The sequence below is a fragment of the Panicum virgatum genome, chromosome 8N, assembly GCF_016808335.1.
Source record: "Panicum virgatum strain AP13 chromosome 8N, P.virgatum_v5, whole genome shotgun sequence".
Classification (NCBI taxonomy): Eukaryota; Viridiplantae; Streptophyta; class Magnoliopsida; order Poales; family Poaceae; genus Panicum; species Panicum virgatum.
The window spans coordinates 17494589-17566677 of record NC_053152.1 but is presented as its reverse complement, the minus strand read 5'-3'; the positions used below and the strand labels follow the sequence as shown (position 1 = coordinate 17566677).

General features: G+C 44.1%; 2 protein-coding genes and 1 long non-coding RNA gene across 4 annotated transcripts; 2 read left to right on the top strand and 1 right to left on the bottom strand.

The window, feature by feature from the left end:
* The first annotated feature begins 20813 nt into the window (after positions 1 to 20813).
* LOC120685828 lies at positions 20814 to 22312 on the top strand. The gene is made up of 2 exons (XR_005679787.1): positions 20814 to 21030; positions 22141 to 22312. It is a non-coding gene; the product is annotated as an uncharacterized LOC120685828 (long non-coding RNA).
* Positions 22313 to 26604: 4292 nt separating this feature from the next.
* LOC120685826 (zinc finger protein 1-like) lies at positions 26605 to 27449 on the bottom strand. The gene has a single exon (XM_039967933.1). It carries the CDS (start codon positions 27375 to 27377, stop codon positions 26931 to 26933), a length of 447 nt encoding a protein of 148 aa, XP_039823867.1. The 5' UTR covers positions 27378 to 27449; the 3' UTR covers positions 26605 to 26930.
* Positions 27450 to 36398: 8949 nt separating this feature from the next.
* On the top strand, positions 36399 to 48623 carry LOC120685825 (light-inducible protein CPRF2-like). 2 transcript variants are annotated; one of them, XM_039967931.1, is made up of 8 exons: positions 36399 to 36570; positions 37851 to 38058; positions 40013 to 40100; positions 40920 to 41094; positions 41524 to 41599; positions 41684 to 41809; positions 43076 to 43161; positions 48435 to 48623. In XM_039967931.1, the coding sequence occupies exons 2-8, from the start codon at positions 37927 to 37929 to the stop codon at positions 48562 to 48564; spliced, it is 813 nt and encodes a 270-aa protein (XP_039823865.1). In that variant the 5' UTR covers positions 36399 to 36570; positions 37851 to 37926; the 3' UTR covers positions 48565 to 48623. The 2 variants fall into 2 exon arrangements, with proteins under 2 accessions (XP_039823865.1, XP_039823866.1); XM_039967932.1 differs by lacking the exon at positions 48435 to 48623 and having other exon boundaries at positions 36402 to 36570; positions 43076 to 43438.
* Positions 48624 to 72089: the final 23466 nt, after the last annotated feature.

Here is a 72089-nt window from a genome sequence, read left to right as displayed (position 1 = left end):
TAAAATAATTGTTTTACATGAAGTTAGATAACATAAATTTGATATGAAAGTTATAGAGCTCGACAAACTCTAAAATTTTATAGTTGACAACAGTAGGGGTCAAATACAACGGGTACCAAGGAAAGGCCCCCACGGGCCCTCACTGCTGGAAAACTCTACATTTGTCCGTGGCATTTAGTACCGGACTCAGTTTTGGCCGGTACTAACGTACCCATTTAGTACCGGGCGTAACCCACAGTGTCCCTGGGAGTCATTTAGTACAGGCTGGAGGCACTATATCCAGTACCAAATGTCCCCCAGGACATTTAGTATCGACCGGTGGCTCCAGTCGGTACTAAATGGGGAGTTTTTGTACTGGTTGGAGCCACTAGCCGGTACTAATGCGCCCACTATATATCGGGGGCCTTCTTCCTCCCCGAGCTGAGCCAGCCATTTCACCAGAGAGCTAGCTCGAGCTCGGTTCTTCTTTCATATTAGAGTGGTGCCGCCATTTTTTTCAAATTTTTGTGTGATTTGCACTCTTCCAAATGCGCCAAAGGTTTGCAACTTCATCCTCTCTTCATTGATTGTATTCATGCTTCATTTTATGCTCCATAGTTAGAGAAATTTGTGATTTTTAGAAATAGTGAGAATAAGCATGATTTCTTTAATTTATACAATGATTTGAGATATATAGAACCGATGACTTGAGTTTGGGAGAAGGTTTATTAGCTAGGTTGAATGTGGATAATTTATAGAGATATTTTTCTATCATTTCCAAGTGACATAGCTATATAAATGAGTGTAGTATATTTTTTATTTTTTGAATGAGATGAGTATGGGACAGTAGAAATTTTTAGAATGAGTCTAGATAGTTCATGTGATTTACTTGTATATATGACCAGACGTTGATAGTAGAAATTTTTAAAATGAATTATTGAAATGAGTACATTAGAAATATTTTGTATTATGAATAGATTATTTTGACACTCTAGTGATGTATTTATTCATGCTCACATTGAAACCATCTAGAAGCTAAAAAAATCTTTATTTCGGAACAAGTACATGTCTTTAGCCTCGACCCAGCGGTGATGGCACTACCTTTCGGGGCCTACATCATATATGCGACACGATGTGCTATAAGGACGTCGCCAATCGGCTGGTCATAGCACCAACACTTACGGTTAATACGAACGCAGCATTTGGCGCAGGCAGCATTGCTGTTGTTGCACTGAAAGCATATCAACGACCACGCTGCCTGTGCTAAGTGTTGTGTTCGTATCAACCGTAAATATTGGTGCTGCGACTAGCCAATTGGTGACGTCCTTGTACCACATTGTGTCCCCCCAAAAGGCAGTGTCATCACCATAGGGTCGAGGTTAACTACTATACCTTTTTTGAAATAAAGTTTTTCCCTTCTAGATGGTTTTTGGATATTGAGCCTGAAACAATGTATGTGAACCATGATTGCATTCCATCTCGAGGCATCGTCCTGGGACGAAGAGTATTCATCTCGAACTGAAGAGTTTCAAAATAATTAGGAGATATAAAGATTTATTTTAATTATTTTGAAGTGACATGGTTAGTTTGGTAGTTATGCAATGCTTTTCTATACATGTATACTTGTTACCAGCAAGTCAGAAATGTAAATGAATTTGTGTTGCTATAGGGGCATTGATCACATCGTGCCTGCTATGTCACAACTTTTTCTAAACCCTTCATTATGGCGATAGGGACAGGCCAGAAGCACGGGGCAGTTGGCGATGAAGAATAAGGGTTTAGTAAAAGTTGTGACATAGCACGGCACACGGTGATGATCAATGCCTCTATAGCAACTCTAATTTGTTTACATTTTCAGACTTACCAGTAAGTGCCTGTTAAACTTGTTTTAATTGAGTAAAATTAGTCACGAGAGTTGTTGTGATTTACTTGTATGTATGGCTATATATTATAAATGAGTGTAGTAGATCTATGAATTTATTCATGTTTTTTTCTGAATGAGAGTTAATGTGATTTTGCATTGTAGATCATAGACACTTACCAGCAAGTGTGAACTATAAACGAATTAGTGTTGCTATTGGGGCATTAGTCACATCGTGCCTGCAATGTCACAACTCTTTCTAGACCCTTCACTATGAAGATAGGGCGAGGCCAGGAGCGATGAAGAATAAGGGTTTAGGCAAAGTTGTAACATTGCACGGCACACAATGATGACTAATGCCTAAATAGCAACTCTAATTTGTTTAGATTTCAGACTTGATGGTAAGTGCCTGTGAAACTCCAATATGATAATATAATAATGTATATATTTTAATTGTAATTGTGAGAGAAATTATTTTTTTGTATAAGTTTTCATTGTTATATGTAAGAGTAACTAATATTTTCAATGTAATTGTAAGAATAATTAATATTTGCGTTGTAATTGTAAGAGTACGCAATCAATTGAAGTGCACCGGACATTTGCTTGAGTTCCGTCCTGAAGAGCGAGTTGGTCTTCGTATTTGTCGTTTGACAATGTTCTATGATAGATGTATAATTACATTGTGTAATGAACAATGTATAATAATCATGTTTTGTGATGGATATTCGAACTTTTGGTATTTCAATATTTAGTTCGTATAAATGGCTTTGCAGCATGATTGTTGGTATCTCGTCACGTCTACTTTAGAAACAGGGTCATTCAGCCTAGTTTCGGTAAAGGCTTCAGAAATGCCCACCATCGGCGCCCTCTGGCCAGAGAAGGATGCGGCGGCGCCGCCACCGGCCCTCCCGCCGGCGCGCATGCTTACCTGTGCGGGAGCGCGCCGCCGTCGAGTAGCCCATGGCGGTGCCATTTTGCTCATCCGCGCGCGGCGCTGCAGTGGCCTCTCGAGCATGGGGCTCGGGTCTGTTTCCCGCCCAGTGGCGGTGGCGCGGCGGTGAGGCAACACCTCATAGCAGCTTTGCGCGCGGCCACGGCCGGCGTTGTGGAAGCAACAGGTACGTCCCCTTTGCTCTATTGATTTAGGGTTAGGGTTTGCTTTTTCGATCTGTGATCGAAATCCCTTCTATTCTTTTTCGATTCGGGGTCGAATCCACTTTTCCCATCTCGATCTACTCACTTGAGTAGGCTCTTGATACCATTGTTATGCTTTTAGGATCACACAGTGCACAAATCGAGAGGGATTTCATTGCTCTTCTTTTTACATGGTACAAGGGGTCCTAGATCTAGGAAAGGAATAGAGACAGACATATGAATGAGGACCTTCGACGCCAGAGGGGTCGACGAGATGGCGCCATTGTTGGAGAAGAGGTCGCGGACGGGGCGTCGCTGTGTAGGGGCGCCGACGTCATGGTGCAGTGGGTTCTCGTCGCTGACAGCCTCCCTCTGGCGGCCTACTTTCCCAAGGTCACCGGTGCGAGGTGCGTGTCGACGTCTAAGGTTTCCCAAAGCTTTACCCCAAATGCCCACCAAGTGCTCTTACTCGAAGCTCCTCCTCTTGGTGGCCGCGCAATGACTCCCATGATACTCGCCATGGATCCTAATCCACATCATGTCGTCGCTAGGGCTTTTCCATCCGCCATGCTGTCCCCACACCGGGGTAATCAACCAACTAGCTAAAACACGCTACCTCAACGTATCTGCAAGATATAGACTAATCACCATGAATAGATCTAATCTTACTATGAACATATGGATGCATCACATATGAGAAAGAAAGCATGCATTGAAGTAGACCAAAGTCGAGACAACTAGAATAAAGAGTAGATTGATATCACATCGTGTGTGTACATACCCTGACGAATGTTGGGGGTGACTCCCGAACTCCACCATGGCACAACCTCGCAGGGAGGCCATGGTGGCTAGGGGTGGCCTAAGCCATCTCCTAGGTACCTTCGAAGACTTGCGGCGGCTGTCGTCTCACTCCGGCCTTGGCCCTAGGTTTTCGTCGAGTTCTGGGTGGATTGATTCCCCGAGTTGAATAAGGTGCGAGCTATTTATAAGCCGAGGAAGCCACCGGTCGAAGGGGAGGCCGAACCGCCTCGGAAATGTGCTAGGCCGGCCGGCCTAACGGGCCTAGGCCGGCCGGCCTACCCTCTTTCGGGACCGCCTCGGTCTCCTCTTTCGCATGTAGACTCCTCGCATCTTCTAGAGTTTATGTCCTTCACGATTGCATCCCTTTGGACGTCGTTATCTTGGAGATATCCTCGAGGAAAGGATAGGATAGGGAATACTAACTTAAATCTTCATTTGCTTTGCTTAATCCCGAAGTATCTTGATCTCATCTTTATGGGCTTGGTCCTTTGGGCTCTCTTGGAGGATGGATGTGCACGAATGGGCTTTGAATCAACATGGGCTTTGGTCCTTCCTTTGGGCTTTGGCCTTCATCTTTCTCTGTGTTAGCGCTCGATCACGGGCCTCGTCATTTCATGCTCCAAAATAGTTCAAAAACCTGCAAAAACGAAGTTCCTCCAAAATATATGTGCAAATGTGAAAATGACAAATAATTAGGCCAGGGTTAGGATGGTTAGTGATTTTGATATTAAATTCATGCTATTATCAAGGATAAACAAGGGATAAAATGGGTACTTAAGGAGTGCCAACATTCCTAGAAAAGCTTGTTGACGCTCCTTAGAGCCCCAATTTACGTACCGCAAGCGCACAGATCGTGGTAGCTTTTCCCTTAGAGTAATCCTCCAAGGTTTATCAATCCATGGATCGGAAGCGAACCGACTAGAGTTTACCATCTAATCTATTGAACCTATCCTAAACATGAAGCGAAGATTGCATATAAACTCAACACTTGATAGATATGAATGAAGCATAAGTGTTCATCGCACCCACAACCGTAGATGAGATAACACAACCAAGGAGCTAGGGCCTATCGTCTCTAGGTACAGTTCTAGTCAAAAAGGTGATCAAAACATAGATTGCATCTCAACTAAAGGTACACGAAATCATCTCTCAGAAAGGCGGCTCGCAAGCGGCCTACTTTCCCAAGGTCGCCGGTGCGAGGTGCGTGTTGACGCCTAAGGTTTCCCAAAGCTTTACCCCAAATGCCCACCAAGTGCTCTTACTCGAAGCTCCTCCTCTTGGTGGCCGCGCCACGACTCCCATGATACTCGCCATTGATCCTATTCCACATCATGTCGTCGCTAGGGCTTTTCCATCCGCCATGCTGTCACCACACCGGGGTAATCAACCAACTAGCTAAAACACGCTACCTCAACATATCTGCAAGATATAGACTAATCACCACGAATAGATCTAATCTTACTATGAATATATGGATGCATCACATATGAGAAAGAAAGTATGCATTGAAGTAGACCAAAGTCGAGACAACTAGAATAAAGAGTAGATTGATATCACCATCGTGTGTGTACATACCCTGACGAATGTTGGGGGTGACTCCCGAACTCCACCATGGCACAACCTCGCAGGGAGGCCATGGTGGCTAGGGGTGGCCTAAGCCATCTCCTAGGTACATTCGAAGACTTGCGGCGGCTGTCGTCTCACTCCGGCCTTGGCCCTAGGTTTTCGTCGAGTTCTGGGTGGATTGATTTCCTGAGTTGAATAAGGTGCGAGCTATTTATAAGCTGAGGAAGCCACCGGTCGAAGGGGAGGCCGAACCGCCTCGGAAATGTGCTAGGCCGGCCGGCCTAATGGGCCTAGGCCGGCCGGCCTACCCTCTTTCGGTACCGCCTCGGTCTCCTCTTTCGCATGTAGACTCCTCGCATCTTCTAGAGTTTATATCCTTCACGATTGCACCCCTTTGGACGTCGTTATCTTCGAGATATCCTCGAGGAAAGGATAGGATAGGGAATACTTCCTTAAATCTTCATTTGCTTTGCTTAATCCCGAAGTATCTTGATCTCATCTTTATGGGCTTGGTCCTTTGGGCTCTCTTGGAGGATGGATGTGCACGAATGGGCTTCGAATCAACATGGGCTTTGGTTCTTCCTTTGGGCTTTGGCCTTCGTCTTTCTCCATGTTAGCGCTCGATCACGGGCCTCGTCGTTTCATGCTCCAAAATAGTCCAAAAACCTGCAAAAACGAAGTTTCTCCAAAATATATGTGCAAATGTGAAAATGACCAATAATTAGGCCAGGGTTAGGACGGTTAGTGATTTTGATATTAAATTCATGCTATTATCAAGGATAAACAAGGGATAAAATGGGTACTTAAGGAGTGCCAACATTCCTAGAAAAGCTTGTTGACGCTCCTTAGAGCCCCAATTTACGTACCGCAAGCGCACAGATCGTGGTAGCTTTTCCTTTAGAGTAATCCCCCAAGGTTTATCAATCCATGGATCGGAAGCGAACCGACTAGAGTTTACCATCTAATCTATTGAACCTATCCTACACATGAAGCAAAGATTGCATATAAACTCAACACTTGATAGATATGAATGAAGCATAAGTGTTCATCGCACCCACAACCGTAGATGAGATAACACAACCAAGGAGCTAGGGCCTATCGTCTCTAGGTACAGTTCTAGTCAAAAAGGTGATCAAAACATAGATTGCATCTCAACTAAAGGTACACGAAATCATCTCTTAGAAAGGCGGGGATTAGAGAGTACCATTTTATCCCGGTGAAGATCTCCAACCGGGACAAATTGCATCCACCGCGCACGAGTTCACATCCATCTATTTTATTTAACTCGCATCCCCCTCTCTCCTACCTTATCTCTTCATCTCCCTCGCCTCGAGGCTTCCCGTCCCTCTCCATCCTCAAGCTTCCTGCCTCCCATCCCTCCCCTCCAAGCCCAGGGCGGGTACGCCCGGGGGAGGCCCGGTGAGCCGCCCGGCGCGCAAGCCGCCGTGGCTGGCCAGGCGCCACCGCCCTCCGCCTGGGCACGCAGGTCGCCGTGGCCTGGGGAGGCGCCGCCGCCCTCCGCCCAGCGCGCAGGCCGCCGTGGTTGGCCAGGCGCCGCCGCCCTCCACCCGGGCACGCAGGCCGCTGTGGCCTGGCCAGGCGCCACCACCCTCCGTTCGGCGCGCAGGCCGGCATGGCCTGGCCAGGCGCCGCTGCCCTCAGCCGGGCGCGTAGCCAAGTGGAGCCCGCCGTGGCCCGGCCAGCCGCCGCCGCCGCCATGAGCCCGGCGCGTGGACGGTCGTGGGCGAGGGCGGCGTGTCTTGGCCGGCCGGCAGCAGCAGCTCGGCTCGGCCTTGGTGGACGTGAGGACAGGCCCGGCCACAGCGGATCCAGGCGGTGAGAAGCTACAGATTAGATGAGTTCGTGTTCGTGAATGATTTGTGTTTGTGAATGATTCGTTTGAGTGTGTTGTGAATTAGATGTTGTACTGTGAATCAAATCGAATTCATGTGTTGTGAATCAATTGTTGTATAATGAATCAAATTGAACTCATGTTTGCGATGTTAATTCTTTGGTTGTATATTGCTCATGTTTATATTGCGATGTTGTGAATCCTGTGGAGTTGAAGCCTCAAGAACTACTCTGACAGAAATCTGCAGGTATCAGCGGGAGGGGGAGGGGGGTGTGGGCGGAAGCTGAGATTTTTTTATTCTAAAAATTACATTTATCCCGGTTCCATACTCATCGGGACAAAAGGGTTGGCACATTTGTCCCGGCCAGACAGTCCCGGTTGAAAAACCGGGACTAAAGGCTGTTAGGAACCAGGATAAATAAAGGATTGTGTAGTAGTGTTCCCAGCACTAGACAATAACTTGCCTTTCCTCCCAGCCACTCTTTTAATGAGTTTATCAACCACAGGTTGGATATCCTCTCTTCTGAGCTTAGCAAAGTGGGGTGGGGCTCCTAGATATTTAATAGGGAAGGAGCCAATATTACAATCACGTAAGTGTTGTTTGCTTATTCTTTGAGCTTTATCCATTGTTCTTTGTTTCAAGTTGTTGTGCTACGCCTAGGGACATATCTTAGCTAGCAACTGTGATGTGTACTTTGGATACTTGTTGAACGTTGCTAATCTGTTGTGTTTATTGCTAATCCTAGGACGTCCCTTTTCTGGTATAGACTCAGTAGTCGTCACCACTTACGGTTTGGGTTTTGTTTAGATCAAGTTTTCCATCGAGAATTTGTATTCTTCACTGTAACTGTGACGTCGAGTCCTTTTGCTCCCCCATTCTTGTTCTTCACCACTGTGGCGATTAGCCCTTTTGTGATCAGAGCTTGAACCCTATCTTGGTTTTTCGCTTTATACAAATATGCAATTTCAGATTGCGTGTTTACCTTTCTTGCTTGTGTTCTTCGATTCACTTGCAGGAAAAGCCTTCTCGGCGAGGTCAGTCAAGTTGTGCTTAGTTGATAACCAACAGGGCAACAATGTAACGGTTATAGGACTTCGAATCATGTCCGATTAGAAGCCGGATCGCCAACGTCGAGACTCCACAATTCGAATTTACCCTTACCTCTCGGATGATCGGGCTAGTCCTACATCAGATATTTATACAAGTAATAAGTCTCTAAGATGAGTATGAACTGAACTTTCCACATTGAGAAGGTGGAAGGCCAACAGGTTGAAGCAATCACGAAGTGGTCTTCAGTTCCCGCGCATCTCCTAGCCTTCCGCTAAGTATTCAGTAAAATGACCATTACTCCATGCTCGGAAGTCAAAATGACAAGCCATTTATTGGGTGCGAATCTAGACCTGACAAGCTTTGCAGGCATGTGCAACATGCACCAGGAAACTCTATAGAATGGTACAGTGTTGCACGGGAAATTGGACTCAGATAAATTCTCGAGAAGCCTCTTGACATTCTAACCAGCCTTACAGTTTTGTACATAACTCCTTATTGGAAAGTCTAAATGTTGTGAGGTTTGCTGGGTTGGAAAGTAGGCTTCATATTCTTTCCAATGAGTACTCATGGGTCCTCATATCTTTCGGGAATCAAGAGTTATGGCTGTTTCTTTTGATGGCCCGATCTGGTGGTCCGATCATGCTCCTTTTCTGCATGTGTACACCTAACTACAACCAATGTAGAACATTTAGGCAGTATAACATCCTTAGAAGTCATGAAAGCAAAATTGGTAAGAAACGAATTCACCTTCTCTTGTAGTTTCTTGGCACGACTTCTTGTATGTGGCCCTTGATATGTATATTTGATGTTGGATGGTGAATGTTTGATACTTGAAGTAGTATGCACGGTTAGGATGTCCTCATCAAGATTCTGCCGTGCAACTTGACCTCACTGTGGGAGGATCTTTTACACACAAAACCACAGTTGAAGGAGAAGACCTCTTAGATCGCATCTTAGAGAATTCCTTCATTGAGCCCCTACCATTGGATGAGTCATTGTTGATGTTTTAGGGCGTCAAGAATGGAATCCGCAAGCGCATAGATATCATCGCAGATTCACCCAGGAGTATTTCAGGGTATCGTATCCACTGAGGAATGTGAGTATATTATCTAAGGCTTGAATTCATCCAAGAACACCACACTACCAAAGAGGTAAGGGACAGAGAGGATTTCTATGGCTCAGAGTCAAAGATAAGGTAGAGCTAACTAGTTGTTTACTTCGGGCTATCAGGTCTGCCTGGATAAAACTAGAATTTTTTATGATAAGGCTGCTGTCGTATACCTAAACATGGAGGATTACAATGGCACTAAATAGGGTTGTCACCACCTGTAGTCTACCCTTACAAACCGTGGGGCTATACCACAACCAAAGGTAGAGTCTAGTCTAGACACCATGTCTACACTGCCTTCTACTAACTCTAGAGTTGATCAGAGCATCCCTCTCAATCAGGAGTCCTACTCTAGAGGTATCCACTAAACTAGTGAACAATGGTCCCGTAAACAACTAGGGAGCTAGCACTAAATTAACTAAGAAACTTAAGCACAAAGAAAATCACGAACACTAAGCATCCATCAAGGTATTGCTAGGGAGGTGAATCCGCCAAGCAGTAGAGAGAGGGAGAAGGCACCGAAGGCACCCAAAATCAGAATATGTGAGCACAACCCAAGAGAGAGAAAATGCTCATGAGGGAGGAGAGAGCCCCACTTTGACCCCTTGGGCCAACTATATGTAGGAGGGGAGGGAGACAGCAATTTACACCCGACCCTCTGGTGGGTACAAGATTTACAATAGGTCCTCGGGCTGCCAAATGAGGCCATATAAAACATGGGCTGGGCCATTCCCCCAACAGTAGCCCCTCAGCTACTTTGGTTTGGACAGTACGACAAAGTATAGTAGCTGAATACATAGAAAGTGGCCTTGCTCTATCTATGACCTTGGACACGAGGACTGTCTTCACGACCGCCCGCTCGTACGCCTCGCAAAAAACTCCATCCAAAAACCCAGTGGGACAAAACAGATGGAGAAAAGAGCACGCACGCCTAGCAGGCCCACACATATATATACATGACGATAAAACTCCTGTTAGTGATTGACTTCAGTCCTAATGATGATGAGGGTCTTCGGTGGTGATGAAGGTCTATGGCGATGATGAAGGCAGAATCTTCTTCGCTTGACTTCATCGTGTAGGCCTCGGATCCTTGGTTCTTGGGCGCTCGTGCTCTTGGCACTGGTTGAACCTCGTCGTCTCCTCGGATCACTCTTCATCGAGATACTATTTTGAAGCAGAGGAAGCAGTGCAGTCGATGTAGTCGAAGTAGAGGAAGCATAAAATGATGCTGCCTTCACCCTAACGAGGCCGATGACACCTATGGGCTTCCGCTTACGAGCGCCGGTCAAGAATTGTCCACCGGGAGGTGTTAATCCACCACGGCCCCATCATAGCCCCTCTTGGCCGGCGTTCATAGCGGAGGCATCAAAGATTCTTCTGGGGGCATAGTCGATGAAGCTGACGTCGTGGGTAAGCTGGAGTAGCCATCGCCAAAGTAGAAGGCGAGCCCCTCGAGTCGAGCTATGTCGATGAGGGCGAAGTCCGAAGCTGTCGCCGAAGTAGAAGGCGAGCCCCTCGAGTCGAACTGTGTCAACGAGGGCGAAGGCCGAAGTCATCGTCGCCGAAGTAGAAGGCAAGCCCCTCGAGACGAACAATATCGACAAGGGCGAAGGCTGAAGTCAAAGGCGATCCCCTCGAGTCGAACTGTATCGATGAGGGTGAAGGCTGAAGTCAAAAGTGAGCCCCTCGAGTCGAACTGTGTCAATACGAGTGAAGGCCGAAGCCGTCGTCGCCGAAGTAGAAGGCGAGCGCCTCGAGTCGAACTGTGTCGACGAGAGCGAAGGCTGAAGTCGAAGACGAAGTGGAGGATGAGGCCCTCGAGGTGAACTGTGTTGACAAAGGTGAAGGCCGAAGAAATCATCGCCAAAGTAGAAGGTGAGCCCCTCAAGCCGAACTGTGTCGGCGAGGGCCAAGGCCGAAGCTAGAGGGCAGGCTAATGCATGCCGAAGGCCCCTCCAAAGTCAATTTGCGGCGAAGATTGTTGATGCTGATGACTTGTTTTTTGAACAATAATGTGAAAACCAAAGATAGAATTTCACCATTCCGAAGATCACAATTTGTACACCTGTAAGGCCTGAATCATTTTACTTGAGAGAAAATTATTTTTCAAACTTATTAGGATGCCTCCGGCTCTTTAGCTCGAAGAGGTCTCATCCTAGCCTTCGGCATTGTGCGCGACAGGGCTTTCTTTGCCTTCGGCATTTCGCACGGAAGGACTTTTCTTAGGGGATCTTCGGCTCTTTAGCTCGCATAGGTTAAGCTCTAGCCTTCGGCTTTCGCACAATATGACTTTCCATGCTTTCGACAATTCGCACGATTGGACTTTCCGTATCAGTGTGAGCATCTTTGGCTCCCCGCTGCAATGCAATGCAATGCAACGCAATGCAACATGATGTAAAGATTGCAGTATGAGATGAATGAATGAGTGAAATGCTATTGCAAAGAGTAAAAAATGAAGACTTTAATGTCTGTGAAGTGAAGCTAAGGGGTGCAGGGCCATTCCGCTTCTGCGGCCCGTAATTACTTCTTTCAAGTATTCTTACTTGCTACGCACCGATGACTCCCCTCTTCGCCAAGACGAAGAGGGATAGACGCTTCGGTGCGCACTTGTCCATTTGGACGCTCCTTCTTTCTCCGGGGGCCAATCAGTACCGAAGGCCAAATATATTTCAATAAGATCAAGGTATAATCATTTCCATATACAACCGAGGTTGCTTTGGGGTGAAAACCGATAGCCTGAAGGATTGTGTAAACCTCGGATAACCGAAGCCCCATATAGAATTTGCTTCGGGGTGGAAACCAATGGCCCCGAAGCGGGATCTTTCATAACGCTTAGATGACCAAAGCTCCATATAAGACTGTTTTTTTGCTCCGGGGTGAAAATCCATACCCCGAAGGTAGTATTCTTGGCAGAAATCCTACGTGCAGAAAGCTATTTCTTTGGCTCTCCTCATATGTACGCATGTACGGAAGGGGTATGATTTACAATCCAATGCCGTGTCCAAAGAACTATATATAGTATGACCGAAGCCTCATTATAAATATGACCGAAGCCTGGTCCTGGTTCAATTATAAGAATGCTTCAGAGCCTGACGTCGAAGCCTCATTTTGAGAATTCCAAAGCTCAATAAATGCGGAGATGGTGATATCGTGGGCTTGAGGCACACAGTTGCCGAAGCCTGCATAACTAAAAACGAAGCCCACCTGCCGAAGCTCAATTATCTTTTCATGCTCAATAAATATATGGGAAACGGAGACTAATTGACAGAATGTGCTGTCCAAGCCCCATAGAGATAGACCGGAGGCATCTAGCCTGTTGCATTTAAAATGAAACTGAGGGCCGAAGTCAACTACAATTTATGTAGACCGGAGACAACTAATAGTCTAATTGTAACCGAAGCTAGAAGTTTTTGTATCTCTGCATGGTTAGTCATGGTAATTATATAATAATAAAGATGCTTATATATACTGAAGAATGGCAAAATACAAGACGCTTCGGTTGGTTAGCTCCGATGGCCGGGACCGAAGCTAATCGAAGGTATAAATTTTGTTTGTTAATGAACTTTGGTTCACGAGCTGAAGCCCACTAAAAATATAATGGCACACTCCAACGGCTTGAAACTTCCTTTTGTAGTCATCCACGCAGCTAAACCGAAGACCCTAAAAGGTCGCACAGGCCGAAGGTGGTCTTCGGGTGCCACTTTGGTGATGACCAGGGTTTACTTTTTCGTTTTTTTTCCGAATCCCGCCGTTTGCCGGAAACGAAATTTCGGCCGAAATTTCGCCGAAATTCGCTAATTTCGAACGGAAAGGGACCTCAAATTCAAAAAACGAAATTCCGATGAATTCCGACCGAAATTTCGGTGATTTCGACCGAAATTTCGGTGATTTTCGATCGGAAAATTATGTAATTTGTGTTTTTCCTACTGTTCCCGAGGTCAAATGAAAAACTTTTGAATACCAACTTTGTTCAGTTTTTCGAGATCTACAACTTTTGTTTTACGAACTTTTTCATTTGAGCAATGGTTTGAAAGTTATTTAATTATTTCAAAAACTACCAATTAAAAGTCTTGTCATTTCATGTGACAACTTCCATTTTCTCTCTTAGGCCTCAACTGGACTTTTATTATTCTTGTTATTGCGGATATGCCTATAAATTATTACAACACAATACATCCAAAGTCTATTAGAATTATTACAATCCAAAGATACAACAGAGGCAAAGACATAGTTCATACTAAGTCCATGTAGCATATTCTCTACATTTAAATACAACAGAGTACACCAATTGTTATATATATTCATCATCTGACAAGGAAGCTTAATTTGTGTAACAATGTTAGAAATTATTCTGTTGACTGCGCATACATTGTAAAATAAGAAAACGAATCTAATCTGTCTCGGTAGTTTACCATCCTTGATAGGACAAAGATACTTTATTCGTGCGTACAAGACAAGCAACCTATATAGTACAAGCCTAGCAGTCAAATCTCCAAACAAACTTTTATTTTAAAGTGTGAGTTCGGTCATGAAAAACATATTAATAGCTGGTTAAAATTTTCAAGTTCTCAAATACTCCAATCTGTTTTACTCCTACTACTTGCCATCCTAAAATAATTACGGTCTCTTACAAATTTTGTCGCTAACTTTAAGGAAAAGCATGCATATAGATATTATTACAGGAAAAAAAAACAATTCACATGCATGATACGAACGGATTCATCGTCAGAGTTAATTCTACATTACTATAACTTCTCATGGTTTCTGCGTATAGCTAGCAGAAGCGACAAAATTAAAGAGTAAACGTGCGTGTGTATTGCACACCTGCCCATGTCATGTCCAAACCACAAGCAAATTCCTGACAAATAAAGAAGAAGCGTTTATGTGCGTATGAAATTGAATAGGTACCTCACCAACATCATGATAAACCAAAGTCTAGTTGAAGTCGAGGGGAGAAAACAAATTTTTGCACATAAAATGACGAGTCATTCAAATTACGGTTTCAAATGTTAATTTTAGCCTAGCAAATGATCTTAGATTTGAGTGTGTTCTAGTCCTATTTGCTTAGAAAAACACCTAGTTTTTTATCATATTTTTTTCCAATTTTTTATAAATTTTTTTGAATTTTTGAATTTTGAAACGAAATTTACCGAAATTTACCGAAATTCCGGTTCCCGGTAACTAGCGAAAATGAAAAAAATACCGAAATTTCGGCGAAATTTCGCCGAAATTGTAAACCTTGGTGATGACACGAAGACCATGAACAGATTAAAGTTGGTGACGTTCTTGCCATGCAAACGGAAGTCTCCATGCAAGGCTGGTGTCGTGTCGCGCACGCTGAGGGTGGGCTTCGGGTGATACTTCGATAATGATACGATGACCATGAACCTCCCAATTTGTTTAGTAACTAGATATTTTTTTGATGAAATAGGAGGGGCGCTGTCGTTGTAAACCACATGGGGGTTAGGATTAACTGCCCTTTTGAGATTTGGCCAGGGGATGAATATGGTGTAAACTCCTGCAATAGCTTGTGAGAGAATAAAGAGCACACGGGGCCTTTTACCCAGGTTCAGGCCTCCTGGAAGATAATAGCCCTACATCCTGCTTGTCTGTATAATTCTTACTGGAGAATCAATCAGAGAGTATAAGGGCAGAGCTCGTGCACCAGCTCTGCCGTCTCTTTTTGGGGGGAGAAGAAGCCGTCCCCTCCCTTTTTCTGGGTCTCTCCTCGAGCCCCTCCTCGCGCCACGTGACCTAGTGCGTTCGTGTGTTGATCCGTATAAAACGTCAACTCTTTCATCCTTATTTAGCGTGCCATGATGTATCGCCTGGGACTGCTGTGCACCGTTTGGAGCATGGTAGCCTTCGGCTCCTGTCTCCTGTCTGGTGCGTGCGCGGGCTTTGCATCCTCACTACTACAGATTCAGCCTTTTGTCCCGGTTCCAAATTGGCTTTTGTCCCAGTTTTGGAATCGGGACAAGGCTTCCGGGAGGCTTTTGTCTCGGGTGGCAGAACCGGGACAAAAGGTGCCTGACGTTAAAAATTTTTTTGCACACCACGGGATTCGATCCCAAGACCTCATGCCTAGCGCATGGTTTCCTTGCCTACTCACCTAAGTAGTACACGTGACTCAATATAGAATAACTTCCTTTTGAACTATCACGTGGAGGTGCCTTTTGTCCGGGTTGGTAACACCAACCGGGACAAAAGAGTCAACCTTTAGTCCGGGTTGGTGTTACCACCCGGGATAAAAGGGTTGGGCCTTTTTGTCCCGGGTGGAGCCACCAACCGGGACAAAAGGGGGGGCCTTTTGTCTGGGTTGGTGGCTCCACCCGGGACAAAAAGCCCCTGTCCCCCACGTTGGCCTGGCTAGCCGTTGGACCCGAGACGAAGGCACCTTTTATCCCGGGCAGAAAAATAATCGGGATAAATGGACTGGAACAAAGGCCTATTCTGTAGTAGTGCCTGTTGCCGTCACGCACGCATCATGTTCTTCACATGCATGTATCTCCTCTTGATATCTGTTTCCACCAAATCAATGGGGTCAGTTAGGACAGTTTGGCCTACATACTTGCAATGCTTCTCGCCTACACATCCCTCTCTATCACTCCGTACCTCTTGCGTGAGAAGCATCCTAGCAGGGCCTGAAGGTTGAACAAGATGGGATCTGGGAGATGCTTCCCAATGCTGTGGAAGATTCAATAGGTATAAATTTGTAACTCTTTTTCTATGTAGGCCATTTTTAAAAGGGGTTTGATTCTTATAAAATAATTAAATAGAGCCGCGACAGAAGCAAAATTCCGTGTCCATAATAAATAAGAGAGAAAGACTAGAAAGGGAGGAAGAAACTGGGTCTCATACAAGACTCAGTGTCAACATGTAAACCAATACGTTAGAAAATACTCAGAAATTGTAGAAAATGCTATAAAAGTATATAAAAAATTCAGATAAATTGTAGAAAATGCAGAAAAATTGTAGAAAATGTTAGAAAATTTTATTTATAAAAATTTATTGTACAAAAATTGTAGGAAATGCTAGAAAATGCTAGAAAAGTTTATGAAAATTTCAGATAAATTGTAGAAAATGCAGAAAACTTATATTTTTTGTGTTAAGTATGGCCTGTTAGGTATGGCCGAAGATAAGCCAGCTCTACTTGACCGAGTCATAGACTCGTCGCACCGGTCCTTCCTTGTAGTGGTTCAGCGCGTGAAACTTAACGTGATGCGTCCATGTCCACCAGCGGAGTTGATTCCTGTTGACTCACGATGGGTGCCCAGGTGATATGTCGTCGGATTATGTTTCTGAGAAAACGTTTGTTTCGTATACATTTCCCACATAATGTACTTACCTTTGATCATTCTACTTTTCAGGTTGAGTGAGGCTGGTCTTCTTACTATAGGCTGTCTTGCTGAGAGTGGTTTGGCAAAGCTGGACAGATCCCTACTGATGGCTCTGGTTGATAGATGGAGGCCTGAGACACACACCTTCCACCTCCCTTGTGGGGAGATGTCACCGACCCTACAGGACGTTGCGATGCTGCTGGGTCTTCCTATCAGTGGGGATGCCGTAAGGCCTCGCGTTGTCCCGTCTACGTGGTTGGACGATTTAGATGAGCGTTTTGCAAATATTGACATCGCGATTGATATAGAGGAGCACCCAAAAGCAACAGGGCCTGCCAAGTCATGGATTCTACAGTTCCAGGTACATACCTCGTTTTGTTATGAGTAATGTTAGAGTTATGCTTTTGACTAGTGCAGTTATGATTTTATTTTATAATTGATCTTATACTCCTAAATGTTCATCTTTTCTATGCAGTCCGACAATTTGGCACATGATGCTGATGAGGATAGCGTCACTCGATTCCTTGAGGCATACCTGTTGTGGTTGTTTGGATACATAATGTTCAACAACTCACACGGGGCCTATGTGGATAGGGTGCTTGTGCCTTACGCATAGGAGATCGCAGAGGCAGCTGTGGAGGAAATGCCTCAATACAGTTGGGGTTCAGCGGTACTTGCAGCCATGTACCGTGGCCTCTGCAAGGCATCGGTGCAAAATAAGCACAATGTAATTCTTACAGGATGTCCGATTCTGCTACAGCTTTGGTCGTACGAGAGGATAATAATTGGTCGTCCGATTATCGACCACTCACAGTATGAGCTGGATATGTACGGTGACACTGAGGATGATAGGCCCACCATGGGGACTCTCTGGTACGCTCGTCAGGTACGGAAATGACTGCTACTCGTACTATTCTGTTGGCAATTATGTTGCTTTGTTTGACCCTCTTTGTATTTCTTATTGATATATATTATTAATTTCGTGTAGAAGAGTTGGGCCCACGTACAGTCGCGGCGGTCCTATCCTGAGTTTGTAGCTGAGTTTGATCGGTTGACACCTGAAGACGTTGTGTGGGAGCCCTACTCCCAGTTGGCTATAAACACTCGTGCACCGTTCGGGATATCTTCGGTTTGCTCTCAGGACCAGGGCCTTTGGATGACAACTACAGCGTTGGTGTATGACGTTTACATTGAGGCCCACTGCCCGGACAGAGTCAGGAGGCAGTTCGGTCAAAGGTAGTTGTATCCTGTGCTGTCAGCATTGGATCGGGTCCAACGTCATGACCACAGGTAACGATTCATATGTCATTTCAGTGATAATGCACTACAAGAAATCTATTGATCTATGACGAATTTTTTGTGACATTTTAAAAAAGCGTCACAATGTTGCACCATCTATGACGATTCTCCAGTTTTCGTCATGGATCTAGAGTTGTGGGTTCTGGGCCCAAAACTCAGTGACGTTCTAGCGTTTTCGTCACGATTCGGCCCATAAGCAATGACGTTTTAGTAAATTTGTCACGGTCAATATATTAAAAATTGTCATAGTTCTTTTGGCCTATCTATCAAGTATATGGCACAAAATTTTATATACACAAGATATTAACAAAAGAAATGGAGATGGAAAATGCTACACTTATATATATTGTCATAGTCCTTTTGGCCTTTCTATCAAATATATGACGTTTCAACAAATTCTTCATCATGATTAAAGATTGTTATTGCGTAGAAAAAACTCCACCTATATATATTCTCACAAAAAAATTATTGTTGATCCGCTTCAACATTCTCCTGGGCTTAGCCCACTTTCCTGCCGCATGTGCTAGCGATTAAAAGAAAAAATGGCCACAAACTCCCGCCGTACATGCGCTTGTGGTAAAAGGGGGGAAAGCAGTCCAGGAAATAATAAAAAAATAGAATTGCAGCCTCCCACCTGTGCGCTTGTGGTAAAAGAAAAAAAACAATCCAAAAAAGAAAACCAAAATGGTATGGGTGGCATAGGCATCGAACGTAACACCACCTTGTATATTGAAGAGATAGGAGCCTAACCAGCTCCACCAGACAAATTCATCTATGTTGTGTCATAGTATTAAATTTTTTATAGACAAAAACACATGCCGCAAAAAAGCTACAATAAAGAATGCAAATTATTTCTATTGGCATTTGGAAAAAAAAAAAAACTTAACCGTGACGCTCAAAAAGGGGAGGAAAAAAAGCTACAATAAAGAAAGCAAATTATTTCTATTTGTATTTGGAAAAAAAACTTAACCGTGATGCTAAAAAGGGGGGGAACAAAAAGGAAAACACGTACCAAGCTGGAGGAGCAAAGGATTAACCATTGAGCTACTCCTTCGTTTGGTTGAAGACGGAGCGTTAAAATATTTTTTATACACGGTGAAGCTAAATTTGGAAAAAAAAGAGAGGTGTTTTGAATGGCGGAGATTCGAGCCCGGGTCACCGGTACAAGAGATTACCACCCTACCAAAGCGCCAATTACCAACTTGTGTTTATGGAGGATAATAAAATATTTATATATTATTATTTACACGTGGCCCTGCAATCAAGAACACATGTGCGATTCATCTTTTTCTTTTTAATCCAGAATTAAATTTTGTTGTTGGTATTTCTCCCTCATAATAACTCCAAATTTGATGATTCTTGTTTCTGAATTTTTCTAAAATCAAGAACTTTCATCTATGCCATATTTTTGTATGTAAATTATTATTTATCATAACTTTTCTATATAGCAAATTTTCTTCTAACCAAGTACAAAATAGAAAATAACTTTTTGGCATAGCAATGACCAATGTAACTTCATATTTTCTAACAATATGGGGAAAATGAGGTTGTGTCCGGGTTCAAGGTGCATATGAGTTCAAAAATGTTATGAGGTATTCAAAACTCAAAGTTTAGCTTGAGTTATAAGAAACTAGATGAGACATGTATCATTTTGTGAACAATATATGGTCTCACTTTACTAATACTATACAAGTTTTTTATGGTGAGCTTATGGACCAAAAACATGTTACTGTGTTAATTTGTAGATTTTTTTTATACCAAATTTAGATATTATTGTAATTATTATGCGGTAATTTGGAGAAAGAAGTTTGAATTGTCCATAGAATACAATTGAATTTTTCATATATCTCGAGGAAATTGACTAAACTGTAACATATGAGACTAAATATAGTTTTTGTAGGTTTTTTTTAATCCTATTAGATGCACATGTAATTCAATTTGGAATTAATTTCGATAACCATGTAGAAATTCATTTAACTTATAGAAAATAGTAAATAAGTTCTAACAAATTTGAAACTTCTACACCACAATTTATCTCTAGGCTGTTACACATTAAAAATAAATTTGTATATATAACATAATTATTTTTATAGTTTACTTCATAGTGGTCCATAAAAAAAAAATTAGAACATTAAACGGGCCAAGAAACACAGACAAACCTATTTTTCACTAAGGCCCAACTTCTCTTAGCCATCCATCTTCGATCCAACGCCTGAGCTGCATCAATCATCCAATAAATATCCACTGCTCCACCTCCAAACCCTACTCGCTTCTCCTCCCCCTCCCACATCTCACCTCAGACGCGCCGCCGCTCTTCTCGCCTCAGATGCGCCGCCGCCCTCCTCGCCTCTCCCTGTCCCGTCCCCAACTGGCACTTCTCGTCTGTGCCCACCGCGACCGAGCTTGGCGGCCGCCGGAGTTGTGCACGTGCACGCCTTGCCTGCTAGCGGGCGGCACATGAACCACCAGATTTGGTGCGGGCGGCTCCTCCATCTCCCAGCTGCCGCATTCGGAGGGAAGGGAGACGAGATGCCGAGCGCCGTGCAGCCACCCTACTCTGCTCTCGCGTCCTCGTCACTGCGCAACTAATGCTCCGGCCTCCACACCTCTCCCTCTCTTTCTCCTCAGATCTGCGCGCTGCTCCCTCTCGCTCGTCAAGGGCCACCGTCTCGCTCGACCTCGCCGCCGCCGTGACGGCCCTCGCGTGGCAGTCATCTGGGCTCGGCGCGGCCATCCACGCGCCCTGCAGCCACTGGCGGGCTCCGGGCGCAGAGGCACGCTGTGGTCGTGGCTGCCTCCTGCTAAGGCGGGCGCGGAGGAGGTTGTGCTGGAGCCCATCACGGAGATCTCTAGTGCTGTCAAGCTGCTGAGCTCCAAGTCGATCTCCTACCGAGGTGAGGAAACTCTTCCTCTCTCTATTTGTCTGCAGGTTGAATGTGTGGGAGATGATGGGGAGGAGCAGGATGGCTTGCAGATGATGAAGGACCTGAATCTAGTCTTCCATGATGCTAGCAACCTATTCGATCTAATGCTGGAATGGTAAGATGCGTAGCTTATTTTGTGTTGTGTCTACTTGTTCCAGTTGTCAGTGCATCTCTGGTGCACAGACTGGATGATATATACGTTGCTATCTTGTGTTGTGATTTGCTTTTCTTCCTTGTAATGGCTCTGAACTTTTGATACATACTCTGAACCATAATGATGACTGAACTTTACAAATTGCAGATTCACATATGAACCTGTAATGCTCATGCTCTGAAAGATGAAAAATGAAAATTGCTCCATAATGTAGATATGATCATTTGAATTTTTTATGCAAATCCACCCAAAGCTAGCCAAACATATCCTAGTACTTGTGATGAATTTCCTTGAAATGGTGCTCCAAAGTCTGAACCTATAATGCTCTGAAGTCTGAACTTGTGTTATTTTTTTTGTGTGGTACATTGCATGGTCATGGAAGCACCGGGTCAATCCCTATGAGATAAGTTTATACTCTTTTCCATTTTTAACTTCTCCTGATATCAATGCAATGTAAGAAAAATAAGAATGGTTCCTGATGGCAATATTAGTTTTTTTACTTCTCCTGTTGGCTACTGACAAAACTAGCTTTTGTCAGTTCTGTAACACAATGTCCAGTTAGAAATTACTGTACTTTTATGCTACTTGTCTTTTAGTGTATGTACTCAAATATACATGGTACATGTACCGTTAATTGGTGCTAGAAATTCAAAGGACATCAATACACCTTTTTTAGTGTATGCTAGTAACTATTTGTGTGCACCTATACTCCTTGAACAAACTAAAGTTTCGCAGCACTAGAGTAACAGGTTGGTCCATTTTATTTGGAGTCATGGGACATATTTTTAATGCTTGTCTGTGAATCATGATGTCCTGTTAGCAAGTGGCAATAGCTTAGCAGCTCTCAATGGCTCTTTGTTTTTATTAAGTTGTAGCTCTTTTTATTCACATATTAATTCTTGGTGGTCAGTAACAACATTTGATATATAGTTCTGTCATGCTCTTATTTTCGTTAAAGACAACTGCCTAGAGTACAACATATATTTGTGCTGATGCATTTTTTTTAATTTTGTTTGCATACTATGGACGAGAATATATTTGTGTTAATGCATATTTTTATTTTGGTTGCAGATTATGGACGAGAAGGTCCAATGGATGCAAAGATGAAAACACGAGTGTAATAACTAGCTATTCAATGTGCTTCTCAATTTTAAACCTGAGATGTAATTTTTTGACATGATGTAACTTGAGATACTTGCTCTAAATATATACTATAATTTCTGGGTTGGAACTATTGTTTTCATTTATGGGTCAATTGTTGGGCTTATATTTTATGTGGACTGATTTTTATATGGGCCGTGCATTGCTGGTAATAAATGGCACTACTAGAAAACACGCCAAAGGTCCACCCAAAAATACCGGTATGTAGATAAACCGGTACCTATACTAGATGGAACCTATGGACGAGCCTTAGGTACCGGTTGATAACACCAACCGGTACCTAAGGCTCTCCAGAGGCACCGGGTGGTAATTTTTACATTAGTACCGGGTGGTACCACCAACCGGTGCCTATGGATGAGCCTTAGGTACCGGTTGGTGTTACCAACCGGTACCTTAGGAGCCTTAGGTATCGGTTGGTGTTACCAACCGGTACCTTAGGCTCATTCAAGAATTACTTTAAAAGGAAAATATCTCTCTTCCCATCAGAAGTGATGTGTAGGTGAGATGGTAAGAAAGGTGACTCTGAAGTCAGAGATCCTGAGTTCGAATCCCGACCAGACCTTTTTAACAAAAAATATTCTGGTAAGAGAGCCTTAGGCACCGGTTCTTTTACCCGGTGCTGATGGCCCTAGCCATTGGTACCACTTTCCGGGTACCGGTTGGAAAAACCGGTACCAAAGGCCCTCTTCAACCGGTGCCAAAGGCCTCTTTTCTAGTAGTGTGGTGAGCTGAAAAATATTTGGCCCATCATAGTAGTCTACTTTGAATTGGGCCCATCCACAACTGGGCTACGCTGACGTCATCGACCATATCAGCAGCTTCGTGTCTGCATCACATGATTGCCATGTCAGTGCCACCAAGGAGATTTGTCATTGCCCATGTGGATATTGTGTGATGTGGCAATTAAATTTGTGATGAAAATTATAATGTTTGTGATGTTTATTTTTGTCATAGAAAATGGGTTTGGGCTGGGCTTTGGGGGCCCGGGTACATTTTATGACGATTTCAAAATGTCATGGATCAAACAATCTGTGACGGAATTTTAAGGAACGTCACGAGGTGTGATCTATGACGCTCAATACATGATGTAATTTGAGATCGTCATAGATACTGTTTTATGACGGTTTTTTAGTGATTTGTGACGAAAATTAGTCATCATGAATCACCAAATTTTTTGTAGTGATGCATTGCTGCTTTAACTAATCAATATTTAGTTTGTCGAGGGCTAGTCAACCCTTCTCGAATATGTGGATGACAAGGGTGCAGCCTTGGGTCGATGGCTGGGACCAGGCAGAGGAGAACGTGGCGCTTCCGACTCCTGCACACACGGAGGCTTCGTACAGGGCGTACCTAAACTGGTACCAGCCTAAGACTCGTTGCCGCTTGCTATATGCTGACATGCATCCACAGCCGCATGTTGCGACCCCACAGAATGGCTATGCACGACATAGAGATGAGGCATTAGCTGGGGGCGGTGAGTCAAAGTTATCATCGCTTTTCAAATACTTTGGATTATAGTGGTAATATCTTTCTTTTTCTTGCATGCAGTTTGAAATGTGCAGGTTGATGGACGTAGATGCCAAGGCGAATTTGATGAGGATTCAAGCGGGATCTATGATGGATAGGAATTAGCAAGAGTCGGCCTGGACCCGAGTTTCACAAAGAGCCCATTTCATGCTTGAAGCCTTTGGTAGCCGGACATCGTACGAGGACTCCTACGGTTCATCTGAAGCCTCGATCTCGTTTCCTTGTGGTCCCACACATCAGCAGCCTTCCCCAGCACCTTATTGGTCTCAGCAGCATTATCCAGGTACGTGAGGATACTTACTGACTTCCTTCTTTGATAACAACAATTAATTCTCAGTCCATACAGGTGATGGACACCCACCTTATCAACCTCACGGAGGGACCCAGTTTAGTACCATGGCACCAGCTGCAGGGATGTCCACACACAGCATAAAAGAGGTCGACATAGCCAGGGTGGTTAGGAGGTGGTTCTAGTTGTTTCTGTATTTTTGTTATGAACATGTCGTCATGTTATACTTATTTCGTTCTTATGCATCACCTATTTTGTTCTCAGTTACGTATGTATATGAATTGCTAAGTTATACTTTTCATATTCATCTACTTTACTAACGGTTTTTATTTCTATCCAAAATATATAAAACCACATCTAATGCCGCACTGCCGCACTGACGTTCAAGGTTTAACTTGGGAGGAGGGGCCTGCCGCCCCCCTGCCGACCGGCTGCCTGGCCTACCGCCCCGCGACCGGGCGGTGGGTACCTGCCGCCCGGCGGCCTCCCCCCAGTGGCCAAAATGCAATTAAAACAAATTTTATTTATATTCAGGTCTCTACCGCCCGGCAGGAGGGCGGTAGGGGGCCGGCCGCCCCGCAGCCGGGCGGTAGGGGTACAAAACTGTAAATTATGAAACCAAAAATATATTTATGTAAAAAACGATTTTGAAAAATATAAAAATAAAAAAAAACGCGATCAGGAGGCCCAGCTCAATTCAGCCTGCTTGGTCGGTTCGGCCTGCTGGCGAGGCTCGTTTGCGGCCTGCTGGCGGCCTGGCGGGCGGGCAAAGCCTGCTAGCGGCTTGCTGGGCGGGTGAGGCCCATTAGCCGGTTCAGCCGGCCTGTGGCGGCTCATGCAGGTCCAAGAAGGCCCGCATAAAGGTGTAGGGGCGGTTTGGCAGTGGCCCAAGCCGCCACCTCCCCTTGAAGCACCGTCATGGCCCCTTGGGGGCAAAGGGCGCCGCCGCCGCCGCTTTGCGGGTGTGCCGCCGGTTCCCATGTGCTCCGCCGCCGTTGCCCCTGCGCCCCTCCGTCGTTGTTCGTGCGCCCCTCCGCGAAGCGCCGCCCCTGCGCCGCACGCGGTGCTGCAGCACCGCCGCCTCTCCAGTGCCCCGCCGCGCGGTTGCCTACACCGAGCGCCGCAGTCGCCGGTCGCGTGTGCCGCTGTTGCCGTTCACACCCCCGTCCGCACCTCCTTTTCTTCCCCTCTTACTTTGGTCCGCCAACACCCCATGCGCCGGCCATGGCTGGCCCACGGCCACCGCCGGCCATGGATGCCGGAGGAGAGCCCTAGGGCGGCGGGGCTCCATGTGCCGCGCCAAATCCCCGGCCGTTCTGTGATGGAGGACTCGGTGGTGTCCTTGCTCCACAACGCTCTGCCACCATGAAATCGAAGGTCTGAATTCCTGTTTCCGAGGCTTCTTGTATCCTTACCTTTGAGGAATCCTCGAATGGATATGGTGAATCCGTCATGGTGGTGCAGAGGCCATCGTGCCCGGTGCTTCATCTCGCAAGTTTTCTTGGGGTGGGCCTCGGCGAGATGTTTCTGTTCTCGCATGAACTCGGCGAGTTCTCCGGCAAGACTCTCTGGCCTCTCCGCCTTCTTAGTCTCAATAGAGAGTATGCGTGCGTGATAACGTGTTAACATTGAGAGTAGAATGGAATGATCGATTCTCATTGATGGGATTGATTACATATATATACTAGGTGATACCCCGCGCGTTTTTGCGGGATTTCTTAAATAAAATTTTGATGTGAAATTTGAAAGTAGAAAAATTAAGATGATTGCATGGCATCATTCACAAAAAAATCGATGGAAAACATAAATAGATGGCCCTAGTGGACATTGATGTTACATTTGATATAATGGGTTTCTATATGATCCGGATAACTTGCATGTTAAGAGAAATAGAGTTAATGACTTTAGTGGGTGCCATCTATATAGGCTATATAGGTGATATGAATTTTACTTGCATGTTATTTTTTATCAGGATCTGGTAGAAATCGATAAACTAACAGAAGTAACATCAATAGAATATTTGATCACATTATAAAAGAATAGGTGCTCAAAGAAATAGAGTATGTATATAAGTCTTTACGTTAATAGATTAAACATTAAAAGTATTGTAAAAATAGAGTATGTATATGACTTTACGTTAATAGATTAAAGATTAAAAGTATTGCACATAATAGAGGTCATATGGACATTTTCTTGTTTATTGAATCTCATAAAAATCGATGAGCTAAAAGAAGAAACACCAATAGAATATTTGATCACATTATAGAAGAATAGGTGATGAAAAAATAGAGTATGCATATGATTTTACTTTACTTAATTAAATATTAAAAGTATTGCATATTGTAGAGATGACATGAATATTTTTTGTAATTAATAAGGTAGTTGAAAATTAGTGGGACACTTAGTGGAGAATGATGTGAACACCTTGCTGTATATGATCACATTATTGAATATTCTACATAATTAGTGGAGCGAATCACAATGCAACAATCTCTCGAGGAGAACAACTAAGAGCCAAATTGCCAAAAGAATGCAATAAGCACCAAGCACACATCAAATCTCCTCAAGTACTCTCTGGGTAAGCTTGAGGAACTGGCCTCAATTCTTTCTTGACATGAAATTATTCCAGGAGACAAAAACCAAACTTACATGAGAAAGGGGCACTGCCGAATTGAAATTTATGGGCTCAGAATTATCCAAACCTTTTAGAGAGCATGCAAAGCCGCCCGAGTTTGTATTGCCACACATGCAAGATGAGGAGGGGTGCAGGAGAATAGAAACCAGGCAATCTTCTCAAGAAATCAAACACAAAGAATAATTGGTACAAAGGTTAAGGGGAAACTTAGAGCCAGACAGCCAGTCATGGGCTCAATCGCCTTTCGCCTCATAACCTGAGGGACAAGTCCAGCTCGTCGGCGCGCCCGACGCCGCGCTCCGGCGAGCTGCTGCTTATGCTGTGCTGCAGGCTGCTGGACTGCCCGGCCAACGACGGATCCGGAGCAGCTTTTTGAGTGTTCAACTTGATCCTCGCCCTCCCGGCAGGCTCCGCTCCTGCAGGCAGGTTGATTGCTGCTCCAGCGCTCCCGGGGGGGTCGACCAGGGCACCCGACCGCCCATGCAAGCGCATGGCGGCGATCTCCCGGCGGCGCTTGGCGAGGGTGCGCTCGTACTTGTGCGCGTTCTGGTGGCCGCCGAGCGCCTGCGAGGTGTAGAACTTGCGGTCGCAGTACGTGCAGAGGAAGAAGCCGGGCGGCTCCTCCGGCGCGGCCGAGGCGCCGGGGTGGAGGAGGGTGAGCTCAAGGTCGAGGTCCTGCTCCGGCCGCCTCTCCATTATAGGTGTAGGTGTCGAGCTTGCTGGTAGTGATGGTAGATGTCTCTTTGTGGCGCCTGTGGAACCTCAATTTGGTACAGAAATTGTAGTGCAGGTCATTAAGCGAGGGTTTAATAATACAGCTACCGGAACGAAACTGGTGTGGCTGCTTGCGTGTTCTCGCGCGCACGTGCTTTTGGGGATTTGTGGCAACTTAACCGAAGAAGGAAAGAACTCGTATCAAGCCAAGTTCTTTTTTTTCCGGGCATATCAAGCCAAGTTGTATGACCGGAGTGCGCTGATTTCATTAATTATCGATTATGTCAGGAAAAGGAAGAGTGTTGGTTGATTCTTCGGAATAATGACATGCCGGCTGGGGCATGTTTTCGTACCAAATTAGGAGAGAAAAGGTCAGGCGATAGATTGTCTCACAAAATATGAGGGAAACCACAATGATTTGTAGATTCTCCGATGGCGCTTGCTACGGTGGTCCATCTAATTGTCATTGTTAGATCGATCCAAGCTTCATGAAAGATAGTTGTTAGATACTTAGATCCAATGAGAAGATATATATTTTATTTATTTATCAATCATCAAAATAAAAAATTATATAAAGTTATGTCTCCTGTTACCTCCTATTGTAATATGGCATACTCCCTCCGTTCCAAATTATAATTCGTTTGACTTTTTAACCTTAAATTTGACCACTCATCTTATTCAAAATATTTGTGCAAATGTAGTCAAATTTAAGTCATTCTTAAAGAATTTTTATTAATAAAGCAAGCTATAATAAAAGAAGTGATATTTTGCACAAATTTTTGACTAAGATAATAAGTGGTCAAAGTTAGGATAAAAAATCAAATAAATTATAATTTGGAACGGTTGGATAATAGCTATCTAGATCTACAAATATAAAGGGATAGGTCGAAGTCACTTCGGAGTACCATATCAGAGATCACAATTTGAAGCTTCTTCACAGCTGCCTCTCCAGTTGTTTAGTTTTTATTTGTCATGTAGGAGTATGAATAAGGTGAATGCTAATGAACTATCAATGATGGCTAGACACACACACACACACACACACACACACACACACACACACACACACACACACACACACATACTAGGTGATACCCCGCGCGTTGCTGCGAGATTTCTTAAATAAAATTTTAACGTGAAATTTGAAAGTAGAAAAATTAAGATGATTGCATGGCAACATTCACAAAAAAATCGATGGAAAACATAAATAGATTGCCCTAGTGGACGTTGATGTGACATTTGATATAATGGGTTCCTATATGATCCGGATAACTTGCATGTTAAGAGAAATAGAGTTAATGACTTTAGTAGGTACCATCTATATAGGTTATATAGGTGATATGAATTTTACTTACATGTTATTTTTTATCAGGATCTGGTAGAAATCGATAAACTAACAAAAGTAACATCAATAGAATATTTGATCACATTATAAAAAGAATAGTTGCTCAAAGAAATAGAGTATGTATATAAGTGTTTACGTTAATAGATTAAACATTAAAAGTATTGCAAAAATAGAGTATGTATATGACTTTACGTTAATAGATTAAAGATTAAAAGTATTGCACATAGTAGAGGTCATATGGACATTTTCTTGTTTATTGAATCTCATAAAAATCGATGAGCTAAAAGAAGAAACACCAATAGAATATTTGATCACATTATAGAAGATTAGGTGATGAAAAAATAGAGTATGTATATGATTTTACTTTACTTAATTAGAGATTAAAAGTATTGCATATTGTAGAGATGACATGAATATTTTTTTTGTAATTAATAAGGTAGTTGCAAGTTAGTGGGACACTTAGTGGAGAATGAGGTGGATACCTTGCATGAAGAGAGAAATAGTTAGTGGGTGCTATCTATATAAGATATATAGATACAAGCCGAAAGGGTATGGTGTCCTTTGGAATTGAACCTTTCGTGGTGACCCTTTCATGAAAAATAACCGCCTAATGACTAATCAAACTAACTATTATTGAAATTGATCACTAATCCTAATTCCTTCATAACACAAAGAACTGGGCCAGCCTAGAGAAGAAAAGAGAGGAAGATGGGCTAGGCCAAAAAGAAAGAAAAGGAGAGAAGAAAGAAAAATGGATTTTTTTTAACAAAAGCAAAAAGGCAACTAACTATTACTGAAATTGATCACTAATCCTAATTCCTTCATAACACAAAGAACTGGGCCAGCCTAGAGCAGAAAAGAGAGGAAGATTGGGCTAGGCCAAAAAGAAAGAAAAGGAGAGAAGAAAGAAAAATGGATTTTTTTTAACAAAAGCAAAAAGGCTTCTCTTTTTTGTGAAATAAAAACAATTCAAATTCAATCATTTTTGTTTGGTGTTACATTCAGCGATGATTCGGCGGGAGGCATGTTTAATTTTGTGTGAATGTTGAGTGGTGCAAGACTGCAAGCATTTCCGATAATCACTTCTATGAGCCAAATAACTGTCGTTCCTCTGAAATTCTAGAGCTTCTTCGGAAGCTTCTTGGTAAACCGGCATTGTCACTGACCACATGAACGGGGACGACGTACTTGTAGTACTGGGAGTCTATGAGCATGACAGCCGAGCAAGGCTGCGATATTTGTATAACGTACGAGCGGATAGGGACCGGGCGAGTGGAGTGCAAAGATGCCCCCTGTCAGGACACTTGGACCTATCCAGACGGCCACTTGGAACGCAAGTTGGGGTCGGGAGGGGGATGAACCGACCGTGTACCTTTTTTTGTTGTTGGGGGATGAACCGAGTACCTTTTAGTTGGGTCGCCTGATGACCACCAGTTCAACTACAGGAGATGTTCTTTCTATGGTTCTCCCCAAAAAAAAGATATTCTTTCTATGGTGTATGCCCTCTCTGCTTCAGCCTTATTTAATTTGCACACGACGAAATATGTTCAAGCAAGCCATAGAGTATCAAAGTTCGATGTTCTGCTCGACAACATCTAAAACTTTGCAGTTCCCAATATTTTGCATCTAAAAAAGTTGGTTGTTCTGGTCGACATTATTTTGCATCTAAAAATATAGTAGAATATTTAGAAAAGTTAGTATAAAAGGGTAATATTCATTGAGCAGTCATAAGTCAATGTGTAGCGTAGTAGTATGGAGTGGTCGTGCAACTCATGATGTCGTGGGTTCAAATCAACATGGATGCAATTTATCAAATCACCATGGATGCATTTGGATGCATTTTATACATATTACAATAAGAAAATGAGGACGTTGTATGTTGAAATTAAACATTTAGAGTATCTAAATCTAAATTACATAAAATGATTAAATCTACAAATAACACATGCGCATTCATGGAACACTTTAACAAGAAAAAATATTATATGTATGACTCTTTGAAATTACATCACTCGAATAATATATGTACACGAAATTCACTAAATGCTAAGTTAGCTAATTAACTTAAACTAAATATAAATTCTAAATAAACTGAAATATCAAATAATTAATATATAAACTCATAATTATACGTCTTTGGAACATCATTACTGAATTTATATACAATGTAAAGTAATTGTACATATTTATCCAAATTCTAAATTCCTAAGTACATTGAGCGACATCATCATATTTTAATTAGAATCTACATTCAAAAGTTATTAGTCATTCCTAAGAGAAATATTCTAATTTAAACCTAAAGTTGGTAAAACCTATTGAAAAGTAATTGTACATCATTATTGAATATATATATATATATATACAATGTAAAGTAATTGTACATACACTTAATGAAAATGTAAATAAAAAAAGTTCTCTAGCTAAATAAAAGAAAGCTCTAACTATATAAATTATAAACAAGTTAAATCTAATTTCTAAATAAATAAATCAAAATTCTATCTATATAAATTATAATAATGTTCTAAATAAATCTAATTTATAAATAAATAATACAAATTTCTATCTAAATAATTGAATTTTTTGTCTGTATAGATTATAAACAAAATAATTATAAATAATAGAAAGGGGTCAGCTGTGGCGCCCTTACTTTTAGTGCTCGTGGCGCTTACAGGAGGCGCCGACCCATCAGGTGGCCGTGCGCCGGTGGGGTGGCGCACACGCAGTGAAGTGGCGCGGTCGGGGGCCTAGTGGCGGTGCGTCCATGCGATGTGGCCAGGGCACGAGTAGACGGTGATGATCAACAACAGGGTGTTGGCGAGGAGGAAGAAGGGGCACCTCCTATATAGCTCGGGCCTTTGACACTGCATGAAAAACTCCCTCGATACCTTAAGGCTCGTTAGGTACTAAGTGGCCTTTTCACCAGGTACCAAGGCCCTTAATGGGCGCAAATGAGAAAATACCCCCATTTGGTACCGGTTGACTTTCTCACCTAGTACCAAACGGTGGGGGTCCTTTTTCCTCTCCCGCCCATTTGGGCCTTTTCATTATAAACCAATTAATTTCTTAAAAAAGGAATACATATTTAGACAATTTAGAAAAAATGTTGAATGTTTTATTGTTTATGTATAAGTAGGGAAAATATTTTTCTTTAGTTTTTTTTGTCCTTGTTTTAATTTCTTTGCCCAAAGTGTTTAGTTGTGTAAAAAAAATCAAATATGGGTTTAAAAGTTCCAAAATTTTAATGGATGTTTTATTGTTTATATCTAAGTAGGGGAAATATACTTCTTTAGTTATTTTTCTTTTTTGTCTCAAATCCTAAATAATGATAGGCTAAAGAAATTACCAAAATTATATGAATGCTGTGTTCTTTATACCTATCTGAGGAAGAAATTATATATTATTGAAGTGTGGTGCGTGTGTGAGTGAATGAGTGAGTGTGTGTTGGCGTGAGAGAGAGAGAGAAACAAAGATAGAGCGTGAGAGTGATTGTGTGTAATTAACAATTTAATATTATAAATAGTTGAAATGCGTGAGTGAGTGGTGTTTTCTTTCCTTTTTTTCTTTTCTGCTCCTCTAATGAATTTGTTAATTGCCTAATAAATCAAATATAGCTTCAAAAAAATCAGATTTTATTTGAATGAGTATTGTTCATATATACGTTACAAAAATATTTTTTATTATGAAAGAGTGTGTTGTGTGAGAGAGAGTGAGTGTGACTAAGTTGAGAGAGTGTGAGTGTCCATGTGAGAGAGTGTGTGTAATTAACAAATAATATTACAAATAGCTGAAACTAATGTAATATTAAATGTTGAAAAGAAATATTAAATATTACATGATGAGTAAAAATACTAAAAGTTGATGGAAATTTTACATGAGATAATTATTCAACTAATTAATGGAATATTAGTTATGGATCACTTTATAATCGTCCCTTCATTATGATCATAGCATGCGTAGGGAGCCTCCTCTTCATATAAAAGGATACATGCCTCAACCTCCACTGCGAACGGAGTCTGTCTTCAATCTTGTTATATTCTTCATTTGTGACATCGTTAACTCCCGCGATTTTTCTTTTACCTGCCAAAACCATGTGGCGCTTTGTCTCATCACCTTCTGATAGTCCTTTGTTGATTTATTACTAGACTTGTCCTTCTTGGATTTGCTAGACATGTACTTAACATAGAAAACTTGAGTGATATCCTTAGCTAGGACGAATGGTTCATCTTGATATCCAAGCTTTTTGAGGTCTACTGTTGTCATTCTGTGGTCATCGATATCAGCACGTTTTCCAATCAGCTTCACCCATTGGCTACGAAATTGAGGAGTCTGTAACCAAAATATGAGTTCCTTTTGTCATTAGAGTCTATGGCATCCATATGGACACCACTATTTTGATTGGTGATCTTGTTGTCTTGGGCTCTTGTGTAAAATGTGTACCAATTAATTTCATATCCTTGGTACGTCAAGATTGAATTGGATGCTAGCTAGCTAGGCTAGTTGCTCATGAATTTCAATATTGCCCATGAGCTCCTTCTACAACTAGGTGGCAATGCTAAATTATTGTTGTGATGCTTTGAGGTTTCAGACTTCATAGGGCACTTGCTTCGGACCATCTGCATGTGCTCCTCCATATACGGAGCTACCAAGGATGATTATTGCAGAACTGTGAGGTGTGCTTTATTTGTGGAACTGTCATTAGCATTTACTGATTTCTTTCCAAGTGTGCCCTTTCTAATCAACCACACCTCATGCCGTGATACTGGAACCCCAATCGAGCAAAGTTCATCCACAAAATCAACAGAAAATTCAATGACCTCCTCCATCACATAACCCTTGGCAATGCTTCCTTTTCAGATGAGTATGATTATGAATCTATTTCTTTAAGACTGTAAAGTATCGTTCAAAAGAAAATATATTATGGGGAAAATAAGATCGAGAATACTAATTTCTTTGACTAGGTCAACCAGGAGATGCATCATAATATTGAAAAATGATAGAAATATCATCTCAATGTTCTGTAGTCCTCCAACATATGATTTAGATCTCTCGATTCCTATTCAATTTCGCAGACTTCCTCCGCTTCACGCAACGTATGACCAGGATCATCTTCTGCAGCATGTCCTCTAGCATCCTCTTCTGACTCACTCATTGCAGTATCTTCAAAGTTAGTAATCCTACCCTCTTCTTCGTCGTCATTATCCAGCATTATCTCTCTTTCTCCATGCTAGGTCCAAACATAGTAGATGCGCATGAAACCTCTTGCGAACAAGTGACTGTGGATGGTTCTTACTGAGGAGTAATCCTTCTCATTCTTACAGAAAATTTAAGTGGACAACGAATAAAACCGTCATACCTGTGTTTCTGGCCACATCATTGAATTCATGCACACCATTAATGAACTCAATTGAGTGCCGATCGGCGTTGTACATCCATCGCCGACTAATCTGGAAAAATAAGGAGTAAATCAACAAATTTATTATGTTCAAATGGTTAGAATTCACTACACTTATCAAATAAATGTAAAAATTTGACAAATCTACTAATGCATCGTGTTGCAAAGTCATTTCTATGGATTAAACATTAGTTACAAATTAACCGATAATTGGATGCACAAGTCATTACTAATATTTTGGCACTCTTTATTTTGTTTAGACTTTCTTAGAACATTGATTGCTCGAGGATAAGGGATTAGTTCAGAATGAGTTGTCACATTTACAATTAGTTCCTTATTTTTGAACAATCAGGGTTCACAATTCTTTTACATACGTCATTAGAGTGTCAAAATAACTCTTTCATTGTACAAAATTTGAACAAAAATTGAATACGCTATCTCACGTGTGTAATAATTATTGTAAAAAAAATAAATTATATCACTTGCTAACCACATCTAAAAAAATATCACATGTATAAGACAACAGTAAACTAACACAATTGCTAACTACATCTAAAAAAATAATTATTATATGCGTAATAATTAATATAACAATTATAAACTAAATTGGGTGCTAACTGCATCTAAAAAAATTTATCACATGAATAGTAAATATAACAACTATAAACTAAATCAGGTGCTAACTACATCTGAAAATAATTAATTTTGACACTCTTCAGTTTGTTTAGACTTTTAGAGAACCTTGGCAGTTTCGAGGACAAGGGATTAATTCAGAATGAGTTATCTCATTCACAATTATTCTCTTATCCTTGAAGTGTTAAGGTTCACAATTCCTTTATATACATAATTAGAGTGTCAAAATAATTCATTGATAACAATACCAAACTAACCCAATTGCTAACTACATCTAAATAATTAATTATTATATGCATAATAATTAATATAATAATTATAAACTAAATCGGATCCTAACTACACGTGAAAATAATTATCATATGTATAAAAAATAATATAACTTCACAAGTATAAAAATCAGGTGCTAACTACATATAAAAATAATTATCACATTTACAAACCAAATTACATCTAAAAAGATTAAATACTAAGTCACAGAGATAATTGCTAACCTTTTTGACTAAAAAAATCCAAACACCCCACTCCCCTCCCTCGCTCCGCTGCCATTAGCCCGTTTTCTAGTTGCGATGGCATCAATCACCTGCAAGATATCAGTAATATTTTATCAATATCAATATTTTCCGACCCGTGGATTGAACGTATGTTTATCAGTTAATACAGGTGAGCGTACGTGTGTCTATACATGTCCATATTTGTGTTTAAAAAGATGGAACGTTGGATTGCTACACGACGTACGAGTGGGACATTTTCATATGCCGTGATATTTGGTTCTCGGATTACGGAATCTAGTTTGCAGAAGCTGGGTTGTGAATAATTGTAGGTTAAAAAGTTAAAAGGTACATGCATGTCTGGCAAACTGGATTTTGTATGGATTGGGTTGTTAGGGCATTCCCAACCCTCCATGAAGCGGGGTTGTCAATCTAGGAACCCGAAGTCTTTATTGTTCCATTCTTCAATTACCCAAAAAAGTATGGTAGCCACTCAAAAAGTTTCACAAGAATTGGAAGAAAATTGGAATAACTTGTATGTAGGTTATATCAAGGGAGATGCATCCAACTTAGTTCTTCAATCTTTACTCGAGGACGAGCAAAGGGCTAAGTGTGGGGGTGTTGTTGACGGTTGTTAAGTCCAAAATATATACCGTCAATTCCTGCATAAAGACATGAAAAGAGAACATCAACAGTAGTGGTAGGAGTTATTACTAACAAATTCCACGAGTGTTGGTGAATTGTTGATTGTAGGGACACAAGTCGGGAATAACATGAAAACACGCAGAAGACACAACAGAGATACACAAAACATCGCTGCTGCGTTACACATCCAAAAGAGGCCCATTTGACATAGAAAACTAACGAACAAAGCCCCGGCACCAACATACACAAGTTGGGGGCCCACTTAGCAGTGTCCAGGACGAAAGGTGGCGCGAGAGGCGACACTTGTGGGCCGGCCGAACCACAGGGTCGGCCGGCCCCATGTTGGCGCCTCTCGGCCTCATATTTGGCGGGAAGGTCGTCCTTATCCTCATGAAGGCGGTGCCCAGTGTTTCCATATTTAATTCTGGCGGGAACCGACCTTCTTGGGCTGTAAAAGGGGGCCTCCCTCACCCCTCACATCACACACCACCAAGGGACCTCACACACCACTCAAGAGAAGATGTAGTGCTCCATTCCAAAGGCGAGGCCCTGCTTAGGCTAGTGCTTAGAGTAGGGGGAGGGTGAGGAGTAGTTCGGGGAGGCGCCGGGCCTGTCGGCGGTTTTCTCCGGTCTTATACCTCTACGGATGCTAGCTTCCTTCTGAGTAAAGTAAGTTGGTATTTGTGATTCCTGTTCTTGCATAGTACTATTACTTGAGTGAGATCAGTTCTCTTACTCGCGGGTTCGTCGCTCTGTATTTATACAGAGTGCCATAGATTGCTACGAGAGCTCAAACGTAGTTAGACTATGGTAGTAATCAGTAGCACAGACATGGTGTCTGGGCTAAGGGTTACCTTCGTTTGCCTTATATCCCACGGTCCGTGAGGTAGGCCGCAGGTGGTGACAGCCCTGTCGGTCCTTCGTAGTCCTCCACGTTCGGATATAGCGTAGAGCTATTGGCCGGAGTCTCCTGACCATTTCAGGGGTAAGCCGGTGCCCGAAGCAAGTATTCTGGCCGAGAGATCAACCTTTAACTCATCTTTAGTGCTACCGCAGGAATCCTCTCCATCCTCGCCACTTATCTTTGTATGTCCTTGTACCGACTAAGTTAGGAGTTAGTGCACACACATTCCCTGTGGATACGATACCCTTGAATACTCATGGGTGAAAGCTACGACGGTATCCGTGCGCTTGCGGATTTATTTCGCATCGTTAAAATACCCAACACTTATGTGGCACCATAATAAATAAGAGAGAGAGAGAGAGTGGAGAGAAAGAGGAAGAAACTAGGTCTCATGTAAGACCCAGTGTCAACATGTAAATCAATACGCTAGACACTATAAGTTTGCCTTGGGAATGAGATGATGTCTTCATAATAAATTAAGAACAAATATTATAGGTGGAGAAAAGAGAGTGACTTTAATATGAATCCATAATAAGACATCATGTGTTATGCTTTAGAGTGTATTTTGTAAAGGTGGTGTCTTGATGATGTGGCAATATAGATACTACATATAGACACTATGGGTTGGGATTGCCCTTAGGTTTGCATGTCAAAACTTAAAAGTCTACAATGCACTTAACCGTATTGAAGTCCCAATAGATAGAGTCCTTGGAAGTGTGTGTAATTTCCCATCATGTCCACAACCCAGTGGTAACAATCTAAGTTTGAGTGGATTGTTAGATTGTTAGAATGTATAAGATATCTGGATTATAAATCTGAGACCAAAAGCTGTAAGTTTGGTTCCACTTGTGGCTTGTTAAAGTTGGAGCCCATATGATCAAAACTAGCACCTTTTCCGATATTATTTAAGAAATGCAACTCCTATACGTTTTACCTGGCACGAGAAATGCCGAGATAGTTTTCATTTGTTGCCAACTTGCGCTACCAGCGTTACTGCTATAAATATGCTCCCTCCCCCCCGTCTTCACTGTCCACGATTGTTCAGGTTGCTCCAAGTTCCCAGCCTTCCCCCTCATCGAGTACGTGGTTGTTGGAGAAAAAGAAAACGAGTCCATCGAAGAATGGTGGACGGCATCGATGACGAGGTGGTGGTGGAGCTGCCCTGCGGTGGAGGCGAAGGTAACCCCGCCGCCTACGCGGCTGGGCTCAAAAGGAAGCTGGACTTGTACTGCGCCGCTGTCGCCAAATCCATGGTACGGTTTCTACTCCGCTAAGATCACTTTTTATTTATGCTCTTATTTATGCTCCATATATTTCTATCAACTAGCCACACAATGGTATACAAAAATTTATTTACAAGTTGATCCTACCTATATGTGAAGCATTAAATAGCTTTAGAGACAGACCCAATCTGTGTCTGTATGATAGATTCGAGGCGCTTAGAGACGGAATCCCATCTATGGGTTGCACATGCCCTTAGGTAGACTTGAAAAAAGTTACGTGCCTTGTTGTATCAGCTTATATAGACTACGTAGTACACATATACACAGCGTTGGAATATTTTGATGGAATGCCATTAGCCTTAATTAATTGAACGAATGAATCTAATGTTGCTGGAGTCAGGCCAATAGGATCTCTTTTTTTTCGTTTAGATTTTCTGAAAGACTGTGATTCCTCTGTTTTTTTCTATTTCTGGTTAAAACCGACAGGAAAGAAAATAAGGTGTGAATTTAAATATACGACGAGCATATAATTGGATGTTCCACACTGTCTACGTCTAGTTTTTTTTATGAAATGATTGCAAATTCAGAAACGCTCACTGGTCAGTTTCATTTAAACAGTGTTTAGTTCGGCCATATACGACACAAAAGTTATTATACATAGACAAATTATCTGTACAAAACTTTTAAATCAAATATATTTTGCAAACCAAATATTCGGAAGAGTGCGGAGAAAATTTAGAGATAAAAATTTTGAATATATAGTGGTGAACACAGAACTTCGGAAAGAAATTTTAAACCAATAAACAAAAGTTATAACTGAAAATGCACGCTAGGACCCAGCGCTCTGCCGAGGAGCTCCGCACGACGTGCCTGCCCGCCGAAATCGCCGATGCTCCCCATCTCTGCTGCTCTGCGTGGCCCCTGGTGCGCCGCCGCTCCCCTCGCGCTGCGCTTCTGGGCAACAGGCTTACCGTGCCGCCGAGGCGAGAGCACATGGAGCCGGCGACCCCGCTCCTGCTCCCACACAGCCGGCCACCCCGCTCCCGCATCTGCTTTGATGAGAGAGAGGAACGTGAAAGAAAAAGGAAACGAGATAACTACGGAGTAGTCGAGTAGATAAGGACGGGCGTACGGGAAGGCGGGGACAAGGCTGTGGACCGGAAGATGGGTTCCGAGCGGTCACCCACAGAATTAGTTTAGAAATCTGGTTCACTATTGTGTTCCCTCAACTCCACGTCATCCATCTCAACGCTTCCTTCTCCACCGCAACCCCACACCACACAGTAAGTAATCTCTCTCCCACTGCACCTCTCCAACTCTGGAGATGCACACTTGCACAGACAAAAATAATATGCATCCGCATGAGATGCAACAAACAAGTGTAGAGCTTATAGTTCATTAATTAATTTAGAAAATAAATTCAATACTAGGCCTAAACTAGAAAAACAAGAGCCAACAATCTTAACAAAATTTTATATTATTATGTAAACGAAATTTAGGATGTTGAGGGGCTAGAAGCCATAGTGTCCCCCATGCTTCACCTGGATGCTAGGCACTAGGGTACTCCACCCTGGTCGGACCGCCTTCCACTACAGTGGAAGCGCATCCGACAGGATTCGAACACAGGTTGCTTACTCCAAAACCGGAACAGCTAGCCACCCAGGCCTCGTTCCGTTCCCTAAATTTATGAGTACAAATTAAAAATGGTGAGTACAAAAATGCATTATTTTCCAAGTCTTTGTATTATTGGAAAGTTGATTTCGGCACAATCATTTATATTGATCGTTGCAACCATTGGTTCGGCGTAACTCTGTGCTATTTATATTGTTGTTTTCCTTACTGTATCTTTATTGGCAAGGAAAGTGCAATACTAGTGGCTTTCCAGAATCCAGAGCTTAACAGTGACGACAACCCTCGCGTACTGCTGCCTGCACCCAACCACTTGAACTTCAATTTTTGTGATGCTAATGTAAGTCCATTTCAGGAGGCCAAATCACAAGAATCCTCGTTGGGCTACTCCGACTCACAGGCTTCAGGCACTTCACAATTGACTTCTCAAGCTTCTTCTGCTGGTATTTATGACTATTGCCATTCAATATGGCATACATGTCAGTTTATCAAGAATTTAGGCTAAATTGTTCATGCCACTAGTGTGTCTGTGAAAGCCTAGAAGACTCGCAGGTAGCGAGGAGTACGTCACACACTCAGAGAATACACACGTACACTGTGGTTTTGGTGCCGCCATTGCTTGCTGCATTTTCTTATTTCTTTCCTATTTGTACACAGGCATGTTAGCTGCAATGCACTAGGAGTACTGCCGAAGGGTGTTAGATGTCAAATCCACTCCAATTAATTAATAATCACTCTGTTGACACCAAATTTCTGTTATCCTAGTGCTCTTGTTTGCTTAGCCTTGCCACTTTGGTACTTATGAGCTATCCAATAGAAACCCAACTCTCCACCTGCAAAACTTACATATATACAAGATCTGATATCACCAGCACTCTATGTGAAATAGATTAATTGATGCTCAAGGAATCCCGGAGTTGAGTAGAAATCAATTCTGGATTATCTTTGTGGTATGCTGATGTCGATATGGCACCCATTTGAGAAATGTTCAAAGACTATGACTAATATGGTTGAGGTTAGATATAATGGTGATAAATAAAAAGTTTGATACTGCTTCAGTTATGATGGACACTGACATTCACTTTGTTGGTGAGTTGCATTATTGGGCATGCAATTCTATTGGCACCAATTTGCATTGGCAGTGTTCAGATATGCTGCATTTGTGGTTTGGAAAGTGTATAATAGCCCATTTTTACATTTGAACTCTCGCGATTGAATTTTATCTAATTCTAAATTCTAATGTACTGTTTTGGTTTCTTTAGTTGAACACACAGGTGATGGAGGTGGGGCAAGCCTAGTTACAAATAACTCAAATGTCCTCGGTCGTGATGACTATCAAGGAGACCCAATTAACAGTGGTACATCTAAGGAACAGTCAGACGCCTGTGTCAATCTTGAGGAGAAAGGTGACCCTGCTAATGAGAAAAAAATGAGGAGGTAACATATATTACTGTATTGCAAGACTTTCTTGAATATATTAATGAAATTGTTCATCAGTTTTAACAAAGGTCCCTCTAATAGAAACCATACTTGATTTATGTTGTGAGTGAAATATTGATTTAATTATCTTGTAAGAAGTCGATGTACTTCTGTTTCCCCACTACCTTCCTCTGCATTTATTGGCAAAAAGGATCCAATCACATCAAGCTCTATCAAATTTTAGATGCTATTGTACTTAGACTCCTAGGAGTTAGTCATTCAGTTTGAAGTAATGGGTTCTCGAAATCCCATACTTTTTTCTCCAAATAGTTTCCTCTTTTTACATATACATTGGTAACCTTTTACCTTGATCTACATGCAACATGATACAGCTTGGTTAAATTTTCATTATGAATTGGCTTGGTTAAATTGTCATGTTGCCATCAGAATGCTGTTAAATCGAGAATCAGCTAGGCGTTCAAGGAGGAGGAGGGAAAGTCACCTGTGCGATCTCGAATCTCAGGTTCTATATCTTAATAGATGAATGTTCAAGTTAATGTCATACTGAAATTGAAGTAATCATGCTAACTACTATATGATTCTCTAGGTTTCCAGGTTAACATCTGAAAATGCATCTTTGCTAAAGCGCATGGCTGATATGACTCAGAAGTACCAGGATGCTACCCTTGACAACAGAAATCTCATAATTGCTGTTGAGACAATGAGGACCAAGGTTCGTTCGTTGATGTTGTAAACATTTTTATGTTATTTAGAGGAAAGCGTATATATAATTTTTATAAATACACGCATACTCAACCTGTTGAACATATACACACACACATATCATATATACATCTATGCATTAGATGTCACGTGCATATACACACCCTATTCCAATGAACAAACTGGAAAAAAACGGTGCCGATACACATCGAGATTTATTACCAAGTCATAATGCGTCTTGGTGTCAACTGGCACAAGGAACCAAACCAACTGAGGTTACAGTTCACTGTTCCTATGAAATAACTGAATGGTTCACACAATAAGGTACCTTCGTCCATCAGTCATAGGGACTGCATAATTTCATACAGACTAGACCAGTGTTTGTGTTTCTTTCCCTAAAGAAAGTAACAAAAGGAGTTGCCCTAAAAAAAAGAGGCGTATGTGTTATGGTGCTTGAGGTTACCCTTTCGTAAATACTTCCTCCATTCACCTTTGATAACTATATTTCATTTGACACAATGACCAAGTAAAATAACCTTACTTATCATATAATAAATGCAACAGAAACTTTCTTATTGGTTCTCCAATGTTTTAACAGGGAACTCCTCGTTACTTGTGTTATTTATTGCTATAGCCCATGCCAATAGTAAATATATATATCATTTCAGAATATTTGAGTTTTTAAAATACATCTATCAAAAGTGAATGAAGGGAGTAATGACTTAACTAGTAGTACATAGTTAGTTTGTTATCTCACGTACGTGCAATCCCAATTCAAAATGGATCCACTGGTCAAGCTGAACGCTGGGTGCTCGTCATCCCCCACGGATCGGATGCAGTTTGTCAACCTCCGGTTTCTCCCTCTCCCTCCGGTGGTCTTGCTAAATGCTAACCATTGCCAGTCTGTAGCATCCGATCCGTTTGCTCATGCGAAAGGGCTATTTTGTCCTTTGACAATTGAAATATCGCACGTGGTAAGTCAGAACTGGATACTACCATCGAAGCATTTATTAACTCTGTATTTTTTGTACCACTGGTAAAGGTCATAAACTTTAGTATATCGTTTTTAAGGGTTTATACAATATTCATGTAAAATACTTACTCTGCAGATTTGTCTTATAAGTGACTAAGTTGTTTCACTCATGTTCTATAAGAAATTTAAAACATAATTCTTTAACAAGTACAAACGCCATGACTTACCGATGCGTCGGTACAACACTGTAAACAATTACATGTCTTCCTTAATTTGTTGTATTAAAGAAGTTATTGTTTTCAGGTGAACATAGCAGAGGAAGCTGTTAGGAGACTATCAGGAACAACACTCCTCTTATCCAGTACATCTGAACTACCTCCAAGCATGAGTTCTGTTAGTTAAGCCTTGCGTTGTAGATAGACTTGCATGTTTCCTTTTCTGTTATGCATGCGCACGAGCACCGTATTCTGTGGTCGCCGTGCGCGTAGAGGTCGTGGCCGAGAATAGCTCGCCACGGACCTGGGCTCTCAGCTGTGAGCGGCGTCGTGGGCGTGGGGATGGACGCGCCGAAATCACGCGACATGGGGCAAATGGCCGAGCGCTTTGCCTTGTAATCTTTGCTTTATATTCAGTAAAGAACAACAGAAAATGCTGCCAGTTCAAGCAGCACCAAACTATTGTGTCCAAGTGATAGCGTGTGTTTCTTGCTGTGAGACCTCGTCCTCCGGCGAGCTTGCGACCTCGACGCCGGTGTACATCGCCGGGCTCAGGTCCAACAAGTGGCATCAGAGCCAGGCGGCAGGTCCTAGCGCGCCGCGATGTCGTCTCCGCCGCTCCGTGGCCGGTCCCCGCCGTCGAACAAGATCGGCACGTCGGGCGGCAACAAGACGCCACCGCGATCGCCAAAGGGGAAGACTCCACAGCGCACGCCGTCGCCGAGTCGCTCCCCACCGCACCGCTCGCGTACGCGCAACGCACGACGTCCGCGCACCCGAGGCTCGCGCCGTCCACGGGAAGTCAGCGTCGAGCGGGTCATCCGCGAGACCGGCGGCTCCCGCGACTGGCCGCAGTTGACGAAGACCAACTACAATGAGTGGTCGCTGCTGATGAAAGTGAAGCTGCAAGCCCGCCATCTGTGGGATGTCGTTGAGCACAGCAACGGCGACTTCCACGACGACCGCACCGCGTTGGAGGCCATCTGCAGCGCGGTGCCCCCAGAACTGGTTTCCTCCCTTGCTACGAAGGAGATGGTGCACGACGCCTGGAAAGCCATCAAGACGCTCCGTATCGGCGGCGACCGGGTGCGGAAGGCGACGGTGCAGAACCTCCGCACCGAGTATGAGGCAATCTCGCTCCGTGATGACGAGGCGATTGAAGACTTCGCGCTGCGACTCACCGGCATCGTCCAGCGCTTGGCAACCCTTGGCGATCCAGAGCCGGATGCCAAGGTTGTCGCGAAGTACCTGCGCGTCGTACGTCCAAGGTACAAACAGCTTGTCATCTCCATTGAAACTCTCCTGGACATCTCTGCACTGTCCATCGAAGAGATCACCGGACGGCTCAAGGCAGCGGACGATGTTGATCCAACACCGCCCCAAGCAGCCAGCGGCAAGTTGCTGCTCACGGAGGAGCAGTGGCTGGAGAGGTACAAGAAGCAGGACTCCGAGTGCGGAGGGTCGAGCTCCGGCACTCGGGGCAAGCGGCGCGGCAAGCCACGCAGTCGCGGCGGCGGCAGCAACTCCGACGGTGCCGGCTCGAGCTCAGGTCGGGCCGGGTCAGGTGACACCTGCAAGTGTTGCGGCAAGAAAGGCCACTGGGCCAAAGATTTCCGTGGCAAACTCAAGGTGGAGGAGCAGGCCCATGTGGCCCAAGACGACGAGCCCACCCAGAAGTACGCCTTCGGGGTCATGGAGGAGGATGCATCATCAATTCTGTCTCCTCTCCAAGTGCCGCCGCACATCCGCAACTGCGACGTCATCGACGACGACGCTCCGCCGCGCCAGCTTGAGGTCGTGGAGGTGAAGGTGTTCGCCGCCTTCGACGCCGCCGAGGACCGGGACCCGAAGCGCTGGGTCCTGGATACCAGGGCGACGAACCACATGACGGGATCCCGCGGCGCCTTCTCCGACCTCGACACCGGCATCGTCGGCATGGTGCGCTTCGGCGACAGCTCAGTCGTCAAGATCGAGGGCCGCGGCACCGTTCTGTTTGCCTGCAAGAATGGAGAACATCGCACCCTCGCCAACACCTACTTCATCCCACGGCTCACCACCAACATTATAAGCGTCGGCCAGCTCGACGAGGTGGGGTTCCAGGTGCTCGTGGAGGAGGGAGTGATGCGGATCCGCGACGAGGAGCACCGCCTGCTCGCCAAAATCCACCGGAGCCCAAGCCGGCTCTACATGCTCGATGCCAAGATTGCGCGGCCGGTGTGCTTTGCCGTGCACACCAAGGAGGATGCATGGCTCTGGCACGCCCGTTTTGGGCATGTCAACTTCGGCACGCTGAGGAAGATGGGTCGAGGAGCTTGTCCGCGGCATGACGCTGCTCGACCAGCCCGAGCAGCTCTGCGACGCTTGCCTTGCGGGAAAGCACCGGCGCACGTCGTTCCCATAGCGCGCCCTGGCACGTTCCACGGATGTGCTCCAGTTACTCCACGGCGACCTCTGCGGCCCCATCACGCCACCGACTCCGAGCGGTAATCATTACTTCCTACTCCTGGTCGATGATTACTCGCGATACATGTGGATCGCGTTGCTCCCCGGCAAGGATAGCGCACCCGCAGCGATCAAGTGCATCCAGGCCGCGGCGGAACGGAAGGCCGGCAAACCAGTGCGCGCACTGCGTACGGACCGTGGAGGCGAGTTCCTTGCAGGCGACTTCGACCAGTTCTGCATCGACCTCGGCGTACACCGTCAGCTCTCGGCGCCCTACTCACGGCAGCAAAACGGCATCATCGAGCGGCGCAATCAATCTGTGGTGGGAACTGCCCGGTGTATGCTCAAGGCGAAGCAGCTCCCGGGAGAGTTCTGGGGTGAGGCAGTCACGACGGCCGTCTATCTCCTTAACCGGTCCTCTTCCAAGAGCATAAGAGGCAAGACCCCCTATGAGCTCTGGACAGGGAGCACGCCAGGAGTCCAGCACCTGTGCACATTTGGCTGCATCGCGCACATGAAGCTGACGACTCCGAACCTGAAGAAGCTCAATGACAGGAGCAGGCGCACCATCTTCGTCAGCTACGAGGCGGGCTCCAAGGCATACCGTCTATTCGATCCATCGACCCGGCGCGTCCACATCAGCCGCGATGTCGTCTTCGACGAGACCGCCCAGTGGTCCTGGGCAGGAGAGCTCGGCGATGCCGCTGAGGACTTCCACATCCAGGAGGCCACCGCCGGACTACCTCAGGTGGTTACTGTGACCACCTCGTCGACACCAGCGGCTGCCGATGCATCCAGCTCGACGTCGGCCGCATCGACTCCCTCGCCACGGTCACCGCACCACGATGTCGCGCCGCCGACACCGAGCACCCCAGCACAAGGTGCTGGGCAAGAGCTGGAGTTCGCCACGCCCCCCAACATCGATGAAGCTGATCTGGATGCAGACCATGATGATGCACCACTCCGATTCTGCAAGATCGACAACATGCTTGGACCGGCGACGCCGCCGGGACAAGCACATCGTGAGACGTCGGAGCAGCTGCTGATGGCCAGCGACATAGAACCGTCCACGTTCATCGAGGCACAGTAGCATGAATGCTGGCATCACGCCATGCTCGACGAGATGACGGCGATCGAGGCGAACGACATCTGGGAGCTCGTCGACCCTCCCCCGCGGACACGGGCCATTGGGCTCAAATGGGTCTTCAAGGCGAAGAAGGACGCAGCCGGGATCATCACCAAGTATAAAGCCCGGCTGGTCGCGAAGGGCTACGTGCAGCACCAAGGTGTCGACTTCGACGAAGTGTTCGCTCCAGTGGCACGCTTGGAGTCTGTGCGGCTACTCCTTGCGCACGCCGCGAACGAGGGCTGGGCTGTCCATCATATGGATGTCAAATCGGCCTTCCTCAATGGCGAGCTGCAGGAGGAGGTCTTCGTCGAGCAGCCGCCGGGCTTCGTCCTCAAGGAGCAAGAGGGCAAGGTGCTGCACCTCGTCAAGGCGTTGTACGGGCTTCGTCAAGCCCCGCGCGCGTGGTATGCGAAGCTGGACGGCTCCCTGCTCAGCCTCGGCTTCCGGCACAGCAACTCCGAGCATGCGGTGTACCTGCGCGGCGAGGGCGCACGACGACTCGTCGTGGGTATGTACATCGACGATCTAGTGATCACCGGTGGCTGCACGGGCGACATCGACGAGTTCAAGTCGCAGATGAAGGCCACGTTCCATATGAGTGATCTGGAGTTGCTCCACTACTATCTTGGTCTGGAGGTAACCCAGCTCGACAGCGGCATCACTTTGGGACAAAGTGCATACGCGGCGAAGATCCTAGAGAACGCCGGGCTGACTGGGTGCAATCCCAGTTTTATCCCCATGGAGCCACGCCTCAAGCTAAGCAAGGAGAGCACTGCGCCCGCTGTCGACGCAACAGCGTACAGGAGCATTGTTGGCTCCCTGCGCTACCCGGTGAATACCAGGCCAGACCTGGCCTACTCGGTGGGCTACGTGAGCCGCTTCATGGAGAAGCCGACCACCGAGCACCTGGCAGCTATGAAGAGGGTGCTGCGGTACATCGCCGGCACTCTGGACTACGGCTGCTTCTACACGAGGAAGGAGAAGGACGCGCACCTCGTCGGTTTCAGCGACAATGATCTTGCCGGGGACATCGACACCCGCAAGAGCACCACAGGCGTCATCTACTTCCTCTGCAAGAACGTCATCACCTGGCAGTCACAGAAGCAAAAGGTCGTCGCTCTGTCCTCATGTGAGGCAGAATACATTGCTGGAACTACTGCTGCCTGCCAGGGTGTGTGGCTGGCGCGTCTCCTAGCTGAGCTGAAGGGCAAGGAGGAAGACGCGGTGAAGATCAACATCGACAATCAGTGCGCTGTTCAACTCAGTAAGAACCCTGTCTTCAACGATCGCAGCAAACATATAGATACAAGATTTCATTTTATTCGTGAGTGCATCGAAGAAGGAAGGGTGTGCGTTGCCTCCATTGGCACCACTGAGCAACTGGCAGACATCATGACGAAGGCTCTGGCACCCGAACGTTTCTGTGATCTGCGCGCCAGGCTTGGCCTCGTCAATCTCAAGCAGATACGCAAGGCTTAGGAGGAGATTTGTTAGTTAAACCTTGCGTTGTAGATAGACTTGCATGTTTCCTTTTCTGTTATGCATGCGCACGAGCACCGTATTCTGTGGTCGCCGTGCGCGTAGAGGTCGTGGCCGAGAATAGCTCGCCACGGACCTGAGCTCTCAGCTGTGAGCGGCGTCGTGGGCATGGGGATGGACGCGCCGAAATCACGCGACGTGCGGCAAATGGCCGAGCGCTTTGCCTTGTAATCTTTGCTTTATATTCAGAAAAGAACAACAGAAAACGCTGCCAGTTCAAGCAGCACCAAACTATTGTGTCCAAGTGATAGCGTGTGTTTCTTGCTGTGAGACCTCGTCCTCCGGCGAGCTTGCGACCTCGACGCCGGCGTACATCGCCGGGCTCAGGTCCAACAAGTTCGACTTCATTTGCATCTGATGTGGCTTCTCCTGCTGTCAGCATGGAACATAGTATGGAACATTTTCTTCTGTCGACACTTTACGAAGATCAGACAGCCTGCCCTCCCAAATGCAGCAATTCCCTTTGACAAGTGGGGAGCTGGGCACCTTGTCGACCTCTCTGTGATGGGTTGCATGCTAGGAGAACCTGTAGAAGAGGATCCATGAAGAATTGAAGATTCAGAAATTTCTGAGATTTTATATCACTACCACAGAACACGGGAATGCATGGAATCGATGTGTTGTTGTGTAGTAGTGTATCAACATTTACTGTTTTTTCAATAATAATATTATCATTTTGGGCATCACTTGCAAACTCATCCTGCAAGCATGGGCGTTCATTCCATGCTACCGGTGACGTGAAGTAATTTTATGTGACCAGCTCTACAGCTGCTCCGTCCTGATTAGCCTGAACATCAAGGCTGTTTGGCTGATCGGTTCTCGGTTTGTCTCGGCTTATTTCCTCTCACATAATACTATTCATTTTACCAGCCAAACACTATTCATTCTACCAGCCGAACAGCCTCATCACCCTTCACCTGATCAACCTGCGGGAGGTCATCGACGCGCTGCGCCGCTCCTAAATCCTGTCCGCGGCCGACCCGGACGCCTCAGTTGTGCAGGTCTCCTCCACCTGCCTTGGCCCTCCACCCCCACCCTCGCCGCGGCGACGACCCCAGCGGCGGTGGGTAGCAAATTAGCAATGGTCAACTCGGACGACGAGGAGGAGGGCGAGGACCTGGCCCTCGTCCGCAGCATCCGCGAGGACCTCCACCGCCTCAACAAGGCCCCACCGGCCTACCCGCCGCCGCCGAGCGACGCCTTGGGGGCGGCGATCACTTGCTGCGCTCCTTCTGGACGTGGCCGCCATCCGATACGGACGAGGATGAGGACGATCTCAATATGCTCCTCACCATCTAGCGCCACTTCTCGCACTACCACTCCGTTGAGCCCCCGGCGATCTGCTTCATTCTCATCTGGTTTTGGAATCGGAAATTGCTACTCATACGGTCGCGTAGAAAAATGGCTTGTGGGCTTCTATGTGGTGCCAAATCATCATTTAGCAGTAAATTTCGTGCTTGACAGACACCTGAAACTGTGAACGTGACACAAATTTTATGACAACAGACAATGCTCCGAACAATTTGGTCATTGAGAAACATGAATAGCTGTTCTCGGATTGTAGAGTTTATAGTCCTGCTCCAATTCTTGTTGTTCTGGAGAAATTAAAAAGACTAGTAATAAGTATGAAAGTTCGGATCGGGTGCTCTAGCCTAAGAGGGGGAGGGGATGAATTAGGCAATTTAAAACTTTAACCCTATGGCTCCAACTAAATTGCACAATATTAAACTAAAACATGCTATCTATATGTGCAACATTGGCTTTGCTAGTGTGAAACCCCTATCCCAAAAGAGTTTAGCTAGCCTTTCCTATCAAGATACTACTCTACGAAAGTAAAGGCACACACGAGTTGCTAGTATGAAATGCGGAAACGTAAAGAGCGGGATAGGAGGAAGCAAACTCTTGACACGGGTGTTTATCCCGTGATTCGGTTAGCCACAAAGGCACCCCTACATCCATGTTGTTGAAGCACTCACTAAGACTATCGCTTCATGGCAATCAAGTCTCTTCCATGAACATAATCACGGTCACCTTGATCCCGTTTTCCACTAAGGAGCTTGTCCACGAAGGAAGATGGTCTCCACACCCCCCATACAAAGATGTCGTCGCCGCTCCACACCAAGTCGGAGGATCGATGACGTGCCAGCGAGCCACCAATGCTCCAAGGGGCCGGCGCACCGAGATCTTCTTGTTGGTTCACTCAAGAACCAGGCACAAGGTACAACACCTTGCTTGCTCACTCACTCAAGAGTTAAACTAGCACTTACACTCTTAAAGTTAGTGCTAAACCTAAGGATTTGATCAATATGCACTTGGGTTAGCTTGGAGGGTTTCTGGGTGTGTTTGAGACTTGTATCAACTCCAACAATCTTCAAATGGTCGGGGGATGGCATATATATAGTCCACCAAGTCCATAGAGCCGTTACTAGCCGTTGGGCTTTTTCTGCGCATAGCACCGATGTAACTAGTGAGGGGGCACCGGTGCAACCGGTCACTCACAGCTTCTGTATTAGCCGTTGGCCTCTGACAGCTGACGTGGCTGTCATCGGTTAGACTGGCCATTGCACCGGTGGTGCACCGGTTCAACCGATCCTAAAGGAATCTTCCTCTTCTGACGTGGTATTGCACCGGTGCCATGCTCCGGTGTTCCATCGGTTCATCCGGTGCCGAAGAAACTTCACTTGTACGACAAACATGCTCTCTGAGTGATGGCATGGTGATTGCACCGATGCCTCAACTTGGCACCACCCGTTCAACCGGTGCTACTTGAACTTTCTCCACGTGGCCTGAGCATTGCATGGCCCATTTGCACCAGTGATAGGGCACTGGTGTATTCGGAGCCTACCGGTTACACTGGTGCTTTAGTCACCAGTTCATCCGGTGCTGCTGTTTTCTGTAGAACTCATCCAATTCAACATTTTGCTTTGCTTGGCCTTTTTGCTTCATCCCTGGGATCTAGAAATGTTCACTTGACAAACTCATTAGTCCCATTAATTGTGTTGTTACTCAATCATCAAAATCACAAAACAATGGCCTAATGGGGCCATGTTCCTTACAAAGTAAATATCAGCACATTGGAATGATGGACTGAATAATGGTGATCCCGTCCCCTACTATTCAGTTTTGCGTTCCAAATTCATTTCCTGCCCTCCATACTTAAGATGCTACTGGTTTGCTTGTTTCTAGACCTGTTCTTTAAGCAGGAGGTCATCGCTTGCTTCTCGACCTGTTCTTAACCCTGCTATTGGTTAGATGCCTTAATTTCTTGCTATGTTCATCCTTGATTGCAGCCTGTTGTGTGCCCTGCACCAAGGAGGACGCCCACCTTCTGTTCGTTGAAATGCTCAGTCTGTGGATATGCTGCAGCATCACGCCTCTTGGCACACCCACAACGCCATCGCAAACATAGGGAGAGCGCCGGGATCGGGGTAGATCGAAGATCTTGAGCATGCCAAATGAATCGACACTGATGCCCTTTGTGTTGATGGTTTGTTGCCCTTTGCCTACCTCAACAATTCTACTACTTTTTGCCTGGTACCGAATATATTTTTCAGCCTCCTAATCAAATCCATGGTTTGCTTGAACTACGTGGTGATGTGATGACAGTGAATTTTCAAAAAAAAAACACTTGCAGTCTTAGAAATTGCTTGCACCTTACAGAATGCGATTGGTGATCTGAATGCGAACACTTATGATGTACTGAGTATACTATTTGTATTGGTATTGTAGTGTACTTCTAATGTGTCATGTTTGCTTTGCACTAAGAAGTTTAGATAGATGGAGGATGCTTTATGATTATCCCATTCAAAATGGTGGATATTGGTCCGAACAATTTCAAGTTTTTCTCTCTTGTACCCCTGGTTGGAGTTTGGAGATTTCTATACATCAATTTGCTTGTTATTTTTGCGACTGTGTCTGAGCACGTTTTTCATTAAGAGAAAAACATTTACAGACACAATCATGATGCTGCCAAGTAGAGCTTGACCAACACCAGAGCACAAAGGACTAAAAAAGAAACACTAAAAAAACGCCCACACAAACAAGGAAACACAACAACAACACGAACAACAGCAAATCAACACAGAGATGACAAACGGCACAACCCACACCTCTAGCCGGAACCCTACAATTGAACCTGCTAGCGGAAGCAACAACGTCCAGGGTGCAAAGGTCTACAACCTAATAAAGGTGGCAAAGCATCCACCCGAATAACCAACCACGGCGGCAAAGCATCTGCCCAAAGCAACCTTCAACCAATGCGACGAGGGCGGAAAAGTATCTGCCAGCGAAGAGAATTCGACGACCAAGCGCGACCCAGATGATGCAGATGAAATGAAGCAAAGGAAGGTGCAGAAGCATAAACTCTCCGAGAAGAGCAGATGACTACCACCAGCAAAGCCTTCAAGATAACGCCTCTAGGAAGGAAATGACGCCACAAGCGCCGTCGTCATCCGACCAACAAGGTCTAGGTTTTCACCCGGAAGGCAAGCCGAAGAAGGAGGAAAAGAGCTTTAAGATGATGCCTTCAAGAAGGTAAACGACACCCTAGGATGTCATCATCATCAGTTTGCAAGCAGATCCCAGGCTTTCGCGACCACCCCCTTTCAACCCAAAGCCGACGGTGGACACAAGCAGTGGCGCGACCACATGGGGCCACACCATGGGGCCGGCAGCGGCAGCCATGGCCAACGGCCACCGAGAGCTGTGAGGACCGGAGGCCGGCGGCCGGCCACCGGCCCCGACAAGGGCGGTGCGAGAAGAGGCTCGCCCAGGGTGAACGGCGGCACGGCTGGGAGCTCCCGGCCACCCGAGGCAAGGTCCGCCCCTGGTAGGCGGCACCGCGGCCAGGAGATACGATGGCGACGCAGCAGCCAGGAGCTCCCGGTCGCTTGCGACAGCGGCATCATGGCCAGGAGGCTGTGGCCACCCAAGGCAAGGTCCGCTCGGGCAGGCGGCACCGCGGCCAGGCGATGTGACGGCGGCGCAGCCAGGAGCCCCCTGCTACCCGAGGCGGCGGCGGCGGAAGGCCCCCGCCCGAGGTGGCGGCGGTGCGGCCAAGGATCCCCCACCACCCGAGGGTGAGTGGGCAGGGGCACAAGGGCGGTGGCACGCAGTGCGTCCCCCACCCGAGCGTGGGGAACCGACTTCGGCTCGGCCACGGGCCGCCGCCGCCGCCCGAACGGTTGCCGCCGGAGGCTGACCGGGGGGCGGGGAAGTGGGCGGCGGCATGGGGCACCCCCCTTGTCGTCAACAAGAGCGATGCGGGGGGGGGGGGGGGGATCTTTTTGCTCACGATGCTTGTGGTAAGGGACATCAATTTGCTTGTCAAAACTATATCAGTTTTTACTTTTAGAATAGAACACTTAGGCAGGTTTAATTAGACTCTGGTAATGTTATTGTGTTCACTTCTGCTCTCTGAATGGAGAACATTTAGTATTTTGCACTGGAAAGACATGCAATAATATTTAAGCAAGGCATGGTGCTAAGCATGCTTGTATAATTTGCTTTCTGCTTTATAACAGTCAATTTCCAGAATATCAGTGATTGATTGGAATTGGAAGTTCCATTTGTTCACCCAGGAAAAGATAGGGCACAAAAAGAAATGGTGCTATGATAAAAAAATTTTACCCAAGGTATCTGTGCTATGCTTGTCACACAGACATTATTGTGAAATGGGAAGGTTAGATCTTTTCTTGAAAAGGAGTATGTCTCAGCCCTGGTACATGGGAGGGCTATCTTTTGATATGGGAACCACATTGACGGAAAGATCATTACACTTTGGGCTAGAGTTGTTTGAAAGAAAAATTGAATTGCACTGTGTGGGGCTTCACTGAAATAAATTAGGGCTTCAGAAACTTGGTGATTGCAGGAGCCCTAGCTGGTGCATGGGTAGCCATATGGTCTAATCAAGCTGACCTGAAGAAGCCTAGAAACGTGTTATTATACATCATACTTCACATTTAAGATATAGGATAGGAAACTTCAATAGTGCACATAAGTAGTTTAGGATGTAGTATTAAATTTACTGCCTTGCTAGTTTTTCTATCATGAATTGCAATGATTAATTGCCATATGTTAGATCACAGAGTGATAATATGATTGCTTAAATATGCTATGAACTTCAACACATATAGCTAGAAGTTGTAACAATCAATATTACTGCATGCCTGTTCCTTATCGCTTGATACTATATTTTTCTTATATGATTATATTATCCTAATATTTTGAGTACATGTTATAATCTGCGTCATGTAGACATGTTCAATTATGCTTCTCTTGTCCCCAGGTAGGCAATACAGTCACCGACAACTACTACGACAACATCGGCATCGGGTGCAGTTGAGCATTGGCGAGGAAATTCGTTGCTCATACTTCATACTCCTTCGGCTGTCCTCAACACCCCTGCGATCCAGTGGGCTGACGGAGTACCTGGTTGGCTCTAGAATCAGACGGGTATACTAGCAACCATTAAAGGTTCATACTTCATACTGCTACCGTGACATATCCTCCTTCCTACTGCTACGTACCTGGTGTTGTAATTCTAATTAGTGTCGCACTGCGCATGGCATTCGGCTAGTGTTGCTACTGCTATATTCCTGCAGAAGTTGTAAGACATTGATACAATACCACCATGCCATCTCCAGAAACTGATTTATCCCGTACAGTTTGATAGATAGTCCTAATTTTTGCCTGATTTCATGTGGTTGGTGGGATGGAAATCATTTTTCTACTCCAAATCAATTAGGCACTACGCATTGGAGCTGGAAACCTCCAGGTAAATGCTATTGTGCCTAATTAACACTACTAGAAAAAGAGCCATTCGCCCACCTCCTTTTAGTACCGATTCCTTTAAACCCGGTACTAATACCAATTTAGTACTGGTTCTATAGCACAGTGCCCCCCGGGGCCATTTAGTACCGGGTCATAACACCACCCGGTACTAAATGGTGGCATTTAGTACCGGTTGGTGTTATGACCCGGTACTAAATAGCTCCCGGGCCCCCAAGTCATTTAGTACTGGGCCATAACACCACCCAGTACTAAATGCCATCATTTAGTACTTGGTGGTGTTATGACCCGGTACTAAATGGTCATGGCCCGGTACTAAATGATCAGTCCCGGTTACATCAAAAGGATAGCATTTTCAATACACTCACATGTGCTGTGTGGGTGGGATGGTAGAGGAGACTACACCCAAGGCCACAGGCCACGAGTTCGAAACTCAGCACATGCGATGTATTTTTTTCAAAGGATAGTATATTTAGTACCGGACGCTGCGACCGGTACTAAATGGACGTCCATTTAGTACCGGCTAGCCGGTACCGGCGGGGGCAGCCAGTACTAATGGCCACCAGCGCCCGGTACTAATGTACCTTTTTCCTGTAGTTTAAATATGCTTAGCTCTCTGCTGCAATTTGATGGATGATGGCTTGATTCCAATGTAGACCTGTGAATTGATGCATGATGATTTGATTCTAATGTAATGCCTGATTCAATCGCAGGCATTTGGAAAAGCAAAATTAAGAACTAATGGAAACATACCAAGCAACGTCCCATGTGAGTTGCACAATAAACTTCAGGTGAGCCGCTGATATTATGAGCTTGTTTGCTGCAGAAGGGCCTCTTCCAATGGTACGTCCTTTGCCTACCTATGGATGATATGGAATGTTCATATTATTCTCTTGGAGATAGCATTTTTCCTATAAAGCCAACTGTGTTTTTCTTTTTCCTTTTTTAATTTAGAGTGCTAAGCTATTAGATGTATATAGCTGACTTTACTTGTAAAATACGGCTATATACATCTAATATAAGCAAACTTCTAAATTTCACTTAGAATGTGGGATCTGAAGATGAAATAACCTACCACTCTGCTAAGAGTATTAAACTTTTTACTCCTTTTCTTTTAGTGTTCAATAAACAGCTACCAGGTCTGGTAAAAGTTATATTGTGAGAAAGAATTTTTAATTTGCATCTTCTTCTACTATTTGCACAATTTATCACCTATGTCTAAGACCAAAATGATGTTCTGGCAGAAATAACTTGTGTCTCCTACTTTTCAAGCAATATATAGCATCCATATTTAAGATCAAAAGGAGATGCTGTGACACAAGTAACATTTATCTGTGCAAGAAACAGTATGTTGAACCTGGAAATTTGAGTAAAGTAGCACAATTTGAGAAGCTATTTACATTTAATTGAAAAATGAAATATGCCCAAACTATATGTGAAGGAGTCTGCTTGTTATGGGAACTGATGTTTACCCAACTGTAAGCCAGTCCACATCATTGCAGGCATTTTACAAAGTAATTGCAGAACTGATAAAACAACACATATTTCGCACAACTCTTTTCTTTGGAGTAGAGGTTTGAGAAGTTACGCGTATAACAGTTATTTCCATGAAGGATCCAATCCGAGCTAGCTATGCGCAGCACCAAGTTTGCTGGAGGATACGGATCAGTGCAGGGGGAGGGCCGGTGCTGGCGTGAAGGGGTGTTGGCCCTCGCGAGCCCCGACATAGCAGGGAGAGGCTTCACAGTTCCAGGACGATCTCTCGCAGGAGATCGTACCCAGACCCGGGAAAGCAGGGTGGTGGCCGTAGTCGTTGGTTTCGTGATAGTAGACCGGTGTCTCGTTATCCCGGAGGGTCATTCCCGACTAGCTACAATTCGGGTGGGTCCAGGTGTACAACCCCTCCAGGATGTAAAACTATATGTATAGCCGCGTACTCGGTCATGCACGACTCTTGATCCGGCTTTGCTAACTAGAGTAGGGTTACTTAACTTCTACCTCCCCCTAGTTGTGTTTTCCTGCCTGTCTACAGCTGAGTTGCGAGGAGAGGGAGTTCTCATGCCGACTGGGTGAGTGGGAAGATCGAAGGAGTGAGTGATCCGGGAGTCCGGGATGCCGAAATGACCCGTAATGAGGAGAGTTGTGTTTATTTTTGAGTTACTGTTATGCATAGGAAACCCTTACCTTTTCATGGCTATATTTTTTACCGATGCATCCACAAAGTTTGCATACAGATGATGATGTGAACCTATCCCGTCCTTGGGGATAGTCTGGCAAGATGCAGGATTCGAGGAGTTCGACACCAACAATGACTACTGGTATGACTGAGGCTCGGGCTATGCTCAAGCCTGCTTGTGGGAAAGGAGTCCTGAAGATGGAGGCTCTAAAGACTAGTTCCGCTATCGCTTTCTGTTTGTTCTAAGAATTCAAGTCAACGTGCTTGTAATGGGAGAAAACTATTAAACTCTCCAGAATTATGTAATAATTTAAACCCATGATTGTACTGTTTTAGTGGTACGACTTTGATATTGTCTGAAATGATGAATCTATATGTGATAGCATCTGATCCAGGGACTATCACGATGATACAGGGAGTCGGGTTCGCCTTACAGGATCCCGGTTTGTTTTAGTACCCTTACTAGAATATCCTTAGCAATGCCCTCAGGGTGCTGTACTGTTGAGTCTGCCAATTGTAACAGCATCGGTGTTTGAGCCAACATTGAGTAGTTTAGCTGATCAAATACTACCTTGGGCAAGACAATGACACTGGCACCTAGGTCACATAGGGCTTTGTCGAAGTTCTATGTCCCAATCGAACATCTGATGGTAGGACACCTGGGATCCTTCTTCTTTTCAGGTAATTGATGCATTATGGCGGCACTGCATGCCTCGTTAAGCTTGACCACTTATGTAGTTGGTAATGGCCGCTTGTTGTCGATTATGTCCTTGAGATAGCGAGCATAAGTCGGGACTTGCGTACCACCCATCAAGGCCACATTAATGTTCACTTGTTGGATCATCTCCATAAAGTGGCTGAACTGCTCATCCGTTGTTGGCTTCTTTACTCTCATGGGAAACAAAAAGTACTTGGGTATCATAGAATTCATGTGGTGCCATCTTCCCATCGTGGACCTTCTCGGAATCATCTTCCGTAGGTGGCTTTTCCGCTGCATTATCTTCCTTCTTTCTGCTGTCATGGTTAGGATAAGGTGGATCACAATGGTTTTACCTCCTCTCGTGGTCACGGCATTGACATTCTCCACAGCAGGGGCTAGAGCAGTAGCCAGCTGAGCTAACTGAGTTTCAAGCATTTTGTTGATGCTCAGCTAATTCTTGGTAGCGGTGGATAATGCATCCAGCTTGGCAAGAATTGTCTCCAGGGGCTTGTTGTTGGCGGTCAGCTCCTTCTAGATAGTTTCATTTGACCTTTGTTTGGCCGTAGACCAAGTCCCTCAAGGTAGGTTGGTTAGGATTCAATGAATTTCAATTTCTTTTACCTCCTTGATAACATTGGCGTGGTTGATTCCACCCCTGACCTTTTTGTGGACGAAACCCATTATTGTTGTTCAGAAACATTGCTTCTTGGGTTTTCGGGCAATCATTGCTTGAGTGTCCATTATTTCAACAGACTTGGCATGTCATGCAAACATCCAAAGCATGAAGTGTCTGTGTTTGAGCCTTGTCTTGGGAATAGCCCTCACATTTCTTGAAGAGGAGATAAATCTCTGTAGCGAGCATTTCTGTTTCCTTGATTGTATGCATGCCTCGCTGACGTGATTGGAGTCGGTCATTGCTCCATCCTTGGTTGGACACCATCTTCTCAATTAAAGATGTCGCTCTTTCACTAGTCAGTGAGAAGAAAGCTCCACCAGTAGTAGCCTCTACATGATCACGGGCTGTCTGAGTTAACCCGTTGTAGAAACTTTGAAGTATGAGCAAATTGTCTGTCCCATGGTGCGGACACGCAAGGATGTACTGCTGAAGTCGCTTCCAAGCTTCAGGAATGGTTTCATCAAATGCTTGCTGAAAGCTCAAAATCCTTCCAGGAAGAGCATTTGTTTTGCCCATCGGAAATAACTTCACGAAGAATACCTTGGTGCAATTATCCCAAGTATTTACAATACTCTTGTTAGTATAGAACCATTGCTTCTCTCTCCCCGTGAGAGGAAGTGGAAACAACGCACTTGGAGTGGGGAATGGAGTCTACAAATCGAGAGGGTTTAGCTTTGATTTAGAATTGTGGCAGGTGGTACATTGCTGCACAAACCTCTCCACATCACGCCTCATCTTAGGCCAGTAGAAGTGGTCACTCAGCAGCATGTAAGTCTTTTCTCTCCCAAAGTAACCCATCAATCCACCCATATGTGATTCCTACAATAAGAGTAAACAAATTCACGAATCTAGAATACACAACTTGTTAGTTGGGAATAAGAACCCATAATGAAAATGGTATTTGTCTCTGCGAAAACAAGGTCAGTGGCAGATAATTCCTCTATGATCTCTAATCCTGGGACCTTTACTTCTAATTGATTAAGCAAAATACTTTTTCAAGATAAGGCGTCAACAACAAACTTTTCATTCCTTTTCTTGTACTTGACAATACAGGGAAAAGGATAGATGAACTCAACCCACTTGGCATGCCTACGGTTCAATTTTGGATGGTCTTTCAAGTATTTCAAAGCTTCATGATCAGAATGAACGATGAATTATTTGGGTCAAAAATAATGTTGCCAACTTTCAAACACATGAACTAGAGCATATAATTCTTTGTAATAAACATGATAATTCCATTGAGCACCACCAATTTTCTCACTAATGGGTTTTCCTTCTTGCTTCGCGACACCTCCGATCCCTGTCCTACTAGCATTCCATTCTATCTCAAAAGATTTATTAAAATCAGGCAAAACAAGCAATGGGGCTGGAGTTAAACAATTTGTTAGCTCTTGAAAAGAAACTTCTTGTGACTTACCCCACACAATTCAACACCTTTCTCTGTTAGCTCATTCAATAGGGCTACATGGTGCTGAAATTCTTCACAAAGAGCCAATAGAAGCCGGCAAGACCATGAAAGCTTCTCACTTGACTCACATTGACAAGAGTAGGCCAATTCTTGATAGCTTCAACCTTGGATTCATCCACCTCTACCCCCTGTCCTGAAACAACAAACCCCAATAACACAACCTTGTGGTGCAAAAGGTACACTTCTCCATGTTAGAATACAACTTTTCAGTTCTAAGCACATATAGCACCATTTTAATGTGTTCAACATGTTCTTCCTTGGTGTGGCTGTATATCAAAATGTCATAAAAATAAACCATCACAAATTTCCCAAAGAAAGCCCTAAAAACATGATTCATTGTTGATGCTTGTTAGAGACTAATTTCAAGCATCAATTTTATGCATATTTATCCAAAATAAAGTCTAAAATATAACCCTAGAAATTATGCAATGTTAGAAAAAGAACTAAAATGTAGGTTGTAAGAACCTTATAATCCACGAAGAAAATCATCGACCAATCAGAGCGCAGAATTCAGGCTCACATGGATCAAAGGGCCCACATGCTGCATCAAAATGATGTATCCAGGGACTAAGTGTTGACGACTGTCAAGTGCAAAATATATGTCGCCAACTCCTACATAAACAATTAAAGAATGTACACCAACATTAGTGGTAGGAGTTATTACTAACGAATTCCATAAGTGTTGGCAAATTGTTGATAGTAGGTACACAAGTTCAGAATATGAAGAAAACATGCAGAAGACAACAAAAATACACAAAAGATCCCATCCTGCGTCACTCTAACAAAGAGGGCCCATTTGGCAGAACAAACCGAGGTACAAAGTCCGGAAACACACTTACCCAAGATGAGGACCCACCTGCTAGTACCTCGGTAGAAGGTGGTGGTGAGAGGCGGCAAGGGGAGGTCGACCGACCTAGGGGGTCGGCCGAACCTAGTCTGGCCCCCATCCAGGTGCCCTTTGGCGGGAGATTCACCCTTACCGTCCTTATGGCGATGCCCAATATTTCCATACGAAGAATGGCGGGAACTGACCTCTCAAGGCTATAAAAGGAGCCCCTCACCCCCCTTATTCACACATCACCAACATGTAGAACTTGTGCTCTATTGCAAAGGTGAGGCCCTAACTAAGCTAGTGCTTATAGGAGGAGGAGGATGAGGAGTAGTTCGGGGAAGCGCCGGGCTTGTCGGCTGTCTTCTCCAAGTTTGTACCTCTACAGATCCTAGCTTCCTCATGTATGAGTAAGTTAGTACTGATGATTCCTATCTTGCATAGTACATTCGTATGGGTGAGATCAGTTTTCTTACTCGTGGGTTCATCGCACCATATTTATACGGAGTGATGTAGTTTGTTGCAGGTTAACAGACGTAGTTAGATTGTAGTAGTAACCAATAGCGTAGACGTGGTGTCTGGTCTAAGGGTTACCTTGGTTTGCCTTATATCCCACGGTCTGTATAGGTAGGCCGCAAGTGGTGACAGCCTTGTCGGTCCTTCGTAGTCCTCCACATGAATGTGCTGGGTGCATTAATTAAACCAAAAGGCATCACTAACCACTCATACAAACCAAATTATGATTCAAAGGTTGTTTTCCATTCATCTCCTTCCTTCATTCTAATCTTATGGTATCCATTACATAGGTCACTTTTAGAGAAAATAATAGCACCACTAAGTTCATCAAGCATGTCATCAAGCCTAGGGATGGGATGACAGTATCGGATAGTGATGTTGTTAATAGCCCTACAATCAACATACATCTTCTTTCTTTGGGACAAGAACTACAGGGACAACACAAGGAGAAAGGCTTTCATGCACGTACCCTTTGTCGAGTACCTCTTGCACTTGACGCTAAATTTCCCTTGTATCTTCCGCATTGGTGTGGTATAGTGGCCGGTTTGGAAGTGAAGCTCCCAGAATAAGGTCTATTTGATGTTGAATCCCAAGAGGTGGGGGTAGGCTAGCTGGTACCTCCTTTTGAAAAAAACATCATTGAAAGCCTGCAACACATTGGAACCAACATTAGGAAGAGCAGTCAGGTTGTTAGCGGAAAGAATTGCATCTTTGTACGGTAGCACAAAGTGCATTAGTTGACGCAGTTTAGTTCAACACACAAAGTGCTAGAGCGCACGGATCATAACGATCTTCAACAGCGAATCCTCTGTGCCAACCTGTCAGACCACTTGGCTCAACTGGTCAGACCGGTTATTCAGAGAGATCGCGAAAAACAAAAAACCCCAAGCTCGGGAGGGACCCTGTTGAAGCTTGGAGATCTAGGGTTGCCCTAAGATCGGCAAGCCACTCAGAACCCCTTCATACGCCGTGGAGATGCATAAAGAACAGCAAAGGTGTTGGAAAACCTTGGGTTTGAGAGATAATAAGCAAGTGTAATGTGTTGATTCGATTGGGGATGCCCTCAATTGATTGTGGCCCTTCATATATATAGGGTGGGGAGGTCTGTCCCTGATGGGAGTCAAAACTCATGGATATCCCATGTCAAAACACAAATCCTATCTTGGATTTGGCTATTTTGACTGGTCTTACCGGTCCTCAAACTGGTCTGACTTACCCTGGACCGGTCTGATCGGTCGGACCCAGGTGCAGGTCTTCCTAGAGGAATAACTTTCTCATCCAAAACCTAAATCAGACCAGTCTCGGCGATATCTACGTAATGGTGCAGCCCATTTGGTAATTTCACAATCCAGACCAGTCTGACTGGTTTACATTACCAGTTTAACTGGTTTGCCCAGGACCAGCAGAGATGACTTGTGCCAATTTTTGGTGTCAACATATACCCTCCTATTTTTTTGGTAAAGCTTGCGTACCAAGAAACATCTCTCAAAGTCCAAAACTACACTGAAACAATGAGAAGCACCTATGCACCAATTAGGTCTTGCTTGCAAGGGCAATATGACCACCTAAAGCCATTTCAAACAAAGAAGGAAAAAGATAATAAATGAAAAAGATTTCACCAAGAGACCATGAAGAAGGTTGCGGCCTACATATCGCTTATGATGACATGATGGGAAGACATGGATGTCATATATGCTCCATTCCAGATGCAGTAAGTCTAATATCAATCATTTCATATAATAAATCATTGCTCCGATCCATGCCTATGTTGGTATTTCGTAACGTTTACTTCAGATACAAGGTCATCCGGCATGATTCCTGTAACGGCATTAGAAATGCCCAGCATCAGTGCCAACAATGCCTTGACATTCCATATAGCAATTACTAGAAACTAAGCTATCATGAACCATGAATCATTCCGCAAGCGGACGAAATTACTGGTGTAGCATTTTACCCAGAGTGTATTCTGGGATGTCATTTATATTTCCGCAGAGGCGACTAAATTGTGTAGGTAGGCAGAATGAACTAATCTCAATGGAATATTCATATGCATAAATAGAGGTAAGATAAATATGTATAAAAGGTAGTGTGACACACAAGTAAATTCAGCTCTGATAATGGTAAAAAGAGATAGGGAGCTAGGTAGAAGTTAGTTAATCAGGTCTCTCTAATGCTCTTATGGCATTTATACAGTTTACTAGCACTTTATACTTTGCACAAGATATGGTTAGCCTCCATCTAACTACTCCTAATGCATGGGAGAACTATGTAAATGGCTAAAAGATATGACTGTCTAGCCATGACAGCATTTTATAACCCTCCGACCCCCCTAACCGAACATGAAGAACTACGAATGCACTAAACAGGGTTGTCAACACCTGTAGGCTACCTCTACAAATCGTGAAAAAGGGCAAGATCCAGCAACACTTATATAACCCAGACACCATGTCTACACTAGTAAGCGATACTTTAGTATCCCACATGGAGCACCCACCCTTCGGATGAACAGACATCATACTCGCAAACATACGAATACAGGAGCATGTAAAAGTTAACTAGAACTAAGTCTCTAACCATTCAAAGCAAACTAATTATGAATTCTATGCCTGACACCATAGGGCATAAATCATTCAAATATAAATAATTGTAAGATAAGTCTATTACATACGACCGAAAATTACAAAAGAGAACTAGTAGTGAACCCGTACCTATTCTTCGAAGCATGTCCGGGGACCCGACAATTACTTCACCTAAACTCCACTAGCCTAGAATTACACAAAAGAGTGTTTGATCTAGAGCATCAACTTGTGGTGTCTCCATTCTTACCCCCCCCCCCCCTCATATTTATAGAGGGTGCAAATGGGGGGTCTTCAGGCGTGATGCAGCTGCCTGGGCACTTGGAAACGTCTTAGGGAAGGTGCCACGAAGCTGCCTACAGAGGGCATAGGTTGGTGGTGCTCCTGGCCAGTCGGCCGAACATGGTGGTCGGCCGACTGCCAGGTGGGCCGCACCGGCCACCCCTTTTCCTGGTAGGCTGCCACATGTCCTCTAACCCCTTTTTCACGTGCCTAGACCTCTGGTATGTCGGTTTGATGATGTAAGTGAGCCCTTGAATCCATGTGAGCTTTAATTCTGCGCTTTGATTGGTCGATAGTTTTCTCCTTGGATCCATGTGCTCACAACCTGCATTTTAGCTCTTTTCCAATGTTGTATAATTTCTAAGAGCATAGTGTGTTTTGGCTTTATTTGGGATAAATATGCATGTGAATTATTTAAACTCTCAAGATTTTCTGATCAAATTGACGCTTGAAATTGGTCCCTAATTAGCGTCAACAAAACACAAAATTGTATATAATATCTTTTGTAGGAATCACTAGTTTGGTTTCCAACTACAGCCAAAGCATGGAAAAGTCCTCTTATTCGAATCCAAGGATTGGCCAAAGAGTGGATACCAAGAGTTCAAAGATATCCTAAGATTTTGAGGGATTTTGTTATATCCCCTATGTACATTATGCTGATTTCACTCCATAGAAGTATACATATATAAATTAACTTCCCATTTCTTTTTTTCTAAAACAGGGCCTACGTGTACGGCATTTATATAGGAGAAGCTCATCCCGCCGATAGAACAAAGGAAATTACTATACGCACAGACTTCCCGTACAACAAGCAACCTTACGGTTCTGTGTACTATGGCTACTATATGTGCGTGCATCTAAGGGTGCAAGGGAGATACACTAGTGACCATGAATGTGTAAGGGCCTACTCTTGATTGGGGATAGATGCATATATGTTATTTTACTATAAAAAAACACTTGCTTAATTTTTCTATGGCATCAGTAATTGTAGATTCATCCGCAAAGGCACCCTACCCGGCTCCATGAGAAACAACTTCTAGATGTAGTCGACGATTTGTGCCGTTTTATTCTACATGAAGTGGTCAATGTGGAGAGCAAATTCTTACACGAGGCATAAGAATTAGCAACGGACAGTAAATACATTGGACTTCGTGAGTGGCGCAATCAAGCACACCGTGCCGCCTCTAGCAGCGCGAGTAGGGAATAGGGGAAATCAGATATTCATTGTGTACTTTAATGATGCTTTATTTCCATACATTTAATTTTGTATGCTTAAGTATTTTTATCTAACATATTCCAGGTCTAGATCACGGGCTAGCTTTATAGATCAAAATTGGCGGGAATCTAGATTTTAAAAAAATAGTTGCAAAAAGAATCGGAAATTTCAAATTCGAATCCGTGAATTTTTTGTGGGCTGGGAACTCATTTCCAGGAGCGCGCCATCACCCTCCACTGTAAATGAATTTTTACGGACGGGTCACCCCCACCCGTCCCTGAAAATCGATTTGTAGGGATGGGTGGTGGTGACCTGCCCCTACAAATGCACATGGAAATAGATTTTCAGGGGCGTGTATGTTATCTGTTCCTATAAATATCATTTTTAGCTGCGTAAACTAGCAACGGTCCGGGGTTCGCCTCTAAAAATACCATTTTGACCGCCCCTATAAATCCTTTCTCTCGTAGTGTTAAATCGGTCTTAAATTTGGTGGTCTTTACGTAGTGCAAGCATTTCCCAATTACTCATATATGGGCAAAAATAGTTGTTCTTCTGAAACTCAAGAGCTTCTAAGAAGCTTCTTGGTCGAGCAGGAGTAGCTTCAACTATAAAGATCTTTTGCGTGATGTAGGCATCCCGCATCGTAGGTGAGTGCGTCCGTTCACAAGTTGAGCTAGTGGATCGGTGACAACTTGTGCTGTAAAGAGGTTATTTTGAGATAAACTGAAGGTCATCGTATGGTATCATCCGAAACGACGACGACAAGACCAGCTTATGCGTGCACAGGGACGGCGTACGTGCATGTTGTGCTAGGACGACGTGTGACAGGCAGGAGCATCACAGCCACGAGCAAGCTAATAAGGATGAGACGCGCCGCCTGAGATATTTGGATAGCTAGCGGGATAGAGCAGGGCGAGTGGCCTGGGACTGGCACGACATGTTCTAAGTTAGCTTCCTTGGTGAGGTAACCAGCTAGCAAGAGGCCCCTGTCAGCCCCTTTGGATGGTCCAGACGGCCACTTGGAACGCAAGTTGAGGTTGGGGGGGGGGGGGGGGGGGGGGGTGAACGTACCGAGCACTTTGTTTGCTGGGTTCGCCTGAGTCAGACCCAACCATACAGCTACAGAGATCATTCTTTTGGGTGCAAAATAACCTCGACCTCTGGCCCAATTCTAGAAAAAGTCTAAATACACCGGAAAACAATTACTATATTGGTGAAGACTGAAGCTACACCATATAATGACATGTATGTTCTTTTTCCAATTGTGGTTATGATCACTCAGGATGTGCAAATAATGTCCTCAAACTTGGGCACTATTACAAAAATGGACTTTAGTCCCGGGTCCAGGACCCGAACTAAATAGTCTACATCTACAAGGGGGAAAACAATTGGCGTAAGCAACCTGAGCCTTACAGTCCGCAGGACTTGAACCTAGGACCCGTGCCTCATGCATATCTTAGTTACCATCTCATCTACATAGCACATGTGACTTTAAATGTATAGCATGCGTTTCTTTCAAACTAACCTGTGGGGGTCCTATCGGGACAAAAGAATTGAACCCTTTAGACCCAGATGATAATACCATGCTAGACTAATATAAAGGGACTACATTAAATCGTGGTTGGTATTACCATCCGGAATTAAAGGATTACTCTTAGTCCCAGTTGGACCCGTGTCCCCTATGACCCGGAACTATTAGTCCGGGACCCAAATATGACCAAGATAAATGCTAAAGATCGAGGGGGTGTTCTATAGTAGTGAGGCTTATGTCATGCATTGAGATAATATATATATATATATATATATATATATATATATATATATATATAAAAGTATGAAAGAGGGTTTGACGAGCTAGTAACTAGATGATATCTTTTCTTTCGGATTGCATCTAAAAATATACGTGCTGTAAATGACATTACCAACATATGCACATGCCACCACCGGGTTGGAGATGAGACGGCCTGATGCGGCCGCAGCCTATCCTCAGCTCCGCGTAGTGAAATGATGTGCATTGTGAACTTAACGATTAAAGAAGGTATATACAGATACTCCACCATTATATTCTCCCTGGATCGTCCATCCAATGCTATCCCCGCTACTTGAGGTCGAGATTACTCGAGAGTCAGCGGCGATCTGCACGGAATCCGGCATTGTGATAGCTACTAGCAGTGCCAGCGGAGCCTGCAGCCTGCGCATGCCGCTGGAAGATAACATGAGAAGCGGTGTGCCGGCGGCCCATCCGAGGAAGTCCCATGCCGAGGTGCGGCACCAGCGGACCCTGCGTCTGGTGCTGGCAAACTGGCTGTGGCGGCTGATGCCCCGAGGAGATTCCATACGATGAAATATCGTAGAAAAGAAAACTAAACAAGTTACATAATCTCAGGTGGTGCAACGCATAATGGTTCAGATCCAGAAAATAGTGACGGGCAGCTAGTGTTAGCGGTTAATCCACCAGCATATGTGACTAAAATACCCGTTAGCAGCATGTGACATTTAGCGGGTTCGGTAATTTCTGATCAGTTACTTGACTACTGCCTGCGCATATCCCAGTGAACACACGTGGAAACCATACTAGACACCAAAATTTAAATTTATAAATTGTGTGCTTTCTTCTAATTTTTATTTGTAGCACAGCTATGGTCATGAAATTCCACAGCTCAATTATTGCTCAGTCTACCAGCCTAAGCAATAAGGTTATTTCTTTCCGCACCACGTACTCAATCGATGAGGTGGTGGGTGCAAACGGCAAACTGCTCGTTGAGCTCAAACCAACTTTTTCTTAATAAAAAACTAAAATAATTGTTTTACATGAAGTTAGATAACATAAATTTGATATGAAAGTTATAGAGCTCGACAAACTCTAAAATTTTATAGTTGACAACAGTAGGGGTCAAATACAACGGGTACCAAGGAAAGGCCCCCACGGGCCCTCACTGCTGGAAAACTCTACATTCGTCCGCGGCCGTTAGTACCGGACTCAGTTTCGGCCGGTACTAACGTACCCATTTAGTACCGGGCGTAACCCACAGTGTCCCTGGGAGTCATTTGTACTGGCTGGAGGCACTAGCCAGTACCAAATGGCCCCCAGGACATTTAGTATCGACCGGTGGCTCCAGCCGGTACTAAATGGGAAGCTTTAGTACTGGCTGGAGCCACTAGCCGGTACTAATGCGCCCACTATATATCGGGGGCTTCTTCCTCCCCGAGCTGAGCCAGCCATTTCACCAGAGAGCTAGCTCGAGCTCGGTTCTTCTTTCATATTAGAGTGGTGCCGCCATTTTTTTCAAATTTTTGTGTGATTTGCACTCTTCCAAGTGTGCCAAAGGTTTGCAACTTCATCCTCTCTTCATTGATTGTATTCATGCTTCATTTTATGCTCCATAGTTGGAGAAATTTGTGATTTTTAGAAATAGTGAGAATGAGCATGATTTCTTTAATTTATGCAATGATTTGAGATACATAGAACCCATGACTTGAGTTTGGGAGAAGGTTTATTAGCTAGGTTGAATGTGGATAATTTATAGAGATATTTTTCTATCATTTCCAAGTGACATAGCTATATAAGTGAGTGTAGTATATTTTTTATTTTTAGAATGAGATGCAGACAGTAGAAAATTTTTAGAATGAGTCTAGATAGTTCATGTGATTTACTTGTATATATGACCAGACGTTGATAGTAGAAATTTTTAAAATGAATTATTGAAATGAGTACATTAGAAATCTTTTGTATTATGAATAGATTATTTTGACACTCTAGTGATGTATTTATTCACGCTCACATTGAAACCATCTAGAAGCTAAAAAAATCTTTATTTCAGAACAAGTACATGTCGTTAGCCTCGACCCAGCGGTGATGGCACTACCTTTCGGGGCCTACATCATATATGCGACACGATGTGCTATAAGGACGTCGCCAATCGGCTGGTCACAGCACCAACACTTACGGTTAATACGAACGCAGCATTTGGCGCAGGCAGCATTGTTGTTGTTGCACTGAAAGCATATCAACGACCACACTGCCTGTGCTAAGTGTTGTGTTCATATCAACCGTAAATGTTGGTGCTGCGACTAGCCGATTGGTGACATCTTTGTACCGCACTGTGTCCCCCCGAAAGGCAGTGTCATCACCGTAGGGTCGAGGTTAACTACATATACCTTTTTTGAAATAAAGTTTTTTTATTCTAGATGGTTTTTGGATATTGAGCCTGAAACAATGTATGTGAACCACGATTGCATTCCATCTCGAGGCATCGGCCAGGGACGAAGAGTATTCGCCTCGAACTGAAGAGTTTCAAAATAATTAGGAGATATAGAGATTTATTTTAATTAATTTGAAGTGACATGGTTAGTTTGGTAGTCATGCAATGCTTTTTTATACATGTATACTTGTTACCAGCAAGTCTGAAATGTAAATGAATTTGTGTTGCTATAGGGGCATTGATCACATCGTGCCTGCTATGTCACAACTTTTTCTAGACCCTTCATTATGGCGATAGGGACAGGCCAGAAGCGTGGGGCAGTTGGCGATGAAGAATAAGGGTTTAGTAAAAGTTGAGACATAGCACGGCACACGGTGATGATCAATGCCTCTATAGCAACTCTAATGTGTTTACATTTTCAGACTTACCAGTAAGTGCCTGTTAAACTTGTTTTAATTGAGTAAAATTAGTCTCGAGAGTTGTTGTGATTTACTTGTATGTATGGCTATATATTATAAATGAGTGTAGTAGATCTATGAATTTATTCATGTTTTTCTGAATGAGAGTTAATGTGATTTTGCATTATAGATCATAGACACTTACCAGCAAGTGTGAAATGTAAACGAATTAGTGTTGCTATTGGGGCATTAGTCACATCGTGCCTGCAATGTCACAACTCTTTCTAGACCCTTCACTATGAAGATAGGGCGAGGCCAGTAGCGACGAAGAATAAGGGTTTAGGCAAAGTTGTAACATTGCATGGCACACAATGATGACTAATGCTTAAATAGCAACTCTAATTTGTTTACATTTCAGACTTGATGGTAAGTGTCTGTGAAACTCGAATATGATGATATAATAATGTATATATTTTAATTGTAATTGTGAGAGTAATTATTTTTTTGTATAAGTTTTTATTGTTATTTGTAAGAGTAATTAATGTTTTCATTGTAATTGTAAGAGTAATTAGTATTTGCGTTGTAATTGTAAGAGTACGCAATCAATTGAAGTGCACCGGACATTTGCTTGAGTTCTGTCCTGAAGAGCGAGTTGATCTTGTTAGCGGTCGTATTTGTCGTTTGACAATGTTCTGTGATAGATTTATAATTACATTGTGTAATGAACAATGTATAATAATCATGTTTTGTGATGGATATTCGAACTTTTGGTATTTCAATATTTAGTTCGTATAAATGGCTTTGCAGCATGATTGTTGGTATCTCGTCACGTCTACTTCAGAAACAGGGTCATTCAGCCGAGTTTCGATAAAGGCTTCAGAAATGCCCAGCATCAGCACCAACAAATGCCTCGACATTTCATATAGCAATTACTGATAATCAAACTAATGAACCAAGAATCATTCCGCAAGTGGACGGAATAACCAGTGCAGCATTTTACCCAGTGAGTAAACCGGGGTGTCATTTGTAATTCCGCAGGGAAGGCGGCGACTAAGTGCATAGGTTGGCAACATGAACTAATCTCAATGGAATATTTAGATGCATAAAAAGGGGGTAAGATAAATTATGGATAGAGGTAGTGTGAGAAAAGACAAGCAACTCTTAATTCTAACAAAAAGGGTAAAAGAAGGCAGGGAGCTAGGCCGAAGTTAGTTAGTCAAGGTCTATCTAATGTTCTTTTAATTATCTACATTGTTTACTAGCATTATATACTTTGCACAGGTTGGTTATGAATATCAAGTTATGCCTAAAACATGGGAGCACTAAATCTCTAACCAGACAAAACATATAAGGCATTGTATCTGGTGGAAACCACACCCTTTGTGAAAACCCATGGAAACCATGATAAAAAAGTCGTCTAAATTCATCAAAAAATCACACATGTAGATGATATGATGATACACAACCTTGTAAAATATCTTGTTCAAACTCGACTATCTTTGTGAGATATAAAAATAAAAATTTTAACAAATCATTTGGACATCTTTCTGGCTTGAAATTTATTATTTTTATATCTCACAAACGAAGTCGAATTTGGACAAGATATTCTACAAGCTTGTGTATCATTATATCATGTACATGTGTGATTGTTTTGGTGAATTTAGATGACTTTTTTACTGTGGTTTGCATGGATTTTCATGAAGGTTGCGGTTTCCACCAGATTTTTTCCCAACATATAATAACAAAGTAAACTAACCATAAAATCTATGTCTGTAACACATGGCATATATCATGAAAATATAAATAACTATAAGATAAGTCAAGTTTACACAACCGAACATTACAAAAGAGATCTAGTAGCGAACCCATACCTATTCCCTGATGAATGTCCGGCGACCCGACAACTACTTCACCTAAACTTCACTAGCCTTACAACTACTCAAGAGAGAAAATGAGAGGAGTGCTCTTGCTTGTATTGCCTTCTCTACCTCATTTCTACCCCCCCCCCTCATATTTATAGGGGGAGCTCAATGGCCTTCTTGCACCCCGTTGCTTAACACGTGGCACCCCGAACCAACATAAGGAAAACATTAGGAAGCTTCCATGCAGAGGCTGGAGGTCGGTGGGGCCGGGCCCACTCGGCCAACCAAGGTGGTTGGCCGAC

Bases quoted from the DNA above. Each gene is read 5' to 3' on its own strand.
- LOC120685825 (XM_039967931.1), top strand. From the start codon at position 37,927: ATGGTGGACGGCATCGATGACGAGGTGGTGGTGGAGCTGCCCTGCGGT. The intron at 40,101-40,919 runs GTATTTATGACT...TGGTTTCTTTAG, and splicing joins TTCTCAAGCTTCTTCTGCTG to TTGAACACACAGGTGATGGA. The intron at 41,095-41,523 runs GTAACATATATT...TGTTGCCATCAG, and splicing joins AATGAGAAAAAAATGAGGAG to AATGCTGTTAAATCGAGAAT.
- LOC120685826 (XM_039967933.1), bottom strand. From the start codon at position 27,377: ATGGAGAGGCGGCCGGAGCAGGACCTCGACCTTGAGCTCACCCTCCTC.